Below are 70,178 nucleotides of genomic sequence, written 5' to 3' on the forward strand. Positions count from 1 at the left end.
TCTGTTTTTCCCACCAGGAAAGGAGTGAGTGTAGGAGACACAAATAGAAATAGGAAGTAGTTTGACATTGAAATAGTGCAGTGAAAAGTAAAGGTGTGGAGGTTGAGGAGGTCGATGGACAGATGCATTTATCTTCAACTCTGACGACCCCGGTTCAATTCCCAATTCATGTGTTTTCTACTGTAAGCAGTTTTCATTTTTAGCAAAAGGTTTTATTTATCCATCACTAAAACCTTAACCTAACCAAATTCTTTTAGTTGCTGAACCTTAACCACTTGTTTTTACTTGCTTAAACTTAACTGTTTGCTAACCTTGTCATATAATTCATGCACACAACACGTACAGTAATCTGCGTTTCAGAGTTTTTCTCATTTCACAAAAGTTTATGAGACTGTGTTGATCTGTGCTGAACAATACATGCAAAATCCAGCAAGAGACAAGCTGTTGCCGTCATGTCCTGCTCCTGACGTACCACATTTTCTCCGCAGCACATGCAATAAATCTAAATCGCAATCAGCAAGTAAGAACCTGTGAAGAGCAGAGAACATTACGCAGAGAGAATAAAGAACCTATTCCAAGGTGCTGTTCGATCCCGCGGGTGCTTTCTGTAGTTCTGTGCTTCAAAACGCCGACACTTTAGTTGTCAAAAACTGAAACCTTGATAGCTTTTTCACAAAAGGAGCTCCCAAAGTGGGGTCCAGCAACCACACTGAGTGCTTGTTCAAGGAAGGTTCCCAGCAGAATGAGGTATACTTTTATTTCACTATGATTTCTTCCAGTTAGCACAAGAGGATGTACAAGGATTACAATAGAAAACAGTGTTAGTAGGTTTGTGCCAAATCTGTCTAAAAACAGGACATTGTTCACTCACTTGAATCTCTTCCTTATCTTGCTTCAAAACTTTATTTAGAGAGGCCAAAAGGTGACGAACAAACAAAGCATGTTGGGGATTTCAAATTCATTCATGTGCAGCACTTCACACACAGCTGCTGCCACTTCTGGTGCTGCTTAGTTCTTGCTATCACATTTCCCACCAGCTGAGGGAGACAAAACACTCCTGTTCAGGCTGGACTCAGTGGCTTGTTGAGGAGAGGAAATACCGCACATGACTCCAAGTCTTCAGGTTCGGGCTATTTCACACATCCACAATATTCTCTTAAATATGCATGACTGGGTAGGGATTCAAGTCTGTAAAGCTATCTGTAAAACCTGCAATAAAATGTTATTTTCTTGCGCATTTAATTTATTCATTTTATAGTTCAATAAAGTTTTTGGTAAATTAAAACCTGTAGTGCTCAATCCCAGAGAATTTTTCATTTTCTTTGCACATATTAATTCATTTTATTGTTCAATGTCTTTAAAGGCAGTAATGTATCCCAGAGTTTCCCCTCCCTTTGAATAGGTGGTGTGGCCGTTTAAGAGCTGCCAACATGAAAACAGTGTCATTAGTCTGGGTTTCAATGGACAGTGTCCCATGATGGTCTAAATGTTTCAGAGGCTTTTCCACCCTGACAACAATATATCTATTGGGGATACACTGAATACTTGGGATTTTTTGGGGAATAAAAATTGGTCAAATGTCATGATGATGATATTGAATGTTGGCTTCAGTACAAACATTTGGGTACTAGTATCAGCCGTCATGGCCGATATCAGTCGAACCCTAATCCTGTGTAGTATATTTGGTAGAACATGGCGTTAACTCTGCCAAAATTAGGAGTTCAATCCCAAAAACCAGGCTAAAAAAAACTCATCATCATGCATCTGCTAAATGGCATGTGTCATGTGACATCAGTGTGACTCCCTTCTGAATAAAAAAAAAAAAAAAAAAAAAGACTGAAGCAGATTGTTGAAAATCATCAGTGTGTATGTGTAATATCCCCACCTCCAACATGATGAGCTTGTCCAACTTTGTTTTCCTCTCTGGTAATGTCATTTTCCTGAAGGCAGACTGTTGCTTCACAACAAAGCCAGATATGCTAACTAGGACATGCAGATAATATCAGTTAAGCTTGTTACCTGTGAAGTCTTAGAAAATGAGCAAGCCTAAGCCTATTTGATTCAGTCTTCCTAACAAAGCAAATGCATTTTAAATCATTCAAAAGGAGAGGATGTTCAAAAATGGCGTTTATTTAAAAAAAGAAAACCACCATGCTGACTTCTGCCTCTTTAACACAAAAGTTGTAGATAGAAAATGGCGTTGGACATCTACACAAAGCGTCCGATAAAACAAATAAATAAAATAGTCTCCCGGATCTGTGAAAGAACATAATATCTCTCTCAAAAAGAAAACACAGACAAACCCATCCCACAACTACCGACCAATTTTGTTACGTTGGGGAGTTAAAATCAGACTACAAAACAGAATTTCTGAGAAAATTTGACATTATTTGCTTAAAATTTTTACAGTGTCAAAAGTTCACACCTCAGGAACACAATATGGAGTTTACCCTGCTTGTCCAACCATATTAGACAGGCTTACAGGCTGCCACCAATGAGTGTGTCTTAGCTAGGAGTGTGTTCATTTAGCTTCAAAGTGGTGTTACATCATAATATGCAAGAAATATGTCAGTAGTTTTCAACATTACCTTAGTTAAATAAGGTAACAATGCTTTTTTTTTTTAGCTGGAACTCAGAAGGTGTTTGTTATGGTGCTGTTTATACAATCAATACCTTCAGTGAGGCTGTGGTCTCTGGAAGAGCAGGCTGACACACACTGTGTGTCACACTGGAGAAGAGGTAATCAAACTATCAGACTCATCACTGCTTCCAATTCCTGTCCTGTCTGGAGAGGAGTTTCGTTCCAAAATGAGATCTCTATCATCTGAAAAACAGTGAGAACTATTCTTTAAAAAAAAGATTGTAGAAAGTTTAAAAACAAAAAAAGGACAGCAGGTAACATAAGTCCTTGTTGATAAAATAATTATTTTAACACTGACTCCTCTGTATTTTAGATAGTGAACTGTATTGTAGAATTGTATTATATCCTACCGCTTTGGCAATTTCATGCCAATAAAGCTCACTGAACTGAATTAAAGTGAATTGAATCATGAACTCGAGGTAATCACTTTTTCCCCAACAATGGATACATCGCATTTTAGAACAGAACTCTTCATTCTGAGACAGAGCTCACGGTTACGTCTTCCAGAGAGCACGTATCCAAAGATAACTGAGCCATCTGTGACAAAAAAACAACAAATCAACATCTGAAACAAACTGTTCCACACTCAGCCCTCCATTCAACACACCAGTGCACCGGCACGGAGCAGCAGATGCTTAATTCCTTGCTTAGCTACCGCTAATGCAGTTAAATGTAACAGCAAACGGGAAGGCTGCACCTGACTTACAGCTGCAGATTACACCAGCCGATATACACATTTCTCTCAGACAGGCCAGAGAACATAATAGCACCTTTAAATGAAAACAAATCAAAAACTATGAATGCATTTTCTTCTGATTTCTTCAGATTTGTGTGCCAAATCTGGACCTAATGTGCTTCTAGAGAAAGATTTAACGCTTACGCCAAGCATATGTTTGAATATAATCGCTGGATTCTCTTTCTTTGAGGGAGTCAGAACAAAATAGTCACATTTTAATGCTTAAGGGCCATTAGTGAGCGACCAAGCCTTGGTTATAAGTAGCCCAGGTCTTAGCTTGGCCATGTTTCCCACAAGGCCGCTGTCCTGAGGCTAATCCTACACTAACTGGCTGCTACTGGGTTTTCACGCTTTCTCAACCTCGCTTGATGGATCAAGTCGAGGCAAAGCTAACCCACACTTACAGTAAGGTAACAGCTATCATATGCAAAACGCTTAACTGGGCAGAACAACATGGAGAAAAAAAGCAGCCTGTATCAAGTTGGCGTCTGCAAAATCGCCGAGTCATTTGAATTTGATCTCTGACCTCTGTGGAACGGGACAAGGTATCTGAATCCTCCAGCTGCTGTTCCTTTCTTTCTTTCCCAAACCAGTTTGTTCCATTACAAAGGTCTGCCATACCACACACAATACATTTTTACCATGCTCTCTTAAGCAGAGGAAACAAGCAATCACATTCTGCTCCTGAACAGCATCTCCATAAATAACAGGCATGTGATGAGGAGCAAAACGAGCAGAAAAAAAACAGCAGTTTTCCATTAGAAACAAGAGAAAAATTACATTGCTGCAAAATCCAATTGATTTGAATAACATTTACACAGGTAAATGGGTTCAAAGGAAGTGTAGGGGCGGTGGCATAGTAACAGCCTCGTTCTTTCACACACACACACACTGATCAACAGGACATGAATGCCAAGTTACACAGCTTTCTGATGGTGGCATACAAGAAAAGAGCAGAGAGCTGGCAGAATCTGCATGCAATTAGCTGAATTTTCACCCTTTACTGTGACAAAAACAAAAAGACACTGTTCCTATCCAACATGGATCTTGAACAGAGTTAACAAAGATCCATGTCAAATGGAAACAGAGTTTTTTTTTTCACCATGAGCGGTGAAAACGCAGCTAACAATGTGCAGGCTTTCAGTCAGTTCTCTGCTGATTCACACTCAACATACACACTGGCATAATAGAAGCTTTCAGGCCTTTTTTCACAGAATATCTACTAAACAGAAAAAGGAGGTCAGGCAGCTTGGACCCTGTCCTTTTGGTCATATCAAGTCTTTTTTTTTTGACATTCAATTGGATTTTTTTTTTTTTTTTACATGTTTGCACAGATAACATGAGCAATTGCGATCTGCGTTCATCGGCTTACAGCGCTCAGAATGTAAGCAGACGCACAGATGGAGAAAACTCACAACACAGAAGCCGGAAAACATGTTTTGAAATGAAAAGAAAAAAAAAATCCAACCGAAAGTCAGCATTTTCCATCCAACTTGTGTCAGTTCAATATGCAGACGGTTTAAAAAAGAAAAAAAAAAGAAAAGAAAAGAAAAAAAAAAGTATTGCACTGGTTTTGTGTGAGTCTATGGATGGGCGGTCATATAAATAACAACAACAAGAACCAAACAGTAATACCAATAATAATTATAACGCTAATAATAAAAACAGTTCAGACTAAGGTCCCCCTCCCCCCTGCCATTTACCACTGCTGCCAACTGAAGTCGTCGTTGGATCCGAAGACCAGGAAGAAGCCCAGGATGGTCCCGAAGATGACTACGTTCCCCGTTAGCACGAGCGCACACGCCCCCCAGGCGATCTGCAAGTCAACACATTAATAATTCACGTTAACAAATGCCGCTCCATGCTGCCGTTCCGCGCCGCAGTATTTAGGCCAAAAACTAGTGGGTTATCAACAGGAACATTTTACAAAATCATTTCAATACACTTCTCTACAGTTCAGGACACAGCAGGGGGGCGGAAATTAACACCAGCCACCGGCTTAAAGCTAGGAAGCTGCTACTTTACTGTGGCTGGTACATTTGTCTGCTCTATCAGCCACTTTGTCAGGTAGCCAGACATCGATTTTTAGAAGAATTGCGAATTGCTTTATTGGGTTTTCCTCTCTTAATGGCCTTGCACTTGTATTTATCTGATCTGCTTGTTCCATATGAGCCAAACAGCGGCCTCTGGATGCTGGACGTTTAACCGTCCCTACAGCCACAACCAAGTCTGATGGGGAGGCAGCGTTTAGCCTCTGGAACAGAAACGATGAACCTCTAAATGGTTTTAAGAGACAACTAAAAACTTGCATTTTTACTGCTGCATTTAATTAAGTTCTTTCAACCATACTTGTACTTTCTACTATACTCTTATAAACTTGTACTTTCCAGTATACTTTTAGAAACTTCTACTTTGTATACTTTCAACTGTTTTATGTCTATGTTGATGTAGGTTTGTAATAAAGCACTTTGCATCATTTTATTCTCTATAAATAAACTTGACTTCCTTTGGTGAAGAAATTAACAGTGTTTTAGGAAAGGGAAACACTTTTGGGTGACACTCCAAAGTGTGCGAAAGAGCTCACTTACTACGTCAGCTCTAGCGAAGATGATGGGCAGGCCGAAGGCTGAGATCACGATGCCCGTCGTGAGGAATATGGCCAGCTCTTTGCAGGCATTACTGGCCGAGTCTGTGTCGTCAACCACCCTCCGCGAGATGCAGTAAGGGATGGGAGAGAGGATGTAGAAGAAGAGGAGGAACAAGGGCCAGTATTTGCTGCAGAGACAGAGACATACAGGGAGTGAGCAAGAGATTCCCATACACTATAATGGTAAGGATGCAGTCAAGTCAAGGATGAAAGAACAAACACTGCTCAATCCTTAATACACAAATTTGTTATGAGGTAACAGATACACCTCTGTGATCTTTTAGACTCACTCAAGGGACATTAACATTTATTACTGTGTAACAACCTTTCCCCTACTTCCTACTGGTCTACAGCTATCATGCGGCATCATGATAGCCGAGAGGGAAATGAGATGAGATAATAAGAGTCATATCTGTCACACATTCACCAGTTCCGTTCAGCTTCAAAACAGGATGTGGTGATAGTGGTACTTACTCGTACACAGGGAGGGCACATCCCAACATGAGAAACATGAGGCCGATGGCCCCTCCGAAAGACAGGCTGATCAGAGCTGGAGGAGAGGCAGAGGTAGGGCAATTAGCATGCACAGTCAGACAATGATGCTTTGTGATTGTGTGTGTGTGTGTGTGTGTGTGTGTGTGGTCTGTCTTGAGAGCCTCAACCATCTGATCGTGGCAGTAGGGCCCCTGGCTAATGCTTCTGGCTGAGAAAAGATGAAACCATCATGTGATGAATCAGCTGATTTCACATGTAGCTAAATTAGCAGACTAACTCACGCTAGGGGATTATGTGAAACCTGGGTAACAGTGCTGTCAGTAGGGGAGCTTGTTAGCTACAATTAAACCAGACAGCTTACCAGCCTGTCCATGTCATATCAATTCAGTTGTGGTGCAGCTAGCATTAGTTAGCGTACTAGCGTGAACTACTACATTATTACAGTTTTGACAGAGGGATATTTATCATTAAACGCAGTTTCATATGCCCGGTTAGACTGCTGCAGTTATCTAAGGTACTTAATTGCCCTGACCAAGACAGAGACTATTAGCTGTTAAGCTATCTAGCCAAGGAAGTGTACCGTTAGGCTGTCCAGCTAACGTTAATGCTAACGACTGTGTGTTGGCCTTGCGGTTAGTTTAACTACACAGCAAGCACATCCATCTGTGGCGAGCAAATTCTGTAACCGTTAAATGATCTGTGTTGGGATTCAGTTCCTTTCTGGTGGAAAATTTTAAGTGCAATTTGCTTACCTTTAATCCCGGCCATTTCTCCTGGACAAAAGCTTGACACACAGCCCTCGAAAAACGACAACAATGCCCCCTCCTCGGCTAGCTACCGCAACCTACAGCCCCCTGCGTGCTTGTGCTGCCTTCAAATGCTACCAGAAATATCGTAATTAAATTGTACCACATACTGTATATACGACCAAATAAAGTGATAAGTACGACTCGAAAATATGAATTGATGTTACGTTTAGGAGACCGAGAGCAATGTAAACTCTGTTAACAACCGATGGTAAAAGTCGTGTATACGCAGTTTTTGGTTAATAAATTAAATAAAAGAGCAATGCGCATTTATCCTCTTCATTATGCGGTTGAATATATCTATGCAATATCTGCCACCAAAATCTAGTTTTGTTAGTGAGTCCATTTTGTTATAATTTCCGATTTAAAGCGCTGAATGCGTGACAAGTCGTCTTTACCACGATTGTAGGAGCTTTTGGGCGAACCTGAAGGCATCAGTCATCGCATTCACAGCGAACGAGAGTACCATTCGCCTGCGCTGCGCATAGGCTAAGCAGAGTCAATTAAAACACATACAACTATGAATCAGTGTGATCTTTGTTATAAATAACCTACGTGTTAAATACATTGATAATTGCAATGAATAATTTGGATCTTCATATTGCGAAAAAAATCTGTTAGGCTTTGCAAGTTGAATTTGAATTTAATTAATCGATAAAACTCAACAAACGTTCGTTTTTATTCATCGTCAGTCTTGATTTCCTCTATTTATGTTGTTACTAAATTGATAAATAAATCAGCAAATAATTTCTGATGATTTATTATTTCTCACCGTTATAATCAACCCGGAAGTGTATGCCTTCTGCTTCCGCTAGTCTGAGAACTCATGCAGCGAAAATGGCGAGTGGAGGGGGCTCCGTCGCTTCGCTGTGGACCGAAGTGAACCGCTGTGGACAGAATGGAGACTTCACAAGAGCCCTGAAAGCTCTGAACAAAAGTAGGATTTCATGCCGTTACTTCCAAACCGAACTGGAGCTGCTGTTGATCTGCAGATCAGTGATCAAATACCTGCAGCTCTGGTCATCTTGCTACAGCAGGGGGGTTGATTGGCTAAGCTAGGACCAGCTGTTAGCATTTTGCTAGGCTAACGTTAGTTAGCCAGTTATTTGCGGAATCGTACAAACGCCGACCTGACTTCGTATGCCAAAGTACTGGTCGCCGCCACATACTTTGGGAGTATAGCTACCAAACGAGCTATTTTCAGTGTGTTTTATTTAGAATAAATTAAGAATATTTTGCCCCAGAAATGTGCCGTCCTTGCTGACTAGTGACGTGTCCCTAGTTAGCTAGCATGGGTGGAAGGTTTAGCTGCTCGAGTCAGTCAAACCCCAATCCCTGCAGTTGATCTGTGTGTGTAAACATCGTAGTAGTGTTGAGAACCACGTAGATTGTGTAATGATTCTGTTAGCTTATGTCCCTTTACACTATTTTCCAGTCCATAAAATCTCAGTATCTGGTTGACATCTTTGCTGCTGATGTTAACTTCTAGCTAATGGGTTTTGATATGTGTTTGTGTTCATTTTCTGTTGCAGTTTTGCACGAAGTCAGGGATGATGTGACAGCCCTTCACTGTAAAATCGTATGCCTTGTTCAGAATGGCAGCTTCAAAGAGGCGCTGAATGTCATGAACACCAGTTCAAAAGTGCTTGGCAGGTATGTTATGAACTGTCTGTTTCACCTGTGGTTCTTACCTGTTGTAAACTCTTAACTTGCTGAATAGTAACTGTGCAGTCTTAATATAAAAGCAGATGCCATTTGGTGGACTTCCACCTAAATAGTCAAACAATATCATAGGTGTATTCAGTTTTTGCAGTGTTGATGCCATATTCTACCCATTGAACCAAGGACTCTACTTATCTTGTTTTTGGCAATGTTTCTCTTTTTTAAAAACCTATTTTTCATTTCTCTCCTCCTTCAGTGACCTTGTTGTTTTCGAGAAGGCGTACTGTGAGTACCGGCTGAACAGAGTGGAAAGTGCCCTGAAGACCATTGAAAGTGCGTCTGAGCAGACAGACAAGCTGAAGGAGCTCTATGGTCAAGTGGTAAGTAACCAAATGATAATATTGTTGAATGCATATATATATGTATGTGTGTATATATGAGACAGTTTTCCTGCCCGCCATAACTCTTGTTAATGTGAAATGTCACCAAAAAGGCACAAAATTTGGTTTGACCAATATGGGTTTTTGAAGGCTCAAACCTGCTGATAGCCACTATTTGTAACAATATTCAAATCTTAAAATCAGCTGTTTAGGTACGCGACAAACAAATTACAAGTATTCAGTGTTTCTCCAAGAATGTTATTCTTGTCAGGGTGGAAAAGCCTCTGAAACAGAATTTAGACCATCAGGGGAACTAAAACTCTTCATTGAACCGGGCCAGCCTACTTTTTCCTCAAACAACTTAATAAGCCATCTGTAAGCACGTTTTCGATCTCAGGAAAGTAGTTCCATAGCATTGAAAATAGTCCCCATCGTAATGAAGAATTTGTTCCCATTTGATTTGGTAATAACTACAATAGCCTGACTTTTCATGGTAACAGTTAACGATTTTTAAAATTGAAACTATGTCTTTGTGAGCTGTATTTAAAGGTTTTTAGCTTACAATTGGAGACTTCCAGTTTGAAGGCTAAAAAGGGAATGTGGGAAGTCGTAAAGTAATGGGAGTAGAGCAAACGCATTGTTGATTTTGTTATTTTCATAGGATTTGTTGACGATAAGAACTTTATTCAAAAACACCAGCCGTATCCTTTAAGGGCTTCCCATAAACAACCAGCATAATATTGATAAATAATAAATTATTAAATAAATATGTAATCAATCAAACTGCATCATATCCATCATATCAGAGGTGGACAACACTGACTTGGCCATATCAGCCCAATATATTGTTCAATCAATATCTGTCCAACCCGAACAAGATCCTTTTTATAAATGAAGCCCGTGGAGTTTCACTTCCCATTCTTTTGGCTGAGTCTAAAGAGTATAATCTGCTGACTGGAACTGCCTCTGTTTTCATTGGCCAGCTGTACAGACTGGAGCGCTACGATGAGTGCAAGGCCGTCTACACAGACCTGATCAGGAACTCCCAGGATGAGTACGAGGAGGAGAGGAAGACCAACCTGTCTGCTGTGGTGGCCGCCATGAGCCAGTGGGAGAAGGCCTGTTCGGTGAGCGCGCCTCTACAACACTTTACTTTTACATTTTAGTCATTCAGCTGACACTCTTAACCAGAACGACTTAAAATGAATGCGGTAAAACAAGCGTGCGTTCACACCAAGCATGTTTGGAGCAGTTTATTAGAATCTGGAGCATTTACTCCTTTAGTTTGGTTCGTTTGGCCAGGTGAGAACAATGCCGTTCAAACGTGAAAATGCGGCTCTCAATCCTCTTTCAAGAGAACTGCGGTGCGGTTCATTAAGAGTGAGAATGAAGTCCAACCAACTGCAGGAAACGACCCCAAAACACAAAGGTTTATGGATATAAGGAGATGGATGTTGACTTCTGATAGCCAGCTGTTCCTCATGCTTGGAAAGCCTAGCAGAACAAAATGAAGTCTGGACAGATGCTCATATTCAGCTATTTCTTCATGTGTTCTTAACTGGTGTGAACACCAGAGAAGAAGAGACAGACAAGTCCGTCATGCTTGGCTAAAGTTACAGAGACTGGAATTGGATTTCTTTTGAATTTGTTCTCTGAAACTCTGAGTTGTCAATTTGTCTCCAATGTGATCAAGACAGTTTTCTGTACATTTATTGTACTTAGTGATTTAAGTGATACTGATATGCATTTAATTTTTTTTACTGCAGGACGATCTAGGCTTACCTGAGACGACATATGAGCTGTGCTACAATGCTGCCTGCACTCTGATTGGCCAAGGACAGCTCACAGAGGCCCTCAATAAACTACGGCAAGCAGAAGGTCAGTCTCATTTCATTCTGCCTTTCCTGTCAAGTCTCTGTTTCGTCCAGCTCTAACATTTTCACTAACCGATTGTTTCCTTTTTCAGAGCTTTGCCGAGTTTCCTTGGCGGACGATTCTGTAAGTGTTGCATTGATTTTCTGAAATGTTAAAAGTTTTAAGTGTAAACCAGTCAAGACTCATCTATTTCCAAGGAAGTCAGGATTTCTCTTGTAGTGTTTTTCATCCGTATGACTCCTGGAAGATACTTCAGAGATTGATGATGATGTGCATTTTGTAGGCCTATATGTTTTCATGCACAGATCTTGCAGAATCAATAGTCATCAAGTGGAAAATATTGAAGTAGTTATAAGATACAGGGTTCCTACACAGGTCTGGAAATGTATGGAAAAATAATGTACTCATTTTCAAATTTCCAGAAGTTTAGAATTGGCACAAAGAAGTTTGTAAATGTGTGGAAAAATATTATTGTACTGTCCTGATATTCATATGACTATGCTGTCATCTCACACATTCTGATATTTGTTTCTGTAAAGAATAATCTTCATCTATAGAGTGATATGGCATAGTTAGAAGGAACAAGATGACTATCGGTGAAAATCATACTGAACACCAACCGAAATCTTCAAATCATCTTCAAAAATTAAGGCCTGTAAAATGTAAACTGTGTGGGAACCCCGAAGATAGATTTTGACATGATTGAGATTTTGGTTTGGATAAGGAAGAAATGTTCACATTGTAAGAATCAGAAAAATGGAGTACGGTGTACACAGTGTACTTAGATATAAACCATGCAGATGCATCGTCATCTTTCCCCTATGTCTGGTTCCTACAACGTTAGGACTCTTCCTCACTGACGGCTGATGTTACTGGTTTGTCCCTTGCAGGATGTGACGGAGGAAGACATCGAGTCGGAGCTGGCTGTCATCCATTCTCAGATGGCCTATATCATGCAGTTACAAGGCCGGACAGAGGAGGCGCTGCAGCTCTACAACCAGGTCATCAAGCTCAAGTGAGTTCATGGTAGTTGTGCTTGCCATGTACATGTGGTTTATTAGCCTGTTGGATTATTTGTGTGTGTGGCTTATTGGTGTCTTAAATCTGTGCTTTCATTGCTACATCTTAAGTCTATTTTTCTATTTTTTGTTTCTTATCTAATATACACCCAGAGTAGACGACAAAATGCAGATGTTTAGAATCTAGCATAGGTTGAAACGGTGTTGTATTTTGAATTTGTTTTGTAATAGTTCATTCAATTGTCACAGAAACAGCCACACTAAAAGCTATAAAGACCAAGTTCTATTTTTCAGTAGTCTTTGTTCACAAAGCAGATATTAAATAGAAATTCCACGTTACACTCTAATTGTTCTGGTTTAATTGCAGGCCATCAGATGTGGGGCTGCTTGCTGTGACCGCCAACAACATCATTACAATAAACAAGGTGGGTAGATGACAAACTTTACAACCTAAATATTAATTTATAAAACTAGCCTTATGAGCACACAATGAAAGCATCAATCTTTTGGCTATGCAAATCTCTTGATCCTCTTCTTGTCAGAAATCCTAGGTAGAACTCACTGCTAATATCTTATTAATCTCTTCCAACAGATGTCTATGAAAAGTGAAATTCCAAATGAAAGATATTTTTATTCTGCTGTTTTGGAGATTAACACTCTGTGTGTTCTTCCAGGACCAAAACGTGTTTGACTCGAAGAAGAAGGTGAAACTGACAAACGCTGAAGGTGTGGAATACAAGCTGGCCAAGAAGCAGCTGCAGGCGATAGACTTCAACAAAGCCCTCTTGGCCATGTACACTAACCAGGTACGGTGGTGGTTGAATAGCTGTCATGGCAGTCACAGCTAGAGTCAGTTTCATAGGTTGAAGTGAAGCTTGTAAACTTGCTTTTAACCTTAATTAACACAATAATTAGTTGGATTTTTTTCTATCTATTAAATAATATCTGTTGATGATATTGTGTATGGAGAAATCACATGCTAAATAATCCAGTTGATGTTCATCACGTTGACCTGTATGGTAATTGGAAGTATTATACAGTATTGAACTGAAACAATAATTTTAATATGACATTCTCTTTACTTTGCTCTGCCTAAAAAGATGCAGCGTTTCCGCACTTTCCATCCACCTTGCAGTTGCTTCCTGTTGACATTCAGCTGTTATTAAAAAAATAAATAAATAAATAAAAAAAAGGGGGGTGGCAGTTTGAAAAAAGCAGAAAAGTGTTTTCGATATGTCTCTGCATCAATGTCACCAAGACAAATTCTAGTACATTTATCACCCTTAGTGATTAAAGCAATTCTGCTGTTGCCCAGAATAGAGTAAATTCCATCACTAATCACGATTGTCCGTTGCTGTCTCCTCCCAACAGGCCGACCAGTGCAGAAAACTGTCATCCAGTCTCCAGTCTCAGAACCCGGGTCACCCTCGGCCGGTCCTGATCCAGGTTGCCCAGCTGTGCAGGGAGAAGCAGCACATTAAGGGCATAGAGTTGCTGCAGGTAGCTACAGCAGTCACCACAGAGAAATATTTACTACATGACACATATTTACTGTTGGTGATCTGGGAATTGAAGCTTATTCAACTGTTGTGCTCGTTGTCTGCTGCTCTGCATAACAGTGTCAGCAAAATGGCTAAAATTTAAAATGTAAGATTTCATTGGCAACTCCTCATCCCTTAGTTGCATGTAATAGGAATAATCGATATGCGTCAGTGTGATCTTAGATGTTACTGTTCCTCCCTTTAGGACTCCATAACCACTTGGTTTCATGAACAGTCAAGCCCATTTAGTTTGTTAAATCTGATTTAAACGAATGATTTAGGGTTTGATTAGTGAAAAATGATAGTGATGATGATATTGTGTATTGCCAGTGCCATGTATTTTACCAAACCACGCTAATTGCTTGTGCTTTTTCTTTTTCAGCAATTCTCAGATCAACATCCAGAGAGTGCGTCTGGTATCAAACTGACAATGGCACAACTCTATTTGACTCAAGGTATTGATATGTTTTTATACTGTTTAATGTTTTATGCTGTCATTTATAAAGCACGCAGTTAGACCCTTTGAAAACAAATTGAAAACTGCAAATTCATAGATTTTTTTTTTTACTGCTACTTTCTACAAGTAATAAAGTACAAGTAAAGTTTCTAATTTTCCAATACCGGGTTCCAATACTTCAAATACCTTTCTGATTCATAACGATACTTTTCAGTACCTTTTTTTTTGTCAAATGAAAGCACATTTAATTGCTGGACAACGCAGATTATCCTCCCCATAACATTTGTGCACACCCTTGTTCACACGTTCAACTGATTAGTAAAAATATCCATAGACAAGAAGAAAATGTGAGTTGTCATGGAAGAATCTGATATTTTGACACTTTTTAGATACTCGTTTTCAATACCCAACCCTAGTGTGTAGTGATTCGTTTTAATAATGTTAATTTATGGGCTTATCCATGAACATAAAAGCTATATTTAGCTTATCATATTCTCAGTTTTTAGGGGACTCGTGTCATAAGAGCTTGTTTTTGGTCCTCAGGTCATGTTACAAAAGCCTGTGACATCCTGAGGTCGATTGAAGATTTCAAGCACAAACAAGGCATGGTAAGTCTGATTTAGTGTTGCACTGAGTTCCTGTGTTGAAAAAGTACCTGATATGAGAAACAATTTATACTATGTCTGTGTAGGTTCATTTCAGTCATCCAGGTAAAGGTATTGTTTTTATTTTTTGGACAGAACCAGCAGTCTATTTTATATTTTTGACAATTTTTCTAGCCAGTTGTGTTTATTTTTTAGATAATAGAACATTTCAATCTTTCAGTGATGGCTGGTTTGTTACCTGCTAAAGTGTCTGGTAGTGCAGCCTAATTCACCACCCTGGTAGTGGTGTATCAACCATTCATTTGCCTTGTTGTCTCCCATGGCGTCCAGCTAACCTGTGTCAATGATTCCTCAGGTATCTGCTCTAGTGACAATGTACACCCACGAAGAAGACATCGACAGCGCCATCGACATTTTCAGTCAAGCTATTCAACACTACCAGTCCCAACAGGTTTGTGTCAGATATTTTCTATTGACCTCACAGCTCAGGTAACATGAACAACTGGACATCAGGGGACAGTAATATTTTTTTTAACTGGCCTATCTGTTCACCCAGGTCTATTTGAGACAATATAGTTAAAGTAATAATCTGCAACATTTTCACATAAATGAATCTCTGTTTTGCTACTCGCTATCTCTGATTGATATAACACAATAGTGATTCAGCCTATATCCAGTGCATGTTCCATTTGCTGTTCTAAACATGTGGTGTCTGGTAGGTCTTGCATTTTACATTACTAGCTGCAGCAACAGCGGTTTATTTGGAATAAATAGAAGAACTGGGTAGTTAGCATGAGCAGAGATATAAGAAATAAGAGATAAGAGAAATCCAAGGAAAGAGACACCACAGCAATAGCACCAAAGATGTCATCAAATAAAAAAAACGTAGATTGTGGATTATCACTTTAAGTCAAGGCTTGCATGTGTGGATGATATGTCTTCTGAAAAAGGACAAGCCAACATGCAAACCAAGTTACGATATCTGAATACATGTTTCCATTGTGTAATCGTCCCGTTCGTCCCTCCTCGCTAGCCTGGATCCTCTTCACACTTGGCTCTTGTACGAGAAGCTGCCAATTTCAAACTGAAGTACGGACGGAAAAAAGAAGCCATCAGTGATCTGGAGCAGCTGTGGAAGTGAGTACAGCCGCGCAAAACACTATTTGGAAAAAAAACATAGCGTGCTTCATAGAGGTTATCTCACAGCTGGCGTTTTGCTTTTTTGTTGGAAGTGTCTTGCCAGCGCACATCAAGTAGTTCAAATGTTTGGGACAGCTTTCAAATGGAAAAGTCAAATTGATTTATAAAGCACTTGAACAAAACTGGTTCATTACCAAGTGCTTTACGGAGCAACAACAAACACACAAATTATATTACAAAATGAGAAAATAAACGCATCGAATTATGAAGGCAAAGCATTTATTCATACATATATTTAAACAGTAGATCTGTGTGTGTACGGGTGTGTGCATTTACATGTGTTTGTATATTGTATACCTTTCTTTTTTTTTTTTTTTTTTTTTGTTCCATATGCTTTGTCAGGTGATGGTCAGGATGGTCAGTTTTACTAATAAAATCCTTGTTCTCAGGACTACAAGTCTTGCTGGAATTTCCTCTGTCACAGGAATGAAATGTAAAATTGTTTTTTCCCCCCAATACAGGCAAAACACCAACGACATCCACACACTGGCACAGCTCATCTCAGCCTATTCCCTGGTCGACACGGATAAAGCAAAATCGTATCCTTTCACCTAATGTAATTATTTGAAATGGAGCATGCCAGATTTTTATATCAGCGGTCTACGATTGAACTGCTGTTGAGCTATATGTTGTATATTATGCACGTGGGGTAGAGGCAGAGAAAAGGCTGTTAGGTGTGAAGCTCCATCAGACCCTGTGGACCTCAGGCAGGTAGCAGTTAACCAACGACCAGGAACAGCAGACTGATGAGGCGGAGAGACGAACAGCAGGTCAATGACAGGTTGACTTAACCAAAGGTGTAGGTCTCCAAAGTGAAAGACAATTTGCACTGGTTCTGCCTACTATAGATAGAGGAATAGATAGAGAGACAGATAGAATTAAGAAGTAGTTGTTTCCGGTATAAACACATACATACAAGTTCCAAATGGGCAAAACGAGACAATAAACGCATTTGGTGTATGTCACAAACTGTGTCCCAGGCCGTATAACGACCGAGCTGAATATAGTTTTTTAATTTTAATTGCCAATGCAAATATATCCTTAGCGGTTTTCTCCAGCCTCAGCAAGCACCTCCCCTCCCCAGACACCATGTCTTTCAACGTGGACGTGGACGAGCTGGAGAACTCCCATGGAGCCAACTACGTCAGGAAGAAGGCCGCTAAGGTCACAGGAGAAAACCTTCCCAAAGAGCAAGGGTAACCCCCCCTCCCCCAGTTTCCAGTGTTTCTTGCTAAAGATATACTTAGAGAGGCGGGGCGGAGCGGGAAAGACGAGCAACACATTCACTGCCTTGATCCTAATCGGTCTGCGTTCTCTTCACAGCCAAGGCGAGATCAAAAAGAAGAGGAAGAAAAAGAAAGGTATGCCATTGCTTGACCAACGAATCAACATGCCACCAAATATCTTGAACTTCCAATGAGTGGGGAGTTTTTGTTCCAAAACAAGAGTAGGGGCCAGAAAGTGGGTTTTGAAAGCCAGAAGTCTCAAGTAATCATTGAGTTATTGGTATTGATCAACAACCCTATCAACCCCCTGCAGATATATTCTAGTCATTTTGTGCTATGGGGTGGTACAAATGTTCTTTATTGCCCCTTTAAGATGTAATCAGCTGTGCACTTGGAATATTGATTAATGAGGTTTGGTTACAACCTTTCTTATCTTTACCCTGTGTAGTCACTGACCACAGATCTGTCCCATTGATGTACTTAAACACATTATGTGACCTCTTGACTCTCTGTTCTTCTTTTCAGGCAAATTGCCCAAGAACTCTGACCCCAAAGCGACCCCTGACCCCGAGAGATGGCTGCCCATGAGGGAGCGTACCTACTACAGAGGCAAGAAGAAGGGAAAGAAGAAGGAGCAGATAGGCAAAGGCACACAGGGAGCAACGGCTGGAGCTGCTGCCGAGCTGTAAGTAAACTCCTGCACATTGATGCTGTCAGTCACAATCACTTGCACATCAGGTGGGAGTGCAGCTATTTGGGCGCGTTTTCCTGTAATTGTCTGTCACTGAAAACTAGTAATCAGCACCACTAACAGAGGAGAAGCACCTGAGAAAGTGTTTCTGTTGCCCTGCCAATGAATCCTCACTGGAAATCCCCAGCTGCTGTACAGAGGAAATAACTAATGTGTTATTTTGGCCAAAATAAAAATCCTCATTCTTACCTTACTGAGAATTTCCTACACGGCCAAGCACCATCAATTGACTGCTGTTTTTAATATTCAGATTTCAAAATGTCCCTACATGACTTTTCCTAGACCCTCTGTCAGTGTTGTTAGATTTGCAATAACACACAAGGAAATCATAGCTACAATCATAAAACATATTAGGGACAGTTACTCTTTTCATGAAGTACATTGATGAGGTGAATCCAGGTAAAAGATTTTGTAAGCTCTGAGACAATTGAGATGTGGATTGTGCAAAAGCATCAGGAAGATGTTGATGAGTGCATTTCCTCACTAGAATTCAAGGCTTTTTGGCTTTCTGTTAGACCTTCAAAATCAATTGGCCTTTCTAGTGTTACCTATCAAGTGTTATCAATCTACAGTGCTTTCAGTGCCTCTTGAAGCTGCTATTTTTGTTGTTTTGTTGTCTTAAATTTCTGTCTGGTATTCTGTTTTTGTCTATGTGATATGTGTTTTTATGTTTTTAATTCTAGTTTTTATTACGAAGCACTTTGTAACCTTGGTGTTATACAAATAAGGTAAAATAAAGTAGGTACAAGGACTGCACGACCTCCCATACAGTGCATTTTATCATTCTTTATCTCATTTTAGATTTGTATGATGAACTTCACGTGATGAATTTTCCAAAATTAATGTGTGAACAAGCTCTTCATATGTCCATGAGCTGTGGAAAGAGCGGTTTTCCACGTACAACTATAAAATGGTTCTTAATCTCTTCCAGCGATGCCAGTAAGACGGCCAGCAGCCCGCCCACCTCCCCCAGACCGGGCTCTGCGTCCGGCTCGGCCCCGACCGCCGCCGCCAACGTGGTCCCCCCGCGGCAGCAGAAACCCGCAGCATCGGGCGCCACCCGCAAGAAGGCACCACAGAAGAAGAAGAAGGGAGGCAAGGGAGGCTGGTAGTCAGAGGGACGCAACACCTGAGGCAGAGGGGCCATGGGATACACTGTCGACTGTCACCGAAAAATCATAAGCTTTGGCATTTTTTTATGTTTCAAGTTCCAAGTTTTAGTTTTTCTCTTTTTTAAGACCATCCATTCAGATGCGTACAAATAATGTCTTGGTTATTGTATACGTTTAAAGGAGCTGAGAAAAGGCCCCCCTTTGCCCTGCTACCTCCTTGATTTGAGGTGTTTTTTTTAAAAGGTACAGAAGAGAAATTGTTGGAGCGTCTCTAGAAATGGCCCAAGACCTCACTTGTGTTTGTGTTTCCGGCAGGAGGGGCCCGCTCTTTTGTTGAGATGCATACTTCACATACGGATCAAATTCTTTTTTTAAATTCCACTGAAATGAACGTTTAGGTTCTGCAAAAGCAGACGCTTCCCTAAAATGTATTGTTCTTTTACTTTGTGTGTTTTGAGTTTTGTTACGTGTTTGAGATCACAGCGATATCAGCAAATTTCAGTGCCTGAGATGGCACAAGAAAGAAAACTTGATGGGCTGTCATGGCCCCATACTCATAAAATTTTCTTTTAATTATTGAGAAATTGAATTTGGTGGCGTCCTATTGCATTTCCCTTGATCCTGATAAGTCAAAACTCTTAAAACAGAAGAATCAGAGGATATTTAGGACATTTTAAGAAAACGACTGCCTTTGCAAGATAATTTAAAGGTTTTCATTTTGGGGGGAATTCCCAATTAATTTTTCCAGGGCCTGAGTATTAGAATGCCATACTCTGGCTGTGAGCATCAATTTCCTTGATATACTCCTTTACTTTAAATCAGCTGACCTTATCAACCAAAAACAGACAGGTGGTGGATGCAAAGTTAAAGAATATTTATTTTTGAATCCCTGCGTTGGTCTCAGTTTAAGCAAAATAATTTTAATTCTTGAATTGAAGTATGTCAGTTGCATGTTGTTTTAGGAACAGTTTAACATGAAGAAAGCGACTATTTTGGCCGAACACGTGTCCCATTTTGTTATGTCTTAATAAACGGTGTTCCTTGACAACAGCAACACGTCCCTTGTGTTATTTGAGTCTGGAGTGGATCTCAATTTTTCATCCACTTATTTGGGTCAAAGGTTTTTCTGGGAGAGTGATTAGAATGTTTTTTTATGTTTCTTATAATCACCTTTTTATTAGACTATCACAACCATTAGGCTGCTGATTACAAAAGAGATCTATAGTAATCCAATTATACATTTTAGAAGGATGCTACACAAATATCACAGCAAAAGAAGAATATTGTAGGAATTTTACAGCGACTCTGTAGAACATGAAAGAACTTATCAGAAAGTACCATATAAATATATATATAGTATCACAAACATACGAATATTATAGGATTTTTATCTGAAGTTTTGAAGGACTTCATTACCTAGAAATCATGTAACTTGACGTCAGTAAACTGATCACTCCTCTGACCTAAATCTGTCCTTCTTAGTAGCTGGTGGGGGAGGAGAGATGAAAATATGTTTTGTCAGCAGGTTTAACCATCGGTGACTCCAGTTTTCTCTGCACGCTCACTGCTGTTTCAGAGGAAGTTGTGTAAAGAAAAATTTCCTCTCAGTGACCATGCCCGATTTCATTTCGGCAAATATAATGAATCTACAGCAGAGAAAAGCAACCATGTGCCACGGAGGGCCGAGAGAGTCTGCAGGTTTTCATTCCAGCCAAAGACTACAGCAGCTGATGAGTTCCTCCTCTGTGGTTCAGTGTGTTAATCAGATCTGAAGTCAATCGATCAATCAATCCTACTGTAGTCTTTGGTTTGAATGACAACCTGCACACTCTCGGCCCTCCATGGCAGATGGTTGCTTTTCCCTGCATCTATCTACAGCGTCTCAATTAGGGTTTGGGGCGGGACGCTGTGATTTAATTGGCAAGACAGAGAAACAGGTTCTCCCTTGGCAATTTTCTAACGAGATTCACCTGCTCTGATTCGGTTAAGAGCTCAATCAGACCTCTGCCCCCCACTGTGAGTTTCAGTTTTGGCGTCTGAGGTTTGTTTTGCAGGACAGAATGCCCCGGTTGAAGATTATTTACTGCGATTTCTTTTGGAAGGCTCTGACAGAAGATGTGGAGGAACTGCTGGGTCGTTTCCAGCAGGCGGACTCCGTGAGGTATGAGGAGTTTTCAGCCATTTGGAGGGAAATGGGCTTCTCAGGTGTGTTCAGAGGCATCGTCCACATGAGTGAATTGAAGAGATTCTGCAGAATTTCCTTGGCTACAGCCGTCAAGTACTTCCTCCCGCCTTACAGCTACCAGATTCAAGTAGGAGGCTTGTATCTGATGTACGGTTTCTACCACACCCAACTCGCCCTGCCGCCGGTGAAGATCAGACTGGCCCTGAAGGACTGGGTCCACGTCCAGAAGTTCCTCAAAGACTCTGTGACCTCTCGGCACTACGATGTGGTTTACATATTACAGAAGCTCATCGCTACCAAAGCCATACACTACACCGCCATGCCGCACCTTCTCACCTTCCACAAGCAGAGAAAACCCAGGACGGAGCCCATGTGCGCGGCGTTTCTCGGAAGGACCACGAGCGTTCAAGAACTCATCTCCGCGGAAAAGCTCGAGGAGTTGGGCAACATCCAGAGCCACTACGAGAAGATGAAGGAGGCCATCGTGGAGGAGAACCGCCACATCGCCATGGCCCATCGAGACTTCGCCACCCGCCTGAACGACTGCGCGGTGGAGTTCGGCTCTTGGCAGGAGAAGACTTTCCCAGAGGAGAGCCAAGGCAAGCGCTCCGGTGACAAGGAGACCCCGACGGAGGCGGAGTCCAGCAGCAGGGCCAAGCTCCTGTCCTCCATCAAGAACAAGAGCTACAGCAGCTACCAGGAGGCGTCCAAGTCACGGAGGCACCGGCAGGCCGAGGCGGTGGACTCGTCCGGCTCGGGGGCGGAGCACAGCCAGGAGGCGGCGACTCTGCAGCGCAAGAGGCCTCCTTCGCTGCGGGCCCGGACCTGGAAGAGCCTGGGGGTGCAGGAGGAGACGAGCAACATCCAGTCTTGGCTCCTGAGCGCCCCGGACCAGGACGCGGTGCCGCTGAAGAGGACCAACCAGGCGGCTCCCTTCAGGTGGTGATGGGGGAATTGTTAAATGGTTTAGCAGTGCTCTTTGAAAGGAGCACCATGACTCCCCCAAGATAATTTGTCTTATTTTGAAGAGATGTTGGGCTTCATTGAGGATGGACCAACCTGAGCTGACTGCAGAGAAGAGTTATATCCAGATTGTTTTTGTTTTACCATGTTAAACCAATTTCACCTGATTGGAAACTGACCTTTTAATTTGATAAACACTTGGGAGATGAGTTGATTTTTCCTTCATAACGAGTGTCTGTTCACTTCCAGTATTAATAAGCACTGAAATGTTACACTTTTATTTTGCTAATAAACAAAATGTATTAAATAATAATTCTGTCTCGCTTCTTTTTCACTACTGACCTCTAGAAAATTGGTTATCAACTTTTTAAAGTGTATGTAAATATGATAGGATTCTTTTTTTTCTGATATCATAGGAGATAAAAAAAATATCACTATAAACCCACAACTGAGTATCACAGACACACTGTGTATCTCCATAGGAATATTATAGGATTATTACAGTGATTCCATAGGAGGTAAAACACCATAAAGTACAATAAGGTCAGTATAACTCTGTGTTTAGCACCACATACACAGTGTAACTTCCTACAGGAATAATCTTTGACTGTAAAAGCCTTGAAAACAGCATCCCTGCCCAAAAACTGTGCTTGACAATTATAAAATATGACTTCATTTGACCTCTTGTTAGATTGATTCTGTTTTTGTTTTGTTTTTGTTTTGTTTATTTCTTTATTTTCCTGTTAAGTTGTAGTAAATGTACTTATAATTGAGTTACTTCACTCTGTATTTGAGTTATTTAAGTGCTGATAATAGGCTACAGGGTATAAAATGCACACTTTCCGGTTCAAATGTGATTTTTATACATGTTAATCTTTTGTGACTGCACTGAGAAAACTTTCTTTCAATAAAAAAAAAGGTGGGAAATGTTCCTATAGGGATCATCTTTGGCTGTAAAAGCCTTGAAAACAGCATCCCTGCCACAAATGTATTTTGTAAATTTAATTTTTTTAACTGTAATTAATTCTAATTTATAGTGAATTTATTTAGTTATTAAATTTATATTTTATTGAGTTATTTCTCTGTATTTGGGTAAAATGTAACATACGTTTTTGTTGAAATGTGATTTTATGCTCAGCTCATTATTTTTTCTGACTGCACTGAGAATACTTTCTTTCAATAAAAAAAGGTGATTAAAAAACAAAAAAACTTCCTATAGGAATATTATAGAACTACTATAAGAGTAGTATGGTGATGATTACAGCGCCCTCCCTCTGCCCTCTGGTGGTCTCCCTGCAGAACTGCAGCAGTAAAATACCAACACATTTCAGCCCGGAAATAAGTTCCCCTGCGCTTCCTGTCCGCTTAATCCACTTGTTGAGGAAACAGCAGGAGGAGAAGGAGGAGGACAACTTCTGAGCTTCACCACAACTCAGAAAATGACGAGAAGTGACGGGTGAAAACGGTACTTTTGTCTTTTTTTTTAGCTGAACTAAGAGTATAAAAGCCGCACCATGGCTGGCTGGAGGGAAGCCGGGCTGCTCGGAGCCTCCGTTGCACTTGCCGGAGGACTCGCCTATGTCATCTGGACCTATGCGTCTCCCTCCGCGGGGGAGAAGAAGGAGTCCAAAACAAAGCCAGAGCGAGGTTTTAAAAGTGGGAAAGAAGAGGAGGAAGAGGAGACGGCGGCTGGAGAGACTGTTGTTGTCGCCGCAGCTGCAACTGTTGCTGCAGCGGAGCAGAAAGCTGCAGAGACGGAGGTATTAATACTGTAGTGTTTATGGTGTGGCGATAGGACACGCCTTCCTGGCAACTGTTGCTAGTGTGTGTGTGTGTGTGTGTGTTGTATTTCTATCTTCATGAGGACATTTGGTCCTTATGTTCTCATAAGGATAGAAGTGAGAAAAAAGTGAGAAATCATAGATAGATGATAAATAGATATATATATTTTTTTTTTAATGCCAGTGTACCGCAATCATCCAACCCAAGCATAACAAAGTATGTACATATACATATAAACACGATATTCAAATCTAATGACATTTATATACATGCCCATATATCCATATACAGAGACATGCAGTATATATACAGTATATAGGTACCATGACCGATAAAGAGCAGGAAGAGGAAAAACTCCTAGTACCTGCCCCTTAATCCTTAATCCTCCAAACTGAAGACATTTTGCTGGTGTCTTAGGGTTTGGGTTTAGGCTGGGGCTGCACAATTAATCAAAAAAAATTATTTAAAATCACAATATGAACGACTTCAATCTCCAAATTGCAAGAGGCTGCAATTATATTATCAGAGAGCTGGTCCTAAACAGTTTAATTACACAGTATTATAGAAAGAACAGCAAATATTAAGCAACAACACCTGCTTTTTTTATTAAAAATGTTTCTTTGTTTCTTCTTGTTTGCTGAAAAATGTAAAATATAAAAAAAATCAGTCTCAATATTGCAATTGCAATATTTAGCAAAAATAATCGCAATTTGTCAATATTGTGCAGTCCTAGTTTCGGGTTAAAATAATAGAATAAGATTAGAATAAGGATCAGGTTTAGTTAAAGTTGGAGTTAAAGGATAAATCCACCTTAAAACACTTTACCACTGTGAAAACCAGATATTGGTGATGTATTTCTGTGTCAGTTTTGTTGTTTGGTGTATTTTCCTTGTTTTTCTGATGCTGCTGATAACTGGCCAAACGTAGATGACGTGAAATCATATCTAGATATTTCCAGCAGCTACAATGGAGTTTGATAGCAGAAAACGTTTCAGGGATCTAAAGCATCAACGGTAAACGTCAGGTTGTGTGTGTATGTGTATTGGTAAGTGTCTCCCTGTGTGTCCTGCAGTCCCGGCCTGTGCAGGGGAAGCAGGTCTTGGTTCTGGGTCTGGACGGAGCCGGTAAGACCAGCTTGCTGCACTGCTTCTCCACCGGCGGCCTGGAGCAGGAGGTGCAGCCGACGCAGGGCTTCAACGCCGTGTCCGTCAACCGAGAAGACCTGCACATCGAGTTCCTAGAGAGTAAATATGAACCGTGATCTGAAGTGTTGGTACTGTGTATTAAAGGTGCAGCGTGTTGCATTTTAAAACATTAGTCCATCATTATCAAATTAGTTATCGTAAACAAATTAAATCATGGTGGAGACGATTGGTCGCCTCTATCTCACACCGGTGGTATTGTTAGTGTTTGTGTTTCTCAGAAATAAGACTACATTTCCCATCAACCCTATTGTTTCCTGTTGCAAAGAGGATGTTGCTCCTTGCTCCAATGGCTCTGGAAGAACAGCGCTCTCTTCCTGATTTGTGCCGTAAAGCAATCCAGCAGATTTTCCGCAAACTCCAACTAAGAGGCACACAATGTAACATGCAGTAAAATGCATATTTACCGTTTGTTTGGGGTAAATTACCATCTTAAAATGCCACGCATAGCTAATTTAGTGTAGAATTGATTACAAAAAGGGAAAATGTGAGGGATGACTGTGGAACTAGCCTTGATATGTGCTGTTCTCTCTTTATGTGGAAACTAACTCCAATGCAGGTTTCCTATGCAAGTCTCAAAAGTCTCAGAAAAATATGGAAATTGAATTCAGTATATTCTAGGACTTTTAAACGTTTTTGGAGTTGGATAAAAGGTCTGGAAAAACATGCTGTAAAACAGTTTTTCAGTACTGATAAACATATTTGTACACATTTTGCGTAGCTGCAGACCCCAGTGCCATTTCACATATTGTGATATTTGCTGTTGTGAAACAATCTTGTCATATTTTCTGACACAAAACACATTGAATGACCAAAAATGTCAAATCCAGTCAAGAGATTAAGCTCTGGAAAAAGTAAGAACCATGACAATACACTGATATTGTCACTAATAAAGTCTTGTGTTCTCTCCTCCAGTTGGCGGGAAGGCGGAGCTGCGGCCCTACTGGCAGCGCTACATGTCCAAAGCTCTGGTCCTGGTGTTCGTGGTGGACTCCTCCAGGGCCGACCTCTTCCCTCTGGCCAAGACGCATCTGCATGAGCTGCTGACCTCCGACCCCCGCCTGCCGTTAGTGCTACTGGCCAACAAACAGGTGAGAGGGACACAAAAACACAGTTTATGTTTCTATTAGTGCTGAAAGGATTAGTCAATTAATCGATTAGTCGATCGTCAGAAAACTCAGGTTTACTCATTTATCGAGTAAAAATACCAAACATTTGCAGCTTCACAGATGCTAAGATTTGCTGCTTTTCTCCATTTCATATCATAAAATTAGTATTTTGGGGTTTTCTGGCTGCTGGTCAGACTTAGTAAACAATTTTAAACATCACTTTGGGCTCTGGTAACTTGTGATGAGCATTTGTCATTATTTTTGACATTTTGTGGACTAATTGATTAATCTTATTAATTAATCTAATTAAATATAATCGATATTGAAAATTATCGTTAGTTGCAGCCCTAGTCTGTCAGACTGACACACTGGTGAATTAGACAATAGAAACCATATGAAGTAAAAACTTAACATGAAAGAGAATGGGACAAAATGCATAAACAACAAGTAGAGGAAATGAAATACATTAAAATTGCCCTAATTCAAGTGTGATAGTGAGAGAGAATATGTGTGTGTGTGTGTGTTGTGTTACTGTTAAGGTGTGTGTATGTTTGTGCGTGCTGTTGAATCTGGACTAGGTGATTAATTAATCCTCTATTATCCCTTTCCAGTTAGTTTTATGTACAGTATGATTTCTTACCAAGGCCTAAAAAGTGTGTCTGGTTTTACACGTTCTCACTGTGAGACCCCACCTGACTCCTCCATGGTCTCATTAGGGTCCAGGTTTGAAAGCTTTTAATCTAATCTGAATCCAGTATCCAATCTGTGTATACAATCTGAATCCTTTCCAATTCCTTATCAAACCTTTTTACATCATTTGTTGGGGAAAAAAGGACAGAAAGAAAATTTCCAAAACACTGCACTTGTTAACGTTTACAGTACCATGCTACAAATTTAGCATTTCGGTATATTCTCATTTAATTTTGGGAAGTGTGCCCACACTTTGTAACACTTTTGTCGATCTGCCATGTTGACAAACACAGTGGGAAGAGGGGATGCGGGACGTGTATGACATCATTGGGGAGGGGGTTTTGATAAGAGGATTAGTTTGACTTGGGGATTAATCCGGGTGTTTTGCTAACTTGAAACTTGAAACCGGTTCCAAAACGGAACCAGATAACAGAACCCACCCTAGGTCTCATCATGGTTTCCTTACTGTCCCAGGACCTTCCAGGAGCCTGCAGCATCACGGACCTGCATGACGCTCTGTCCCTGTCCGAGGCGGGAGACCAGCGCAAACTGTTCCTCATAGGCACCCATGTGAGGAAGGGAGACGCGGAGCTCAGCTCGGGCGTGCAGGACGCACGCGACCTCATCATCCAGATGGTGTGCAACGGGAGATAAAACCCAGCCGCCTCGGTCAAGTTCTCCGTAAAGTTCTCTGTTAAGTCCTCGGTCGTCACTTAATCTTGCGTTTTTGTTATTGCACTTTTTTGACTTTCCTGTGGGTTTCACTACACCGAGTTGGCTAAATCAGGTAGACCTGAGGTATTTATGGCGAGAGAAAAAATAAGATTTCTTTGTTTTTGTGGTAACTTGAATAGTGATTATGTCATAGTTGATTTTGAAACAACTAGCTCTTTGACTAAAAAGCGCAAAAACCCTCACTGATTTTGAATAAGATGCTAATTATTCTTGTTTGGCCGTTAGGTGACATTCTTCTAAGTGATGGCCTTCTCTCTGTGGTAAATGTGTTGCTGTGCATTTGATGTTCTCTCGCCAGCAGCCTCCAGTACATTCTTAAATCATTTTATATGATCAGGGTAAAAGGTTTCACTCCAAAGATTTATTTTCCCTTTGTCAGAGCAGGTGATGGTATTTTGAATACAGACATAAATATTTCACTGTACAAGAAGACTGTTACTGTGTGTTTTAAGATGCATCTCCTGGATCAGCGAAGTAATGTCCTGTAGGTGCAGGTGATGCTGCAGCAGTGGAGATGCCTGCAGGCTGGGTGGAGGTTGACAGATGGTACAGAGTCACAGTGGATGTATGTTCAGTTATAGAAACACACCAGCCGTCTGGGTGCTTGCAGGGTGCAGCTCACTCACCAGCGAAGCCACCAGTCTCTCTGCCCGTTAGCATCACAAAAATATCAATTTTACAACTGTAATATCTGTTGACAGCGAAGGCAGACAAATATGTAAAAGGTCTGTTGGCTGTTGTTTTGTCCATCTGCACTGCATCAAAATGTCTGTGTCACGGTCCATAGACTCTCACACCACAACACAAAGACTTAAAGCTGCACTACGCAAGATTTTAATGCAAAAACACACTTGTCTTATCAACCTAAATCATAAAATGGGTCTGCAACAGAGAGGAGCGTCCCATCCCCACTAAGCAAAACACTGTAGATTTTCCAAATTTTACCCAAATGAAATTCTGGTGTCGATATCGTCTCTGTTCACAGCAAGTGACGAATTGAAACTTAACAGCAAAATACAAAACTTTTAAAAAAAAACACGCAACTCAAATTTTCCAAACAGGTACCTCTCACTGCGATTTGGGGACGCTGACGTGCAAAGTGGCCTAGTGCAGCTTTAATAAAACGTGGGAATTAAACCTGTGGGCGGTGTTGATGAGCGTTGTGTTGTGCAGGTCTGTAATAATAGTTACACAGGTAAGTGTTAAAGGAGCGCTTCTCTCAAATCACACTGAATCGGTGCTTTTTGGCTTGAATTTCAACAGGATACCAAGACACTTCAGCTTAATACATATAATACTACAACAAATAAAACAGCTGTTTGTTGAGGCGGACGACCTTCACACTGTGTAGGGTGGTAAGGATGAAGGCTGTCTGCCTCAATAACTGGATGTTTTATTTTGATTTTATTATCGATCCTTGATATCCTTTAATACTCCTTTAATAATCTAGTTCCCGGACCTTAACACTAGTCAACACCTTTGTTAGCGCAGTACCTCTTAGCATGATAATCATGCTGGCCCCGGATTGCAGCTTTAAAACATGATCACATGTACGGTACAAAGTTCATATTTATATATTTTGATAAGTGTTTTGACCTTGCAGTCTTAAAAAAGATAATATAAAAAAGGGATATTTTCTTGATGTCTTTTGATCGGATTAACTTAACATGTTTTTTTGCGTGACGCATTTCAGGGAGACGCCAACGTACAACTATTCACCCTTTGTTATTTTGTATTATTACGTGTTAATTTGGTTTTGAGCTGTTCCGCGCACTATGGGATGAATGTAAACATTGTAGACAAATGCGATCATGTGAACCACTTTAAAAAAAAATGTAAAAGTTGAAACAGCACATTGTTCTTTTTTTACTTCATCCAAAAATTGTAACTTGTTTTTAAATACCAAAATCAAGCTGATAGCCTTCTTTTAACATATCCAACAAACAGTATTTTGTTGTCAGATCTGTTATGGAGCGATAATAGTCGTGTATACTGTTTTGTCATACATAAATAAATAAAGAACTTGTTTCCAGTAAAATTTGGCTGGTGTGGCTTGTTCTGGGAGAGCAGTTTGTTTAATTGACTTCCTTGTTGTAACAGTTGGAGCAGATCGGGGTTCGGGCTTTTCCTGCAGGACACTGTAACAGGGAATTGAACTTGTGACCTTCCAGATGCGGGACAGTCTCTAACCAGCAGAACCCCCCCGCGGCGCCGACTTTATGGGGATACAACTAATAATAATGTCAGATTATCCGGGGAACGCAGATTCATGTCTCATGCGAGGAGAAGGCTCGTCGGTCTCAACATAGCTCCTGTCGTCACGCCCATCAAAGCACGTTTTATTTTTGGAATCCTGTCCAAACACAGCAGCTCTCCATAAATACACCAGCAAGCCGCCCCCCTCCGCTGACCTCAAGATATCACCTTCCATTCAACATCCTGCATCGGAAGTCTCGAGGCACAAGATGGGACGGGTGGAACACGCAGACTCCAGTTTCAAGGAGTCCCTCGGTCTGGGGTTTGGTTGCCAAGGGACGCCCAGGCCAGCGCCATAGCAACCAGCAGGAGATCATCATGACACGATCAATAGGGAGGGCAAGCCGACACATCCAGCCTGCTGCTGCAAGTCGACATGGTCTCTGGAAAAGGGGGTAGGTTTAACATTTCTTATGTGTAATGGGGTCGGTCTAAAAGTCTGGTGTGTGAGTCTCATAAAGTGTGAAATAACCTGTGAAGGTGTTTCTCAGGTCTTTTCTTCTTGTTTCTTGCAGGGATTCAGTCCGGATTTTGTCCGTCGAACAGGTGCGCACCATCTTTATCAATTCCTTACTCTCTCAGATGAAACCAGCTTGCAAAAAAACAAAGAACTCCCATTATATTTGTGAATCGAGACCAAATACTGTGACCATAACTGTTTATAGATAATGAATACAACACAGAACAGAATTTTTCACTTTCAGGCCGAGCTGCCAAACGAAAAACCGCTGTATTGAAAAGCAACGACTACACAAAAGAAAGCTTTGAAAGTCATATTTTTGGGTTCATCTCTCTCTGGTTAGAGGTTTTGGGGTTTCTGACCAACTTTTTTAAGTGAAGAGCAGGATGAGTTTTGGTTCATTGCAGCTCTGCCAGAGAGAAGAAAACATGAACAGAGAGGAAACCCTGAGGTGATGTTTGAGATCCCTCATCCCCACATACCCCAAATCTGTTTGTGTGTAATGCTCATGTATGTTTTTGTGAATGTTGTTTTTGGTTGCAGAATCTTGGAACTTGCACAGCACAAAATCTCAAAAACAGTATGGGCCACAACTCCTTGGTGAGTTAAGCAGTTACTGAAATATTCAATATAATACTGTAACTAACTTCAACTACTGATTCTGTTTTATCTCTGTCTAAACAAACATTTCTTATACCACAGTAGACAAAGTGTGTAAGAAGAGCAAGAAGTATGCAGACTGTGTATTGTCTTCTTGGTTCAAACATAAACATTTTCAGTTTTGCAAGACAAGTCCTCTGTAACTATTAACACCATGTGAATTTCCATGTTCTTCATTGATCCGGTGTGAAATTGACTCTGAGAAACCAGGAGCCTCTGTGGTTCGTGCTTCCTTGAATGCAATTTCTCCAAACTAGACAATAATTAAAGACAGATGTCTGGCAGGCTCTGAACGTGCGGCGAAAGAGCAAAACAATGGAAAATGAACAGAGGTCGCATTCGGCCCTGGAAACGTGTCACGCTTTCATTTCGGAATTACCTACTTGGAAAAATATTTATTTTGCCTCTAGGCCAAACTCTTTCAGCGCTACAAGTCCTTGTGTAGTTTGATGATTTGGAAACTCCATCTCTTCCCCCGGTCAGTGAGAAGCTCAGCTGGGGCGACCAGCGGCCGATCCGGCCCGTCTCCGCTTCGGCGCTGGCAGCCGCCCCGACTGCAAGAATCCAATACCTGGCCCGGCACAAAAGAGACTTCTCAGCAAGGGATGACCACTGGAGGTAACTGAACCCACTCTAGCTGCACCCCTGACCATTATTGATGACTCTATCAAAAAGGCATGAGTGGGCTATCTGCAGAGGAGCAGAGCGCTGTCGGTGTTTATGCTGCCGACTGCAAACAGCCTTTTTGTCTGCCTTTTTACGCTGTATCGACATAATATTAGTGAAAATGTTTGCGAAGGCGCAGGGTAATGACTTTGAAGTCTTGCCCTCTGATGCATCTGGACACGGAGCTGATACGGAGCTCAGGAAGTGCAAGTTGAAAAGTGATGTTCAGGACCGCTGCCAATTAGGTCCTCATCGGAGGCGGCCGCCCCCCGGGACTTCAACTTGTCTGTCTCAATTAGCGAACAAGACGACGTGATGGTCGTTCCGTTCCGGTTCTTGGGGGCTTTTATTTTGATAAGCCACTTATTGTCTTCCCCCACCCCCCAGCTGTCAGACTAAAAGCGCAACGGAAGCACAATAACGCAGAGTGTAATTCAATCAGAAACCCGCCCAGAACAATACTTTACTTCAATTGAAGATGACAGCGATCACCTGCTGCTCATCAAGGATTCACAATATAGAAGAGTGAGAACTTCTTGTTGTTTCAGGCCCTGCTGAAGTCTTTCCCCAAACTACATAATTCAAGACATACAGTATATTTTTTTGCGTTATTACACAGCTTTGTTCAATACTCAGTTCTGAACGCAATGAATATATTCTGAGATCTCTTATTCCCGAATAACAGACCGCTGTTTCACATCTAATCATATCAGTCCACATAGTCAAGAAGTCTGGTCTATTTAATTGATTTCTAATCCAATTAACTGGAAACACCTTGTGACAAAAAGACATTAGCCTACTCCTTGGTTACAGCAGACAGTCCTACTGCTCCAGTTGTTCTTTTGCCGGAAGCTTGTAAATTACTTTAGCTTGTAATAAAATCATTTTAATTCCAATATTTCGTGTCAAATGATTGATGTGTTTGGAAAGTAGCTGTGTAATAAGCACTATGGCAAATTAAGTTAAGTTTGTCAAGGCTTATTTGACTGGCTCACTCTTCATTATCCCTTACTTATTTGAAAAACAATGAGTCAAAATGAAATGAGGAGGAAAATAAAATTATCTGCCAGGTTGCCACACAGATAAACAAAGGGAGCATCTGACCTGGGAAATGTGTCATCCCACAAGAATCTCGACTAAGTGTTAATGAATTTGAAATGTTTTTGTGGGTCCAGATGATTTTGTTTTACCTCTCTTGCCTTCGTCATTAGTGATGCGCTGAAACTTAGCCATTGTTCTGTAACACACACACACACACACACACACACACCCCACCCCCCTTTCTGGCATGAGACATCCCTTTGTCTCACCACACACACAAACACACACATAATGGATGTGGTAATAGCTCCCGTTTTCCTGCAGGAAGGAGGAGGCGAGCTCCTTCAGGAAGACACGGCCTCCTTCCTCCAAGGCGTCCCGGTACGAGCGCATTGTCCGCCTGTCAACACCCAGGAGCCGCAGCCGCAGCTCCCAGGAAGCCGGGTAAAAGCCTCATAAAGCATCAGACACAGCCGGTCAAGTGAAGTCAAACTGAACAAAACTAACCTAAGGCAAATCCATGTAGTGGTTTAAGGTTATCTGGATCCCCATTAGCTGAGTGGCAGCTATAGAGGGGTTTTTAGATGATGTACCACATCCTCTTGCGGCCATATTGGAGGTCTTCAGCTCTTGGGCAATAGCGGCTTTGAACAGCTGGTGTTTCTAAATGTACAAATTGGCCGGCTCAACATAATTCAATAGATATAGTTAATTTATGTGCTTTTTATGCCTAGGAACTGATCATTTCACCATTGATAAATCAGATTTTATGGTAATATGATGTCAGCTTGTTAGCTAGCTAACTATCTTGTCAGCTAACTATCACTGTCTTATTGAGTAGAAGCTAGTGTTAGTCACTAGTAGTTAAAATTAGTTAAAATTAACAAAGGTTTCTTTGCTAAATGAGCCTGCTGGCTAGTTAGCTAGCTAACAGTTTGTTCAGGTTAACTGAGCTGACTCTTCTCAAGCTACAACTCAGAGTGTTTTGGAGTAGAGACTAGGGCTAAAGACAAGACAGGTTACTGTGTCACAGTAACCTACATTTGGAAACAAATCCACCTTATCAAACTATTCATTTAACTTATAACTGTACTGAATGGAGCCACATCACAACAAGGTATCTCTTTTTCTAGCCTGGTTGGTCTGTATAGCGATTATTTGCACACAGCTAATTCTCCAACATGGACCTCTATGATGGAGCCAGACGTGGTTGTTGGGAGATTTGTGATGCAACTGCAAAGCCTCGACTCTTCCTGGGGTCAGCGTATGAAGCAAACTCAAGAATTAAAGCACACCAGGATGTAACATGTCATAATGTTAAATATGAGAGCGCCAACTGGAGGCCCGTGTCCAAAATTACCGTCTCCATGAACTATAGGAAGCCAACATTTGGACATCTGTTATTTCAGTATCAAACTGTGGCAGAGGGAGGAGCGGAGACAATAGGGCTTATTGTCTACAGTGCAGGACCCCTGGGACGTCCAGACAGACCGCCACGGAAGTCTTTTTATAAATCCAGAAAACAGCAGCGGCAGCACATGTTTTGGACATGGAAAGAGATTCAGGTCTTGCATATTGAATTAAATACAAAAAAAGCAGACATTTGCTTTTGTAATTAAAAAGATGGATTAAATTAATCGCTCGTTCCCATTCCCTGTAGGAAAAATAATCAAGGAACACCCAACAGTCCAAACATAATCCCCACAGCTTGTTGCACGAAAACAAAAACCACATCCACAAAAATACAAACCAGACAAAACACAAGACAGCACAAACCAGCATGGCAGACAACAATTGAAGACTTTCTTTCCAAAATGAGATATTTACCGTTAGGAAAAAAACAAATGTGCCTACTCTGACAAAATCATTGCTGACATGAAAGTAGACCTTAAGGGTTTACTTTTAAAGTTTTGAGTGTTCTTAAAACATTTCCTTACAAAAGAGTCATGTTGTTGAGGATGGAATAATCAGGGTTTTTTAAAATATTGACTCTTGACTATTGATTTTGAAATAAAAGCCTTCTATTTAGGGTAATAGTGTTGTGTATATTGTCCATGGTACTGTTATTGTACATATGAAGCACGCCCTTGGTCAACAGCTATGTTACAGAAAATTCCATTTTAATATGAAGAATAGGATCAGTTTTTTTGTTTGTTTGTTTTTTTACGTTTTTTTTTAATTAAAAATGTTTGTTCATCGTCTGGCTACACTCCAAAAAAATGCCCGTCTTAACAAGTCTGGCATTGAGTTTTAAAATCTTTCTTCCCTTTAAACAATTGAAAAAAAAATCTATCAATCAGGTGAGATAAAGCACTTCACTACGACAGTCTCTTGATTCGATAAAATTCCAATGCAAATATTGATTTGTCTTCGAAACAAGTGAAATAATCTCACTGTATTGGCAGAGTTTTCACTTATTATAAGAAAAATACAACTCAATACCAGACTAAATGACATTTTAAGATGGATATTTTTGCAGTGTATTTACAGTGTTTTCTGTGTGTCCCGCAGCCCCCCTCACACCCCTCAGTGTGAGTATAACTGTCCTATCTGGCATGTTGATCCCAGAGTGAAATCTGCTGTGATGACGCCGCGCCTGCTGCAGCTCTCCACCCCCAAACTGTCCCACCCAGACTTCCACAGCAACAGAAGCGTAAGATCCTGACATGAGTGGGGACTCATGATTTGACATGATTTGATTTGACTTAGATACTTCAGTGCAACAATTCAGTACAAAGAAAAAGGTCAACTGTGCACTGTGTTACCTCAGCATCATTGCATTGATTACATAGGAACGTAAATAGACATTGATAGATTAGAGTAGATTGTTGATGCTGTTGACCATCTACATTGCCCACAAATTGTCCAGTGTTATCACCATCCTTACAGTCTCTTGGTGTTCTAATTTAAATGTTTGTAATATGGCTTTTGGTCCAAAAATTGAGGAATAATGTACATTTTGAATGGGATTGTTGTTGTAACAGTTTACTAGAACTTGTTTTCGACCGTAGGGCTTTTGTTTTTTTGTTATTTTTTTACAAATAAACATTACAGATGAAACAAAACTAGACCTACCTCATCTAATACTGGGTTTCTTCATTCTTTAAATAAGCGATGATTGAAGCTTATATTACCTTGAGAGACCAAATAGGATTTTTCACGTTCGATCACAATGTATGAAAACGTGAAATTCCTCCATCTGTTTGTCCCACAGAGTGTGGAGTCCCTGATTTCCTGTTCTTCCAAAACAGCCCGCACCTCTCCACGACTGGACCAGCTGTCGCTGCCCAGGCTGAAGGAGAGCAACATCTGCTGTGAGCTGGGACGACCCGAGGAATCGATCTGGACTGTAAGAGCATCGTTTGAGAGTTGTTTGTTTTGTCAGTTCATCAGAAACGTCCCATGGCATTATTCACTGCTGAGATTCACTTTGCACTCTCTCACTGACAGATCTTATAATGATGCCAACTAAATACCATTAGGTGTTTCAAGTATGCCAGGTCGATACTTTTGTTTATGTGGAAAACTTTCTTCCTAAATTGTCTGGGAGAGAACAAACTTCTCAGAGAACAGAGAAGCATCTTTACAGTTTGAGATGGACTGTGTGCTTCACGTCACACAACCAATTAAGACACACAGCTGTTCATTTCCCCAGCTGTTTCAACCGGTTCTGTAGTATAGACTGTATCGCTGTTTGCATGTGATGCATCGTCCTCGCAATGAATCTTGGGGCTTCCAAATCGTTCTCATTGGTCAAATCGCCATCCGATGCATCCTCAGTTCCTGGATCTTTATCCATCCTCCGTCCTTGCGTTCTTTTGTTTTTTAAATTGTAGCTTGACCGTTCGATATTAACGTGTCAAATGCATCATGGAGGACACAGGAACGCACCGATTGAGAAAGACCCTTTTCTTCAACAACAGCTGTGCAGTACAATTACAAGAGGCAGCTTTTAAGACATGATTTTGGGTCTAGTAGCATCTGAGATGAAAGGCATTCTCTACAGGAACCCACTCATTCTTGCTGAAATTAGCATCACTGCTGAAGTTTTGTACTGTGTATCTAAACCTCTAAAACATTCGTCCATAAAACAGGTGTCGAGGGCAGCGAGGAGATCCACAGCGACTCTTCGCATTGAAAGTCTGGCAACACCAAAGCAACTTTCCAAGGACTACATCCCTCCTCGAGAACCGGAGTGGATCAGACAGAATCTCCTCCCGCCTGCCTGAACTTCCCTCAACATCTGGTCCAAGTCGGAGTCCATTTGGCTACCGACAAATCCGTCAAGCTAATAAACGGGCAAAATGTTTCTCATGGGGTCTTTTGTATGAATGACATCTTGTGTTTGAGAAACTGTGTTTGGCAGTAGAGCAGCTAAACTAAGCCTGGGCTGTCTTTGTCTTTTCCCAGCAAGCATTTGACAGATAACGATGTGCAGGAAGTGGCCAAGTCCAGTCCCTTAGGTTTCAGGACTTGCAGGTTTCAACATCAAGCCAAATTTCATTTTCAAGACAGCTTTGGAAACTGTATCCATGTAGCAGCTCTGGATCACTACGAATGTCATTTCATCTTTCATTTTGGCGGTATATTTACACCGATTTTCAGCGTTGGTGCAGGCCGTCGTATCAACATCTGTTTGCTGGGTCCTTTTGGTTTAGTAATCCTTTCTGACAAAAATGATTTAAAGCAGTTTGTTTGCTTTTTAACTCTAACCCAAACTTCAAAACAAATGAAAGAAAGAGGAAAAAACGAAGATGACAAGCAAAGACACAAGAACTTGTAACGGGATCTAAATGACAACCAAACACGGCATGGTGGAAACCCTGGCAGGACGCATAAAATGACATGAAAGGGAACTAAAAAACATTAAAATCTTGATGCAGAAAATAAAATCACTATACATCAAGTTTAGAAAAGCAGGGTGACAGTAAGCGAGAGGATAGAGAAGTGGGCTTTTAACCTGGAGGTTTCGAGTTTGAATTCCAGACTCGATTGGACAAATCTGGGTGGGGAATGTGAATAAGAACCCCAAACTTAAAAAAAACAAACTCATTTTTCATCTGTTTTGGTTGTTTTCTCTTCTTTACTAACTAACCACAGTCAGCCCCGGTATGATCTGGTGATCCACATCTTTTCTTTGCGGTTCTTTTGGGTTGTCTGTTGATATCATTACTGTGTGTATGAAACGTTGAATAGAAGGTTTGGATTGTGATCTTATGATGAGAGGATTGCTGGTTTAAATCCCAGACCTGCAGGGAAAGTGAATGATAAAAAGGTTTAAAAAAAAAAAATGTCTCCTGCGTTCTCTTTCTTTAATACCTCAGAGATCCTGAAGCCTCCTCCTGAGCCTCAGTATGATATACTGTAGTGATCCACATGTGGTTTTTCCTTTGCACTTCTTTTGGCTTCTCTGTTTATATCATAACCATGTGTATGAAACCTTGAATAACACAAAGTTGTTGCACACTCATAGCCTCAATGTAAGTAGTTCTAATCAATGTATTTAAAAAAATGTATGTTAGACTTTGAATAATAATGCTTGCTTTGCGATGACAAACATGTAGAAGTCTCTATCTTTCTATGAAACCATTTTTTTATTTAGAACATTTATCACCATGATACACTCTCATACACTCATACTCAAACACTCTCACGCCAGTGCATGAGTCAAGTTTTTCTCACTCTCATCCACTCTCACGCCAGTGCATGAGAGTGGATGAGTGTGAGAAAAACTTGACTTCTCTTTCCCCCCTGAAAGGTCGTGCCTTATTGAAAACCCCTCAATCTGGCCACAGTTTAATTTACAAAGGGCGCCGTGGGCTCAGTTTGAAAATCCACTGTAATCCCATTTAGACTCGCAGCGCTTGTGACTGAGCGTTACATAAAGTGGTCACAGTCGATGCATTCAGAGGCGAGGCCCTACTGTACTGAATTTGATTTGGAGGCCTGCGGGGGGGCGAGTGCAGAGGGAGGCGGCCCGGCCCGGCCTGGCCCGGTTGAGGCCAGACATCAAAGAAACTGAACCCTCGTCCCGCTGGGAGCTAATCTGGGATTAGCTTGCTGTGATTATAACTGTGAGGTAAAGACGAGAAGAGTGAGAAGAAGAAAGAAAGAGCAGATTGAATGCTGAGCTGCTCTGGAGAGAAATAATCTGATTGGTTGAGTTAAACCTAAATGGGCGGAGCCAAAGAGTTTTTCTGAGCGCAAGTTAGCGAACTGCCAAATTGAATAACAAAGAAGGAAATTCGGTTAAAATACGGTATGAATAAAAAATAAAAATGGCAATGACTTCTTTCATTCATTCATGACCATGGCATCATGATGTTGGAAGGTCAGCAGCTAGCTAACTAGCTTACCTAGATAGCTATAGGCTAGTATGGCTAGTTTGAACTTGGAAGGTCAGCTAGGCTAACTAGCTAACCTAGATAATTTAGTATGGCTAATTTGCATTGTTACCAAGATTTTTTCAGTTATCAAGAGTGCTAGGCTTCAAAATATTAGCTTCCTCCTCTCTTTCCCCTTGCCTTTTTAATCGGGCTTCAGTCTAACATTACTTGGCCAGAAAAACTGTGGTTCTTTGGCTCCGCCCACTGAGGTTTAACTCAACCAATGAGATTATTTCTGCCTCCAGAGCAGCTCTGCCTCTGAGAAATATTTGTACAAGTAAAACTCCAATCTGCAAAGACGGAAGAAAGAAAGAAAGAAAGAAAGAAAGAAAGAATAGGAATTGTGATATCCATGCTCAGATGATTCCTGATCTGGGCTCATGTACAGTGAGTAATGCAAAGATAGGATAATTCCTCCCACTTAATACTTCAGTTCCCATGATGCATCTACTCTTTTCTGGGGCGAGCATGTGACCTCTGGTTATTTATATGGGGTAGTTATTTCTGCTGATGCACAAACAAACTCAAACATTAAAACAGTGGCATTTTTACCCACTTTCAGTGTGAAAAACATTTACAGAGTCATTCAAATTTCTCACTGTGCAGCCATCATTAACCAGACATCACTGATTGATTCTGTCCATGTCAGTCGCTTCTCCTTCTGCTTTTCTCCTCCCAGCTATTTATCAGTCTCTGGCACTAGGCGGTGACACTGATGAGACGGGGAACAGGGCGGCTGCATGTCTCAGTCTGGCCTCCTCTTGTTGGCAGTGATGCTGAGTGTGACTAATCAGTCTTGGCTGCTCACACCAGTTGGTAGAGTTCACTCTTTATAGTAAGTGTTTATGGGACAAATATGGGCTGCAAAGTCATATTTTATGAATTTGAAATAACTTTTGTGGTAAAGTAATGCACTTGCCAAACAATTTCAACTGCTCCAGTAGGCTACTTAATATTAAAATGGTAATGATTGCTGGCATGAAAGTAAAAGGCATGGGTTCCTTCTGTATGATTCATTTTACAATGTTTGCTCCCAAATTAGCTTTGTTCTTGAGAATATAATTATTTTTTTGGGAATATTGAGGAATTTCAGGTTGCAAAATCTTTCCCAAAACTGCTAGTTTGGGAATTTCTCATTTGCTCAGTGCAACACCGCATGGAGTTACAGGAAATCAACAAGACTGTGTAAAGAAAATCCTTTGGTAAATATTCATAGTCATGCAGAGCAGTGAGAGAACTGTCAACTGGTCAGGAGCTAAAAAAAGAAGTTGCAGCCTTGTTTTTAGCTTGACCACCATGTATTTCTGAGTTCATCCAACAGGGTTTGAAAGAGTTTTCATACGCCCAAGGATGGCAGAATTTCCTCAACCCATAAAGGAGCATGTAATCCTTCCAAAAACAAGCATGTAATTCGTGATAAACTGCAACCAGATTGGTGCAGGTATTGGTGTGACAAGTGGTAGCCTTGGTTAGAGTCACTAATAAGGATGATCATGAGTGGGCCTAATCAATTATCTGTTATTTAACACCAGTCAGTGTTATCAAACTAAAAGATTCATTTTGGTGTGGAGCGTAACTTTTTTCTTAGTATCTTGGTGGAAAACTGCTGTCTTTTAAAAGGTATTTTATGTCTGGATCCTTCAGCTGTACATAGGAGTGCAGTAGGATTTATTTTTTATTTTTGGGACCGACTCACCAACAGAGTGACTTAGCTAAACATGAAAATCACCACATTCAGAGTTACAAGGAAACAGCGAAATGGGAACACTGACAAACAGAAACAGGTGAAGTGAAGCACGGAAACTAAATGGCATCAAACCAAATAGGAACAACAACAAAATGCCTAAGTGAGAAGTAAGGGGAAGTGAAACGGATTAAAACATCCCCGGTGTAGAAAATTAATTCACTGGTGAAGTGAAGCGGCGATGTAAAGATCAGATTAGTGTCACACGGCTGGAATAAAAAAAAAAAAAAAAAAGAGTCAGGTTTGAGATAGTGATGCAAACCGAGGCCGGCAGCTTCTGAATGACAGATTCCTCGCGGCCTCACTGAATCCTCTTAGCAACAGACAATACCAGACTCCATTCAAATTCTGCACACACTGCCACGGGCTCTTCTGCTGCACCATCAACCACTCAGACCAGCCTTTCACCGGACCGAGCTGCAGACAGGCGGGAACACAGCCAGTCTGTTTGATATACTTCCTCTGTCATACACCATCATTCTAGTGGAGCAGGAGTGTTGCATCTATTGTCGGGGCTCTGTGACCTCTGACCTTTGGGCTCCTTACTCTTGGTCGCTTGTAACGTTAGGGATCTAGGAAGTCAAGTTCCGCTGTTGGTTTCATTGTAAGTCAGGCAGCAGCTAAATGCCAAAAATATTTTACAAATTGCTCCTTCTTCTCTTTCCCTGAAATAAACTGACCAGGTGAATGCCGGCAAAACCTGTGATATCTTACTTTATTTACTTGTTAAAGGGGCATTAAGTAATTTTTGACTTTATCAACCTCTATTGGCAACCAGAAGGAATTACAACAACATCGATAGAACTTGTCTCCTCATATACAAGTCTCTGGCAACCTGCAAATATATCACCATGCAAAATACTGCAGTAATAATTGGTAACCCTTTAAATTACAGGTCATTAACTACGCAGTAATGACTGGAAATAACTAAGAAATAAAGTAGATGTAATAACTAGTTATGACGGTAATTACGGAGTAATATACAAGTAAACAAATGGTGCTTTTACCAGTAATTGTATTAGATAAGTGGCTCTACCACACACTGTTGGCGAAGGATCAACTAGTTTGAAAGGAAGAAACACACTGTCTGCATTGATTTATCTCCACAGAGAGGAGGGACAGAAAGTGACTCCACCTGTGCAGAAACAATCTATGTTTTTTCATTAGGTTTTCATTTGCTTATAATGTAGAATACATACAATAATACATTATATATTTTAGAAAAGACGTAAAAGTACAATGTGCACATAGGTATACAAACATACTTCAACTCTACATAAACAACAAAACAACAGAAACAGAATGGGCCTAGCCCAGTAAAAAGCACCTTTTACTTGTATATTACTCAATATTTCTCAGTCATTCTAATGTTAACTAGTTATTACATCTATTTTACTTGGGTATGACTTTCCAGCCATTGCTGCATAATTAATGGCCTGCAATTGAAAGGGTATTTTGCTTTGTCACTTGCTTTTTTGTCTTGAGAACGATGGTTTTTTAGCCTTCGTAGCTGAAGCGTGTTGTGATGTGGGACGTTCGCTCGTCGGCGTCGCTCCGTCTTCAGTGGGGGAGAAGGAGATTGGGAGTGTGTTGAAACTCCAATGGGTGGGGAGTTTTTGCTCCAAAACAGAGCACAAAGTGAGTATTGAAAGCCAGAAATGTCAGCAGCTGGTGAAGTAATCACTGCGTCACTGGCATTGATCAACAACCCTATCCACCCCCTGCAGATATTACGGTCATTTTGTGCTATGGGGTAGAAAACATGTAGATGAAGGGAAGGAGAAGGTTAGGGAGGGATTTTAAGATTTTGAGACATTTTACAAGAAAGGGGATGCAAACTTTTGTATATTCTGCATTGATTACAGTCTGTATAACAGCTATTAATATACACAATAATCCGATAATTTATTCATCCTTGTAGGGAATTCCTCTTTTCTCTCTCCCGCCTCCACAGAGGTCAGAGGTCAGGGTCAGCTACAGAACAGCACCCAGGGGACACTTGAGCACGGCGGGTGCTTGCCGACATGAGGCGGTTTGAGGGGGAACCCAGATCTTCAGGTTGCAGGACGGGCTCACTGACCCGCTGCTGCTATTTTCAGCATGCATTTCATGCATAGAAACACAGAGGAAGTGGTAACAGTTAAGGGATTTACTGTGTTAAGCAATCCAAACTGTAAGATTACATGGTATGACTTATCAGCGACTTGGAGACAGGCGGGGTCTGGGAAATAATCTGTGTTTTCAGCAGGGGCTTGAGTAACCGTGTGTGTGTGTGTGTGTGTGTGTGTGTGCTCTCTCCTTCTCTAAACAAATATGCTTGTTTTTCTTTAGTGGGTGTGACTTTTTGTCACACTCAGCTGAACATAGGAAAATACCCCCAGGCACAGGAAATAGACACCACTGTGTGTGTTCGTTTGTGTGTGTGTGTGTGTGTGTGTGTTCTAGTATTTCTATTCTTAAGAGGATCAAATGTCCTCACAAGGATAGAAAGATGAGGAAACTCCTCCAAAGTGAGGAGATTTTGCCGATCTTCACTTCTTTAAAAGGGTTAAGAACAGAATTAGGATTAGTGATAGATTAGGGAACGAATGCAGTCAGTGAAGGTCCTCACAAGTACAGTAATACAAACGTATGCATACTTCACTGCATGCTTGCGGGTGTGTGTTCCTGTTCCTGTGTGTGTGTGTGGGTGTGTGTGCAGCGTGTGCCAGTGCACACATTCTGTCACAACACACTGTAAACAGCGGCGGTGTGTGTTTTACGAGCGGCTGAACTACCTGTTGGGTCGGTGTTGGTTTCTGTCGAGCTCGTTGTGCAGGCGGTTCCCACGATCACAGCGCTTCCACTGCAGGCTGTTTGGCAGGAAACCTCATCCTCTCTTTCTCTCTCCATCTCTCACAGAGGGAGTCCAGGATTTCTCTTCTGTCCCGTAAAATGAGAAACTGACCAATTCTATCCATTCTCTCTCTCCACTCTCAATCTTTTTCATCCTGGTTGCCTAGTTTTGGGACAGCATCCATTTGTATTCCTCTCCAACACAATTTGTGCAACAGCAACACATAATGACGCACTAATAATTCGATTTTAACCCAATTAAGGCAATACTCTGACTATTGAAACATAATCAGAATCAGAATAAAATCAAAATCAGATTAACCTCGTTAACACACCTAGCTTGCTGCTAAATCTTTCCAGTTATTGATGCAACATGGCTCAACGAGCGGAAGAATGATCCCAGAATCCCAGAATGATTTTCACCCCTTACTCAAAACTCAACCTGTCTTGTGGCTGCATTGCATTCTGGTCTATTGATGGATTTCTCCCTGTAACACTGGTGCAAAATACCGTCGATGTTTTAGATCGCTGAAACAGTTTATGCTTTCAAACTCCATTGTAGCTGCTGGAAAATCGTTTACAATTGGCCAGTTACCAAAGAAGAAGAAAAATACACCAAACAACAAAATGGACCCAGAACCTTAAACTGTTTTAATGTGGATTTTTCCTTTATTGTCCCTTTTTTTTTGATGCCCTGACTGGCTGATGTGTTCGCAGCTGGACATCCGTTTAAAGAGTGGAGTCAAAGGGAAAGGAGACAATGAAATGACATCACCTGCCATTTGTTTAGTCCATGATGCCATTCAGTTCATTCAGCTCACATGTCTAACCCCCCCCCCCCCCCCCCCCCCCTCTGGAAATGCTCCAGCAGACCCAGACATCCCTGGACAGCAGCAGCAGATTCCAGCAGCATCTACTGTAACACAGGCGCTTCCTTACATCTTTTATAGTCCGGTGAAAAGCTTGATGTTATAAACTGCGCTCCCCGCTGACACACACACACAAACAAAGCCTCAAAACACCCCACCCCCCACCCCACCCCCCACCACACACACACACACACACACACCCTCTCTAAACTACATCCAAGCCTTCCCACCATTGTAACCCGGCTTCCTCAGTGCGTTCGGACCCCGATCTCTCGCATGAGACGTAAAAACCCTCAAAGCACGCTCCAGACATTTTAACTTATAATAACAATAACAATATGTTTATTTCTGTAAACATGGCGGTTATATTGGCAACAACACACAAACTCTTCACATTCCAAGTTAAAATAGCTTCATAGATATAAAAAGAGAGAATGACTGAGAGATTGAGCAGGAAGAGAAAGGGAAAGGGAGGGGGAATAGGGAAGTCAGGGAAGTGTATTGGTTGTGTGTGTGTGTGTGTGTGTGTGTGTGTGTGTGTGTGTGTGCGTGTGTGTGTGTGTGTGTGCGTGTGTGTGAGGGGGGGGGGGGGGGGGGGGGGGGTCAGTTCATCCAGGAGAAGTCAGGTCAGTGAGGGGCTTCAGGCGTCGGGTTCACACACTGCGGTTGGAGGTTTTCTTCTTCTGTAACATCAATCTCAGTCCTTCACAGATCCCAGTTCAGCTGGAAGGCCCTCCGCCTGCCTCCACTGTGCGTTGCGTAGCCTGAACCATTTCTAGAAAGAAACACACAGAGAAAGGGAGGCGTTACAAACAGCGATGCCGTTACAGCTATTGTTCAGCAACAAGGTGTTCAGTTCCCAAACTGAGCTGCTTTTGGCACAAAGTGCTGCGGAGCCTGAAACTGGAGAGCAGTGAGGTAAGCGACAAAACTCAGTCCGGACAGGAATATTCCTGAGAAATCACACAGGAGGGGTTCCTATATTGTCAGAGCTGATTCCAACTAAACGCTGAGGGCCGGGTTCCCCAAATGCATTGTTAGCACTGATATCATTTTCCTGCCATTGGCTGTGTTTACATGCACACAGAAATTCGACTATTGCCTCCTGATTAAGGCTATAGTGTCATTACACCGTTTACATGATTCTAAAAGTGTCACTTCCCCTAATAATCCTGTTTACATGCGATGTGGTTATTATGAGGCTTCAAGTAGGCAGGTTAGGCTATGAAGAATAGGTGTTATGTCTTGCTAAAATCTGATTTTGTGTGTCTTCTGCTGATGTCTTCCTGATGTTTGTCCTATATCACTCTGTTCTATGGTTGGTTGTTGTTCAGTTAGATCTAGTTAGGCTCATTCTCTGTATAGTCCTTTGACACATGCATGTGATAAAGGGCTGTAGAAATAAACAAACTTGAAATGTGGAAGAACAAAAAACTGAACAATGATGCAACTTGATCACACTTAAAGAAACACAGTTAAAGTGTCCACATGTTCTGACTGGTGTGTGTTAATGCAACAGCGTGTCACAACATTTTGTGACATGAGTACGAACTCTCAATATGAATTGGACGCACCGCTGTCACGTGTTCGTCATGTGAAAAGATTAGCTGACGGTTACGTCCAGGCAAGGAAAACGACTTTGGTTAAGGGTAAGGTTAGGGTTAAATTAGAAGAACTTTAGCTGAAAATGAAAACTTCACTCCCAGTAGAAAAACTTCATTACGTAAGTTTGGAATTGAACCCAGGTCTGTCCGAGTCGAAGGTAAATATGTCCGCCCCCAGCCTTACTTTCCACCACTCGTCACTGTCAAACTACTTCCTGTTTCTAGTCTTTTCTCCTCCACTCAATCCTTTCCTGCTAGGGAAACGTATTTCTCTCACTTCTCGTGCACGGAGCCTGTTATTTTCATTTTAAGACATCGTGCTCATACCTGGAAATTTCATGAGACCGGGCTGATTAATGGGCAGGGAAATCACAGCACTGCTCGTATGTTACTGAGATTCTGCATATAATGACTAACTCGGAGTTCGGTGTTGACACGGGTCCTGCCTCACTCACATTATTGCCGTAATCGCATTACAGTCGCATTCTTGTGTGTGTGTAAACGTGGCCGCTGACTCACAGAGGAACTTGTATTATGGGAAACCAGAAAACGGCGCATGTTGTTTCCATTCAGTTTCACGGAGAATGCAGGCATTGACCGAGCCAACAGCGAAACACTGACCAGATGATGACGTTTTTTTTGACACACGCCCCGTGACTCGACGCGCCACTGTTTTGCGGCCCAGGTTGTCAAGGGATCCACAACAAGGCTGACATCACCTCGATAACAGTGAGAGGGGGAGGGAGGGGAGGGGAGGGGAGGGGAGGAGTCAGACTGACGACACGGCCGGCCAAACCACCGGCCTCCAGACACGACTCCCTGGCTCGCTGCTGGAGCGATACGCCTGGCAGGAGAACCGCTTTCCACATTCATCTGCTGCCGAAGACACATGAGATTCCCATTTGGAGCCCGAGTCTGTGTTTGCAGTTGAAATTGCAGAGAGTAAATGAATTCAAGAAATGTCCTCTGAACTCTGCTGTTCACGCCAACGCGTCTAGTCCTTACGCTCTTTATCTTGGGGTTTCACAGTGGGATGGTTCACTTCCACAAAGCAGAACGTTCATTTTGGAAAAGTTCATCATTCAGGATCTCTAAACCACAGAGGAGCCAGTCTGCAAAGGTGTTGTCGTTTGTTCTAATTGATTGCTAGAAATGTTTTTGTACACTTAGGTGTCACTTTTTCCGTCTCATTTTGGAATCAAACTCTTATTGAGTTCATGCTGTGCTTGTCTTACTTCAGTTCTGCTGCTTGTCTTCTTTCTAAACTTCTTTCAAAGCCTTGTAAAAGCATTTTATACACAAATCTTTTATGAACAATAATGATAGTGAGATTAATAATAATCCCGATGAAGAGTACAACTGTGCTTCTCTTCCATTGACTAACACTGGATTACATAACGAGGCCCCTCAAGTTTGAGTGCACCTTTTTACGGCAAAGACACTGCAGAGCTAAAGGTCTATGAAAGAAGTCCAAACATGCCATAAAGAGGCTGGAGCACGCTGTAAATGCTATTAATTTGAAACAGGGAGTGGTAGCTGGGGTGCGTCCCTTAGGTAAAGCCACTCAAATGAGAGCTTTGTTCACAAATCCAAACACTCAACAAGAGTTTTGGCTGCAAAAGAAAGAAAGAAAGCGAGGAGAGAGAAAAAAAAAAGAAGACGTCAGCTGGAAATGAAGTCAGGTCTTTTGATGAGGGGCCAAGACCTTTACCTCACCCTGGACCGGGTTTCCCTGTCAGGACGGCCCAGCTTCTCCCACCTTTGTGTACGAAGAATGGAAACACTCAGTCACCAGCAGCGGGACGGAGAGCCAGTCCGTACTGAAGGTTTGGTTATACAAACTCTTCTAGGAGGCAGAGCTGCTGGCTTTCTGGAAGCACAAATAATCTCACTGATTGAGTTAAATCTTAACAGGCGGAGCCAAAGAAGCAGAGTTTTTCTGTCTAAGTAATGTTAGACTGAAGCCAGGGCGGGACAATAATCCAATATTGTTGTTAATCGTCTTTCAACAGAATAATATTGTGATGAAATCATATCAAGTTATTGTGATACACAATTATCCTCTTTAAATTAATGATAAAAAGCAAATGCTAATCAAAATCTCTGCTGTTTTACCGTACTTTATGTTGCCATGCAATTTAATGCGATGAACATCAATTTGATTATTTAACATGGGATTTTGCTTACTTTAGCAGATATTGTTACATATGAACAGAAACAATTTCCTTTGACTATTGTGATATTCTTTTTTTTTTCAACGTGTATTTCTCAGAGGTGCGACCAAGTCAACCTGGGTCGAGTCTGTCTCAAGTCTTGAGACACAAGTCAAAGTCAAGTCCCAAGTCACCAGAACACAAGTCAAGTCTCAAGTCTTCTCTTCATGCATCAAGTCAAGTCTCAAGGAATTTAAATTGCTTGAGAGGAAAATAACTTCTGACTTTTCACTCTTCGTGATGCAGAACTGAACTGATCTACTCATGTCTGTCTGAATAAGGAGAAACCACATGGACTCTGATTTTTCTCTGTATAGACAGCAAACAGGAGGAGGTCAGATCTGTGCTGCAAAGAGTTAAAAATCCAGATTTTTTGGTGCCTGCGTATCTGCAGCTCCAAGAAATCTGGCAGAACTGGTTTGCAGAAGCGAAGTGGAAAAACCAGTGACAGGCATGAGACTGAGGCGACGGCGCTGTCGATGGGCGATCTGTTTGTACTGTAGGCAAATTCTGACAGATGCTCTCTGCCATGTCTCCCTCCCTCCCTCCCTCCCTCCCTCTCCACCTCTCCCTCCCTCCCCACCTCCACCTCCCTCTGTCTCACTCCCACAAGCACAAACACACGAGCAGGAATTTGCCTGCGACATGAACTTGTTCGCTTCATGTGACGTCAACTCAAATGACAGAATTTACATGTATAGCCCTGAAAGGTTTCTGTAACTCTTGGTGCGTACAGCTAAACAGATTATCATGATGTTTGCCTGCCAAATCCTGAACAGGAATAACAACTGAAGGTTTTTATTCCAAAATGGGATATCCATCGTTTAAATCTGCTCTTACAAAACACTTGCTGGCATCAAAGTGAAACTCATTACGGATTATTACTGATTGGTATTAGCTAAATGAAGACTTTTCCTTACATGAGAGTAACATTTTAGATGATATAATCTGTTTTATTTGGGAATATTGAGCAATGAACATCAGGTAATATGTTTTCCAAAAACGGAGACAAAGTGCTTTGGAGTAAAATCTGGACCTGTCAGTGGAAAGCTACTGGAGCTGCTTCACTTTCAATATCTCAGCTGTTATCGGAGCTCTGAAGCTTCACATCTGGCTCCAAGCTCACTGATTGGACAGGTGGACAGACTTTACAGTCGGCCAGTCTGAAGATGGAGGATGGGGGGGGTGGGGAGTGCGTACTTAAAGTAATAATCTGCGACATTTTCATATAATTACATGTTCGTTTTGCTGCTCTCTATCACTGATTGATATAAAACAATTAGTGATTCAAACCTATATACAGTGCTCTTTCCCGGGAAACACATTTTACGTTTGCGCTTAGTTTGTAGTTTGGAATAAATAGAAGAAGAACTGGGTAGTTAGCATGAGCAGCGATAGCCACCGTGGCTGAACAGATATAGAAAAGAGCGCCACCTACAGAAACTCAAACTTCACCAACAGAAAATCCAAGCTCCGCCCACGCTGTTTGATTGACAGGTGATCTCTGGGAAGCGCAGTGCAGAAACACTTTGCAATTTGCCCTGAGCAACAAAGATGAAGATTAAATTTTAAAAAAAAACAGGAACTCATGGATTACAACTTCAAAGTCTAAATCTCCTCTCCTCTCCTGTTGTCCTGTAAACTTGTACAGATCACTCAACATTAGCAGCTTGAACAATAATCCTTCCCAAAGCTAAAAAGATGAAACACAAACTCCCTAAAACAACTTGGAGCCGCTCCACTGACAATCAATGGGGCTCTGCCTTTGTCTCGAGTATTTGTTTACACACAAATGAGGATTATTTCAGTATAGTGCAAAAGGTTTAGAACCAAAATATGAGCCGATATCTCAGGATCACCCTAGTAATGACACACTGTCCACAAGCTTGTTCCATTTATTGTCAATGGAGCAGCTCCAGGCTTGTCTCTTGTTGACATCAGAGATTAAAGTCTGTTGTTTCTAGCTGAGGGAGAGACTTGTTCTTGTTCACAAATCTTAACTAAAATGACCAAAATCATACATGAATAAAGTATGAATTATATTTTTTTCCCCTTTAGTAGGCTATATAGTTATTTCCTCTGCAGTCACCTAATTTACCCACTGACAAAATCCTCATGTCTTATAAAGTTTCATTCCCCCTATTAAAAACATTTACGGTTATTATAAAGAAGAGTTTCCTGAAGCGAGGTGTCATGTTATTTTTTTTGTTTTTTTTTGCTGTAGGTGCTTGTGATCTTAACTAAAACCTCTCTGGAATTTGATAGCTGATGAATAAGTTTTCTATGGAGAAGCCTGTCATCGTGTTATTTTGGGGACAGCGTGTCAGACTGCAGACAGACAGGAGACTCACTGCCTGCCCTTATCAAAATAAAAGATAAATGTAGAAATATCACCGCAAAATGTCTCAAAAAGTCCATATAGGAATGTTATAGGAATAAAAAATATCATTAAGTACGATAATACCACTATAAACTCACTATTTAGTACCATACATGCTATAAGTTCTATATTATAGACATATTATAGTGAACCATAGGAGACAAAAAAAATATTACGGTCACTAAACTCACTATTGAGTACCACAGACACAATATGAGTCCCTATAGGACCATTATAGTGATCCCATAGGGGACAAGCCTATTCAACCGACCCAGTATTTCTAGAATTGCTGCATAGTATTTGTTCAGTGATGCGCGGCTAAACGGGGGAGAAAAACATGCTGGAAATAAAGCGGCTGGCAGTTTTCTATTGCGGGTAAAACTGCTGCTGAACTGTTTCAACACAGGTCAGGAGATCATGTTCGGTAATGTGGATAACAGCTAATTTCTGACTGTCTCCTCTCCGCCGGATCCCGCTATTAAACCTCTAATTAAATACGTTTATTGTGAATTCAGAGTAGAAGAATCTAGAGGGTCAGACAGTTACATTTCACTATAATCAATAAGTGTAGCATGATCAGTGTAGTGGTAAATAACTAGGAGGGTAAACTATGACTTCCTGATCATCATAAAGTATCAAAACCACCAATTTAAGTAAAAAAAACAGCTGTCAATTAAGAAATAATTTATTAATGAATCAATTATACTTTAATAAAAGCATTGATTTATGCCTTTCCTCCCTTTAAAGACCATATCCTCATATAGCCAACACCAGTTTGCTACTACTTACTATATGATGTAGGCTATACACTGGATTTAATATTATAGATTCATGTCAGCCTAAAGGTAAACTCGATTCTTCAAATGAAAAGGTGGGTAAACAGAGTTTTGGTGGGTTTAAGCTCCACTACATTCCTGATTATACACAGCATTATAAGGACACAGCGTATTATAATATTATATAATAGTAATACTCACTTGTGTCTCCTCCTCTGACAGTCCGCACTCCGCAGCGATCAGCATGAGCGTCGTCCCATCCGGATGCTTGCTGACTTTGGTGAAATTCTCCTCCAGCATTTTGATCTGCTCCTCCGCTAACTTCATACTTTCCATCCCTTTAGAAGCCATTTTTCTTTCCTCCTCCTCCTCCTCCTTCTCTCCAGTCTCTCGGGGTATTTTATTTATTTATTTTTTTGAAACTTGAAAACTTCACTTCAGTCCCGCTCCGGAGTGGATATTCCCATTCAAGTGCCGTGCGCCAGGACGCGCGGGACGCACAGTGCGCAGCGGAGGCTCGGAGCGGCGGGTAGGAAGCGTTGAGCGGCTCACAGCTGACAGCTCGACGGGACTGAGGTGGAGGCGGTGTGTGTGGAGGCTTTACTACTGTCAACAGAGGCACGTCAGGAGGCCAGTCCCACCAGCAGAGCAGAGCCCTCCCCTAAACACTAGGAGCAACAAACAGTAACCCTGCAGTGCATTTTAGAGGGAAAACAGCAAAAGTCCCATATAGGAATATTACAGTAATGTTATAGATTATAGCAATACCACAAGAGATCACTATACTTCACCACTGATACCACAGACATACTATAAGAATATTATAGGATTATTATAGTGTCACCATAGGCAATAAAAGAAATACCATAAAATAAGAAAAGGTCACTATAAACCCCTTTCTGAGTACTACAGACACACTATAAGTCCCTATAGGAATATAGGAGATAAAAAAAATACCATACTGATACTTTTATAGTATCCTTCTAATTCTATACATTTTAAAAGGCTACTAGGCAATAAAAATGCTATAAACGTATATATTATAAAATACTATAAAAGTCCCTGCAGGAATATTATAAGAATGTTCTAGGAATACTATAGTAATACCACATGAGATAAAAAACAATGTCATAAAGTAAGATAGAGATCACTATTAGGAATATTATTGTGGGAATATTATAATGACAGCATGGGAGATAAATAAGTTACTCTATACTCACTACAGAGATACTGTAAGTCTCTATAGGAATATTAGAGAGATACTATAGGAATACCATAGGAAAAAATACCATAAAATATAATAAGGTCACAATAAACTCACTATTAAGTACTACAGAGACACTAAGATCCTATAGGAATATTCTAGTGATTTCCAGTGTATGTGTCATCTTTTAAATCATTTCTTAAAACATACTTTTATCAAAAAGCTTACCTTTAATCCTGCTCTGATTTCAGCCACGTTGCCTCATTCATTATTGAATTTTAGGTTTACTATATATTTTGCTTTGTGTTTTTATCTCTCTGTTATGTTGTTGTTGTTTGTTTTTACAGTGCGTTATGTTTTATTTGTACTACATGTTTTATTCCTTGCACTTGTTCCTTGTTGTGAAGCACTTTGTAAGTTTGGTTCTGAAAAGTGCTCCATAAATAAAGTTTATTATTATTATTCTCAGACTAGTAAGAGCCACTGATTGGAACAGAAGAGAATGAAAGGACAAATTGCCACTTGTGCACCTTAATTTCAGCTTATTCTGTCTGTTTATGTTGATAATAATTCCTGTCGGCTCTCATGATGCAACATTTTGCCTGGAGACTTCAGGAAACCACAATGCTTGGGGAGGCAACTGACACCTGTAAACCGCCTGACAACTAAGATAAGACACTCTATTTAAATCATAACCCCCCGCCCCAGTACCACACACACACACACACACACACACACACACACACACACACACACACACACCCTAGAAATGTTTTTCCTCTGAATGCTATTATGCAACGTCATTGTGCTGCTGTGGACTGACTTTGATCAGACTGACTGTTATGGTGAGTTTGCTATAACGGAAATGTCCTGACCAAGCATGTTGACTTTTACAGTAGCAACAGTAAATACTGGCCTGCTAATGCTCACATGCCCTCAACACACACACACACACACACATACAAACACACACACACTTCCTTTTGATGCTATCTTTGGATTTTGATTAGACCCATAATTATGTGCTACTCTCACTGAACAGCTCGAATTAAGGGAGCGCCAAGCTTGCTGGGAGATTTCCCCTTGCCAGGATTTTGGTGCTTAATAGATATAATACACATAATATTTACACAAACCCCATACTATCTTCCCACCTGTTATGCAGATGACAAGCTAGGACTAGTTTAAGTCTCTCAGTAGAGCGCTAAAAGCCCGCCAACACTGAACAATTGTCCAACTTGCAAAGCTGCAGCCTCTGTAACGGTTTATGTTTGTTTATCGTTTGTTTTCTGGGTTTGATTTTCTGACAAAATAGCATGTGAATGCAACGCTGTTTAGCAGCTGACTTGGAAGTCCTGGATGACGGACTTTCCCACCAGCACATGAACGCAGCATAAAAAGTGGCTAAAAAATTAAAATTGTCTAACTTTGGAAAATCAGATCACCACCAAAATCTAATCAACTGATCTTTGGGTCAAGAGCGATCTGTCCACCAATTTTCAGTCTATTTGCAACTTTTTGAGACAGACAGACAGACAGACAGACAGCTCACATGCCCTCAACACACACACACACACACACACACACACACACACACGTAACCTAACCTCCTTCCAACTTTGTTAGCAGAGGTAAAGATATGCTGTGTCAATATGTTTTGTGTTTAAAAGTATCATCGATGTTTGCAGTCTCAATCCAGACACACGGATGTGTTGAAGCTGACATCCTTTTAAACAGGGAGGTTAAACAGTATCACTGACAGGACGGGACAGCAGATCCCTGCCTAACAACACTGTATACACTGATACTGCTGCTATCGGTTTATGATAGATAAACATACAATATACTAGTGAATACAGTGCCACATGAGCCACAGTCAGAGCCAATTGGCTGTGACAGATCATCAAGGTCATATTTAATGATAAGAAAGGCAATTCATATCTGGATGATCCAAAGTTCGCTTTGAGGATTTAACTGGAAGTGTGATAATTTTTCTCTAACAGCTCGGATGTGGGTGTAAAGGAGTGACATGAAGCAGGACAGCATCTCCTTTCACTGTTAGCACAAATTATTAAACACACCTCACATTCTTAACTACTGATTTTAGGGCAAATATGATACATAATTTGATGAAATTCAGCCATTACAAGACATTCATCTTTAATCACTGGTACAGTTCGTTAGCCGTTTTGAGTCTTGTTAATCACTTTGATGCCCCAACAAAGGTCATCTAGATTGAAAGTTCAGCCAATAAATTTGACTTCCATTTAATATAAGTGAGTAAATCCCTTATATGTCACGTACTACATTAAGAAAGGTGGGTAACATTTATTTTAGCCACAGAAAGGTCAGCAATTTGAATTTAGATGAGTTTCCCCTCTGCTACATCTCTGTATATCGCAGATTTTCTCTTAAATACTCTTATTTGGTCAATCTGGTGTAGCAGGAATGTGACCAGAATGACAGAAAAGCAGGAATTTGTAGCGGTTGTATTACACAGGGAGAATTTGTATTGGCAACACACCAGCATCCCTTAGCTACAGAGGGGGAGTGTTGCATCCAAAACCCCAGAATCCTCTGATAAATAAACACAGATAGCTGAGAGACTGCTGAGCCAGCGAACACCAGAGTCATTTGCTGCGTCTCTGAGCACAAGAGCTTCTAGGTGTGGGATAAGGAGACTTCTAAAGAGCCTGCCATAGAGATACACAGTGATGAGATACACAGTGAGTGGCTGTGAGTCCACAATGGATACGAGACCCGCCTGGGTAAAAATATCCCAGGTCACGACCCTTTCAGTTCCAGGCGGTGTAAGATAGTACGGTCATTTGCGTGAGAGCAACAAGACGATATTTCCCTGTCCTGATGGTCAGTGAACTCATGGCGGCCTATAAATTAGAGAGCAGGCTTGTGGTCGTGATCTGAAGGTTGCTGTGAAACGTCCTTTAAGCAGCACAGTCTTAAAAATGCACAGAAAGATTACAGTAGTCATTTGTCGAACAGCATATAGGCCTATAGAGGCTTTGCAGTTGTGTAACAAATCTCCCACAGAAACCACAGCTGGTGGCATCATGGAGGTCCAGTGGAGAATTGGCTGTGCACAAATAATAGCTAAATATACAGTATAAAGACTAGTAAAAGAGATACCTGAAAAGCTTGTTGTGGTGTGGCTGTAGGTCAATTCTGTAACGTTCTCAGTAAAAGTGAATAGTGTGATGAGGTGGATTTGTTTCCAAATGTAGGTTACTGTGACACAGTAAACTGTCTTGTCTTTAGCCCTAGTCTCTACTCCAAAACACTCTGAGTTGTAGCTTGAGAAGAGTCAGCTCAGTTAACCTGAACAAACTGTTAGCTAGCTAACTAGCCAGCAAAGACACTGATGTTAATGTTAATTTGCTACTACTAGCCACTAACGCTAGCTACTACTTACATCAGCAAGTGTCCAAATCGGATGTGTTGACAGTGATGGTTAGCTAACCAGCAAGCTGACATTTACAGTAAACACAAAGTTGCATCACCTGAACTCTCTCTATAAGTAGTTTCTATATAACAACTCATTATCAACTATATATTAGATTTGGCCATTGCCTAATTGATTACGTCGTTACTATGGAAATGAGATTTTAATTTAAAGCGTTGTCAAAATAGCGTACAGATAACCCTTTCAGTTATGTAACTTTAAATAATCATCTGAATGTTCAATATGCTCTAATAAGAGCAGGCTGTTTTAGAAAAAAAGAACATTGACATAACCACACTTAATAAAAATCCTTCATCTCAATGTTATCTGTTTCAATAGTCTTCATATTGCATCAGGATGTGATTCTATGCTTAGGTAATCATGCTCGTGACAGAAAGGCTACCAGAGTCTGAATCATAACGATCCCACGCGACATTCCTGCAGCGAGACATGGGATCACCTCCTTATTGCTTGTAGTGGAGACGGCTATTGCAGCATACTTGTTGTTTTGACACATAATTACAGACATAGGTGTCAAAGTCTCACCATGAACGCTCATCACAAGAACTCTCATGATTGCTCACCATCAGTGCAACTCGTATACAGATGTTAAGCCAGATATACAGCTGTTTACTGGTGAGTCAGAGGCTGATGTCATGATATAAGGAGACTGACGAGGTACATTAGCATGTTTGGCAATACACAATATAATTTACCCATGATGCGGCCACCAGAGACAGACTAGATTGTTGTCAAAGCTGTGAAACTACCATTCAAGAAATAAAAACAACTACATATGAAGAGTTCATTTCCAAAAGGCTGTGTATACATGTTGGGGTGAAAAAATACCTGAAAACCTACCTAAAATGTACCTAAAGTTCATCATCCGATAATTTGAAAATACTGACCATTATGTCTGTATTACCATTTACCAAAAGTACCACCATTGGTTTTCATTTGGTGCAATCATTTTGTAAGAGTAGGAGTCACTTTTTTCCAAATGGTAGATGTCTTGTTTTGGAAAAGAAACTCTATACAGGTAATTATTCCAAGATGGTTTAAATAGGGCTGTGCAACATTGCTTTTGAATAACGAACAGCCTCTCCATGTCCAAAAAAATATAAAACAGAAACACAAGAGGAGGATGTTCAGCCGTCCACATAACCGCCCTAATGAAAAGGGAAAGGGAAATCCAAAACAAACACTGGATTTTGTGTCCAGAAGCGGAGGCGCATGGTCCTCACGAGAGAAGAGAGGCACAATAAATCCACAGATCATCTGATTTGTACAGTAGGTTACTATTAATACATCTCTGAGTCCTGTGGGAGGCGAGGGAAACAGATCTCTGGTAGTCTCACTATCCGTGTCCGCCATCCCCACCGTTTAGCCCACAATTCACAGAGCCTTGTTTCCATTACAGAGCGGCTGTGAGTGAGGACGACGGCCTAGAAGAGGGAGTTCGTTATTGGAGGAGGTTCGCGGTCAGCACATGGCCCTTACATAAGTCTTAGCTCCGGTCCTCCCTTGTCTCAACTCCCAACCACCCACCCACTCCCTCCCTCCTCAAACAAAAACATCTGGGAATGAAGAATCTAATTCGCATTGACCTGGGAGAGGCGGACGTGAGGCTGCTGCGTTACAGTTCAGACCTGGGCTGGATAGAGACAGACAGAGACACATGGAAGTTAGTGGACTTTTTATGAAGATGTAGGAGTTTTAGTTATGCAAACATTTCTCGTAGGCAGAGCTGCTCTAATCTCATTGGTCAAGTTAAACCTCAGTAGGCGGGGCCAAAGAACCACAGTTATTTGAAGCACAAGTTAGCCAACTTGAATAGTACAGAAAGAACTACAGACTTTTTGTATTCAAAAAGTAAATGCAAATATAACAATGTCTTCTCTTTTTTATTCATTCGTGACCATGGCATTCATAATGTTGGAAGGTCAGCAGCTAGCTAACTAGCTTAGATAGCTAGAGGCTAGTATGGCTATATTGAACTTGGAAGGTCAGCTAGGCTAACTAGCTAACCTAGATAACTTAGGTATGGCTAGATTGCATTTTTTCAGTTAGTAACAAGAGTGCTAGGCTTCATAATATTAGCTTCCTCCTCCCTCTTGCCTTTTCCACTAGGCTTCAATCATTACTGGAAAAACGGTGGCTCTTTGGCTCCGCCCACTGAGGTTTAACTCCAACTCTAACCAATGAGATTATTCCTGCCTCCCGAGAAGCTCTGCCTCTGACAAAATTTTGTATAACAAAAATTCCAATCTGTTTACGTTTTATCCAAAATGTCTCACAATACCGAGTGCATGCATCTTTAGCATGGCTGCTCTTTTGGGACGGGAACCCCTAACCCTGGTATAGTGCCACGCTCTACCCGTTCAGCTATACAGGAATGTGGATGGAGACAGATACAGAGAGACGGAGAGATTTGTATCAGTCTGCTGTCCATTTGGCCTTGTCTGACACTCGCAGCAGCCGTTCACTCAGCCCATTCATACAGGAAACACTAAAGACGTCTCCAACTGCCGGCGAGGGAAGCCAAGACTTAACAGCAGGAAGCAACTTCCTGAGTCGGTTTGTAGATCCAACCAATACAGGAGAAGCACAAAGCTTTACGGAGCTATATTTCAGGCAGGAAAAAGGCAGGATCTCTTACGTAACTGGGTGGATTTATTCATTCGACGTCAAACACGGGGGCCCAGATAGGTAACTACTCTGGGGAAGAGGCTGGGTGTGGAACCCTACTGGTGGCCCCTGGAAAGGAGCTACTGGCCAAGTACAACAGTCCAGGCCAACAGATTGAAGCACTGGCACCTTTTTATGGGGAACTATTAAAGGAGCCGTGAGAGAGCTTCTCTCAGCTATGTTGAACTCCCAAAACAAAGCAATTAAACCCACTGTTTTGTCCATTCACACAGCTTTGAAAGGCAATAAATTCTTTGAGAGCGTTCTGGAGAAGTATGGAAAAAAAGCGATGTTCAGACCGGATTATTAATTACGGGTTATTTCACGTCACATATATGAAATATTTGCTGTTGTGAAGAATCTTGAGCTATAGAAAGATGAAGCCTACTACCGAAGCCTTCATCATACTTAAAACTGACCAAAATCTTCAAATCCAGGTGTAGAAAGTGTATGAATTTTCAAATGGAAAGTGTGTATGAGCTCGAGTAAGTTCATTGAGATGTAACATGGGGGGGCGGGGGCTATTACAAAACATGTTGAAAGTTCAGCTCATCCCGTAAAGTCCCTTGAAGTTTACCCAAGGTCCACTTCATGAGAGAAATATGCGATTTTACGCAAAAGGCGGCCCATTTTAACACGCCGCTGGGGCCTGGAGTGTGTTTGCGAGGCTTCCACCCGACCGGCGCCGCGGCGGCATTCCCTCTCCCCTCTGAAGTCGTTCTGCATGTGGTTCAAGTTCAGGATTCGGGCCCCGTCTGAGGAGGAGCGCTCATCAAAATAAACTCAGCTGGGCTCTCCTTTTCTTCCTCTGACAGTCGAAAAGACAGAAGAGGAGGCGGAGGGCGTGTTGGCCGGGAGAGCGCCGGCCTGTTGCTGCGTCAAGCTGCAGGAAAGCTGAACAAACAGCAGTGTTTGCTCGTCACACGGCGGCGCAGCGATAAAGAGGAGCGACGAGAGCTGAAAACACTGCATTATGATGCTTTTACAGACAGGTGTTATGAAGCCTTTTGTTTGCGGTTGTGGAAATATTGACTGTCGCAGCACAGTAATATTTCAGTCACCGAGGACAGGTGTTGAACTCTACCGAATAAATCTTGAAAGAGGATATAGGTCTGCTTTATGGAGTCGAAACACGCAACCACATAAAAATAAACCACATTTCTGCGTCTTACACTTTAAATACTGTGTAGCAGAGGCAAGCTTTACTGAACCACAGGGATAGAAACGAGGCACATGAGGTCCTTATCTGGCGGAAGACTCAAATGTTTTCCCTCTCCTGACTACAAAAAGCATTTTTTCCTCTATTTTGACTGCCGACCGCGACTATCTGAAGTATATCCGGTGTAACAATACACCATTGTGTGCTTACAAGACAAGCACAGAAACTCCTTTCGAGAGAAGCCAAGATTACACTCCCAGAGACTGCGAGCAACATACCACACGCAGATAACCTCAAACTGCACAAGACCAGGGCTGCGTATGTGTCCAGCAATCTCGTTTTGCTTTCAGAGAAAAGAGAGGAAGATATTTGGAGGCTTATCTTCTAACGGCTGGCTCAGATCAAGTTGTACATATGCAGAAGTTAGTCATGATAAGTAAATCCCACTGCTGGCTTTCATCATAGTGAAATGTTTTAACGGCTGGGAAAGAAAAACCCTTTCTGACTGGTTATTTTTATACCTCGTACTCTTCTTTTATACAAGAAAACACCACAGATAAAGTGAAATTTGTTGAATCTGGTGTTGTGGCTTTGACCCTTGCACTCCTTACTAATTGTTGATTATAATAATGGCAATCCAGAAATTTAAAGTAACAATCTATGACATTTTCATAAAAATAAATGGCAGTTTTGCTACTCTCTATCGTTGATTGAAATAACACAATATTGATTCAACCTGTACACAGTTAATGAACACTTTCACATTTGCATCCCTTACTGCTCTGAACACCCAGTGTCTGGTAGCTGTTTGCCGCTGCTGTGACAAAATTTGTTTCCCCTAAAAAAAATGTGTTTTCCCCAGCGGTGTGTCCTTACTGGCTTTGCTTTAAAAAAAAACATTTCATGGGATTACAAAGAATGAAAGCAGCCTACTGGAATTAATCTACCTAATTGCCTCGTAATGAGCGAAGATCATGTTTGTTTGCAATCTTATTATCTGAAACCACAGGCGCCCACTGATTCTACAAGGAAGTTGTCAGGCTATACATTAGTCTACTTGTCATTTATTAAGCGCATTTCCCATTTCCCTTGTGGAGCGGCAAAACAATAAGACACCGAAGACAAAACAAGGACACACCGCATTTTTTAAATAGGGTACAAATTTTGGCACCACACCGGAAAAAATCTGGTGCACAGGAAATGATGCATTTTACATTTCTTGTTTGTTTAGAATAAATAGAAGAACTGGGCAGTTAGCATGAGCAGCGATAGCCACCTACAGAAACTGAAACTGCATCAACAGGAATTCCAAGCCCCGCCCACACTGTTTGATTGACAGGTGATCTCTGGGAAGTGCAGTGCAGAAACACCACAGCAATGAGCGCTTAGCAACAAAGATGTCACCGAAATGAAAAAAAAACATAATAAACAAGAATATTGCGGATGACTACTTTTAAGATTATTCTACTATTGCTGTCATTGTGGCTTTGACCCTATTGGTTGCTTGTTTTTGAAATCTGAAGTCTACTTTAGGAGTCAAAGCACATTATGAGAGACTCTAGAGTAACAGCCTCACATACAGTAAATGCTTGTGAGGTAAAACGGCCGGCCGAATGGGGAAACTGTGACCTCATGAATATATCAAAGGAGGTCTGTAGTAAGAGGGAGGGTTGGGGTGAGGAAGAGGGGGGAGGAGAGGGGGGGTTGGACCGTTGAAGTGGGCGTGTGCGGGGATGGACCAGTCAAAGACAGCCGTTTAAATATAGCTGGCAAAACACCACTCGCTTGTTGTTTGTTGGGTGAAAAAGAGAAACTCATAAATGAAGTGTGGTGCAACACCTCACTGACTGTAACAGGGACGGATCTGAAAGCAAATGCCCTTTTAGTTTGATTTCTCATATCTTCTGCATGTGTATAAGAGTGTGTGTGTGTGTGTGTGTGTGTGAGAGAGAGAGACAGGCAGACAAACACACACACACACACACACACACTGGAGAAGAACATCTGGCGTCCCTCTGTATGCAAGTGGTCTAATTACTTGTCGATTTGTGAAAAGTGGCAAGTATGTACGATGTAAAATACTGGTTTGCTTTGAAGTGCATGGAAACACCATTTCAACGCCCTTTTCCAGCTGGATGCGGCCAAAAACATTTTTTTTCCGGAACATGTTTACCATTAAATGCTGCACCGTTTTTCCCAGTCGTTCCCAAGAGAATGGATATTGAGTAATGGAGACTGCTTAATGCAACTGATGCCTCGCTGCCTTCTGCCTCGTTGGCACTGAAAGCGTGACTGGATAAAATATTTGAGGTCCAGGGTGCAATTTTCCTTGAGAACAACAACAGTCAGGCCATATGGGAGCCAGATATGTTTGCAAATGGGCCAGAGAAGTCAGCGCAGCAGGATACAGTTCACTGGCTGTTTGTATGTTTACAGGCTATTACCATCAGAACATTTTAAAGCCCTAAACCCTCTTTAAGTAAGTCAACTTACTGAAAGAAAATACACTAATTCAGAGACAGGGGTCCGACGCAGGTCTGGAAAGTCTGGAAAGCATGGGAATTTAATTTGATCATTTCCTGGTCTTGAAAAAGTTTGGGAATTACACAAAAACAGTGTAGAAAAGTATGGGAAAATGTTCAAACCACATTCATTTCACATATTGTAATTGTTTGTCATATTACTACTGGCACTAATAGCGTACATGAACATCAGGATTAGACTGATATATCAGCCAATGTATTGGGCTCATTGGTCTTTAGTTAAAAATCAGATGTGGTCCAGTCAGTGTCGTCCACCTCTGACAGGATGGATATGATGCAGTTTGTTTGATTACATATTTATTGTATTATTGATCAATACTACACTGGTTTTCTATGGGACGTCCTTGACCTGAATTGATTCTACTGATGGGATTCATCCTGGGTTTCAGTGGAGAGTTTTAGTGCCCCATGATGGTCTAAATGCTGCTTCAGGGGCTTTCCCACCCTGACAAGAGTAAAACTCTGGGAGAAACACACATTTTCTGGCATGAAAATTGTCAAATCTAAAGATACTGAATATCAGCAATCAGCAGCTTCAATGCAAAAATATTGGTATCGGTAATTCTCAAAAACCCATAAGTCAAACCGTAATGAACATTTGACTAAAATCATTGAATCCAGTCAGGTAAATAAGGTCTGGAAGAAGTAAGGAATTTGAAATGAAAAGTGTGTAAAAGCCCTGTTAAGATCTCTGTGACGTAAGCTGGTGGGAGAGGAGCTTGATGTAAAATGTGTTGAAAGATGAGATCAGTCAGTCAAGTTCCTTAGAAGTCATCCGATTTCTGCGAACGGCAAGATGTTACGTCAGCCGCCGTTTCACAGATAAAGACAGAATGCTGTTAAAGGTTTACATGTCCATTGTCACAGTGTGGGATCACTGTGAAGAGGTAATAACAGCAGGGCAAAGGTCTAAATGCATATGCAAAAACCTTTTAAAAGAAGCTGTATAACGAAAACAGGTTCTCTTTCAAACCACTCAAAACCGCTCATTTCTGTCCATCAGCAACACCGATTCCATCACATGAAACACGCAGAGTACCATTTTTGTTTTTATTTAATAAGCTGGTTCATAAATTATCGCACATAAAAGATTCTTTTCAATAGTTACAAAGTGGATAGCAACTTCGGTTAGCGCCTGGAAAAAAAAAAACAAATGAGGAGGGGGGTTGTTGACAGGAGTTTTTAAGTTTGATCTTGATAAAATCAGAAGTTTGAAGAGCAGAGGAGAGGGGTGGGGGGGCGGGGGTGTGTGGGGGGGCGGGGGATGATCAGGGGCTCGATGTCCAACCACTGTCGCGTTCGCTTCCCGTCACGCAGAGCGTCGTCGTCTATCCTCAGACTAGCAGCAAACAAAAAACGGTGACATGCGTTTCTTTTCAAAGCACATGCCCAAAAACAACAGAAGGAATGCTTGTTTTCTATTCTCCAGTGTATTCAAAATAGTTTTAAAATAAAAACAGGGCAGGAAGGGAGTGAAAATTAATTAAAAAAAAAAAAAAGACAGCACTAGCTACATGTGAGGCTTACGAAAACAAATTCAACTAAAACTGGTGAAGGGGCATCTTCTTGGCTTGGCTTCCCCCCCCCCTCCCCCTCCTCTCTTTCTTCTCAGGAGCGATGGATTCGACGTCATGAGGGTTTGACAGTGGTCGAGAGGCGGCGGGGAGACGCCAAACCGGCCCGGAGGAGGAGCCTGTCCCGACTGTTCGGTCCGATCTGAGACGCATCTCTGTTCCGTCACGTCTTTTTGTGTTTCTTTTCTACAGCTATCCGGTCCCTTTCTGTACCTCCTCCCCCCTCTGAAGGGCGGGGTTGTTCATTAGGGGTGTTAGGGGGGAGGGAGGGAGGGAGGGGGCGGGGGGTTTACCCACAGTGGTTCGCGCCTCGCTAAAACCGGTCTGAGGGAGCGATGGGTTGTCCGACGTCATTGGCTAACGCTAGTTCTCACTCTACGAGACCAGAATCCTTGGCTCTGGTCTGGGGAGTCTACCGGCCAAAGTTCCTCTCTTTATCAAAAGGAGCCTACTTGGACATTTGCTGCTGAATGTGCTGGAGGAATTCATAGTAGGAAGAAGCCGCCTCCGACCGGTCCTCCACCAGCTGCTGGAAGAAGGGAGCCTTCGCCGAGCCGTCGTCCCTGCAGGAGAACACACACAAACCGGCGTCAGAATCAGAAACTTCATTTGCCAAGTACAATGTACAAGGAGTTTCTCTTGGTGCAGGTGTCAACAGACAAGAATAAAACAAGAATAAATTGTGGTTTGTTAATTTTGGTTCGCCATGCACTTCTCATCACATATAAATTTTACATTTTGGGCTGACACTCTTATCTAGAGCAATGAGGTCAAGGTTCAAAGCCACAGTAAAAAAAAATCTATCTATATAGTCATATAGTGGCAAGGAAAACAAAACTGTCACTACTGAGCCTCACAACCAAGGTGTATGAACCAGAAAAAGGTAGAAGGGAAAAACAAGTTGAGCTAGTCTTGGAGGCCGATGGATGTTCTGAAAAACATCTCTGTTGGTAGAGAAAACTGACACGTTTCAGCCTTTTTCAGGGTTACATGGCAAAGACACAGTGAAATACCTTTCCACGATTTTCAAACGCATTGGTTTTTCTGTACCAATAAAGAAATTTTTTTAATATACATCTGCCTCCAAGAGTAGCTGAATTTATTCTTCCTTTTTAGTCATATAGTGGAAAATAACTACTAGATTTTACATTTTAGTACATCAGTTCATTTTACATTTTAGGCATTTAGCCGACTCTCTTATCCAGAGAACATTGAGTGCAACATTAAAATTAATTTCTAGCTTTAAATTCCTAGTTCGCCAATATAACAAGCAAGAGAAGTATGAAGGCCAAAGCCACTTTAAGCGTTGTGCCATTTATTTTAGGTGTTTTAGTTCAGTTTTATTTTCATTTTCGAATTCAAACCGTGACACATCGGCTGGTATCAGTACCAAAGTCAAAATGTTTGTATCGTGACAACACCAGTTCAAGAAATCTCACTCATCTCTCCCATTTTTATCAAACGCCACTGCCCGTCTGCCCTAAAGCGGTGAAAACATCCGCTCAGCTACCGCTCACTCCATCTGTACAGACATCAGCGGTTCCCCGAGCCGCAGAGACACCGTGACACAAACATGTGGTGGAGCGACAATGCCGTGCCGCGATGGGAGAGAGAGAAAGGAAACAGAAACAATGCGTTCCCTATGGGGGCCTCTGCCACCGCTGTCAATCAGTGACCTCACTGCTTACTGTGTGTTTATGTTAGAAATAGCTTTGCGGCAACCTCAGGCGTATCTCTGCTTAGAGAACACTTCCACACATGAAACAGGTCTGACGTTTACTTTGTAGCGGCAGGAGAGAGGGAGGCTTGTTCAGTTGGGAGTGAGTTTCTTAGAAAGTTCACAACACCGACACTGTGATGACAGGTTTTTCCCTCAACAGCTTAAATCGATGGCAGATACCATCCTGCACCCAGAAGGTCACAGGTTTGACCCCTGAAACAGCCAGTAAGTCCTGAACTGGACCCTGAACCTGCTGCTGCCTGACCTCTCTGGTCAGAGGTCTCTACAGTTGCACAGGCACCCTAGATTTTGTAAATAAATTTTGTCTTAGATTTTTGTTTTCTGCATTAGTGTGTCAGTAGACGGCTCTTTATAGTACATTTTTGGATATTTAGAAACTTTTCATTTCATTATTTTTGAAAGCATCTTCGCTTTATGGATTTTTTTTTTTTTTACATGTGCCTAAAACTTTTGCACAGTACTGTATGTGTGCAAGCATATATCACAATTGACAAATGACAAACATATCATGTTTGTCATGTCATGTCATGTTGGTGGCTCACCCAACAGCCAGCCAAGTAGATTTTTGTTTTACATTACATTTTGGGCGGTGCGATTCACAACAGTTCATGAAAGCTTTTCCATTTGCTGCGCTAGACACCCGGTGGCTGGTAGCTCTTTCCCAAGAAAAATCCTCTGCCAGGAACAGGAAGTGATACATTTTACACATTACACTGCGTGTGTAAAGCTCTAAAAATAATAAAACCTCAAAGTATTTCACATCCCCTTTCCCACATCTGCCTCTTCTACTCACTCCTCTCTGCTCTAAAAATACTCAACTTCTACTGCTCTTCTTAGGCTCTTATTTTATTTCTTTCTCTTGAACTGTCTCAGGAATATTGTCAGGGCAGTGTGACCTCTGACCCTTCACCTTGTTACTATTGGTTGCTTGTATGATGGTTTTTTCGTATCAAAGACATGTATGTTAGGGTTAATACTCCTGTCAGTGCCTCTGACCAAGGCATTGGCAAAAGAACTGGAGTTGGTCCCGGGCGCTGTACTGCGGCTGCCCACTGCTCCTAGTGTGTGTATAGGATGGGTCAAATGCAGAGGACAAATTTCCCCACGGGGATAATAAAGTATACAAATACAAACATTGTTTATCAAGGTATTTGAAACTTATTCTACTGTTGCATGTAAAAACGTGTAAAAAAAAAAAAAATGTAAAACTGCCAAATGACCTCCCTGAACAGTGTTGGGGATCAAGAGTTTGCAGTATGGATTGTGTACAAAATGCAATATAGTTATTAGATTTTATTTCATTAGAGGTTATGGATTATATTTGCTGTACTAATGTCAAAGTTCTACTGTTTTTTCGCTTTTTTTGGTGTACTGTTTTGTTCTGATTTCGTATACCATTGAGTACCACGTTGGAAACAGGTGTTTAAGCGTGCTTTTACGTGTTATCCTCTGGGCTGTAGTGTTTTCTGTACCTTTTTATACCCAGTAAATCAATCAAATCAAATCAAGAGGTTACTGAGGATGGGAGGCGCCCAGTGGATGCCCCCACCCTTCCTCTAACACCCATGCTGGGTTTCTATATAGCTGCTCACCCTGATAGCACGAGCGATAGTTACACTGGATCCTGAGTGCTGCTAAATGTCAGATCCAGTCCAGAGCCGGGCAGCACTTACTTGACAATGTATAGAGTGGAGCAGAAGGCTCGGTCGTCCTGCAGCCAGTCCAGGAACGCCCGCACTCTCTCCGACAGAGGAGTTTCCAGCTCAGGAATGTGAGTCTGGGATTCAGGGAGAGAGGAGAGAGGAGAACAAACACATTCACCGTATTGTTTTTCACTACTGTGCCTTAAGAGAGCAACTGACCCGACAGAAATAGATGATGCAGATACAGACATTCATCTAGGCTATACAATGCGGTCAGGAGAAATATGCACGTGGTCGGGAATGTGAAGCATGTCGGTGGTTCGGGGATGCGTCGACCCCTTTCTAGAAAAATGAAATCAACAGCATAAGCAAGTGCTGACAGCTGCTATTCGCTCTGGGTGTTGTCATCACACCCACATTGTGTGGTAATGATACAGCACTCTAGGTAGCTGCACTGTTTGTTAAACAGCAGAAAAGCTAAACCAGCAAATCTGTTTTGCTGCATGACTTTTTTTTTTTTTTAAACAGTGCTGACAGTAAGTGCAGCGCTACTTCATTGTGAAATTCACTGGGAATGCAAAATTGTGACTCATGTTTGAGGGAATACTGCAACGCATCATGCATACTGAGTTAGGCCTGTGATGTTTTGTCTGTGTGTGTGTGTGTGTGTGTGAGACAGAGAGACAGAGAGAGAGAGAGACAGAGAGAGAGAGACAGAGAGAGAGAGTGTGTGAGAGTTGGGGTCACCTCACTTACAAATCATTCAGTTCAAAATGTAAAATAAAACTGCAATTTCTCTCATCTAGTCTTCATTATCTTTACTTTCTTTATAAGAGATGGTGAGTGTTTGAATTCTGAATAAAATCATTAATTGACTGAATTTAAAGTGTAATGGCTTCAACCCTGGTATATGTACTGTATGTACTGTATGTGTGTAAATGTGAAGATTTCATTTCCAAGACGCTCTATATCCATTTTGGAAGTTCATCATTAAAGTTCATCATTGAATCTAAATATACAGGGGATCCAGTCTGTAAACATGCTATCATTTTCTAAACCAAGAGTTTAAGTAAACTCCTACATTTAAAAAGGCACCATAATTTTTGACTTTGTGCGATCAATCATTTTGTGAGTGTAGGTGTCACTTTTTTTCCCATATGGCAGATATGTCATTTTGAAAGGAAACTGCTCATATACAGTCTGACATGTGAGTTTGTACCATGCTGGGTGGCATTGAAGCGTAGTTGGGGCAGCCAACGACGTCTCGGATGAACATCTCGTTGCAGCATTTGCCGATCCACAGGTAAAACACCTGGATGAAGGGAAACAGAAAACAGTGTAAATATAATGTACAGTTCTCCATGAAACACACTAGCAGACTGATTCGATAACTTCAGCACATTCTTCATAGTGTTTGAAATATATGAAAAAGCAATATGAAAAACTACTGAGGAGAATGTTTCAAACTGCCTACAGTTCAGGGTTCAACCGGTTTCTGAAGGCAGATACTGATACCAATATTTATGAACTGAAGCTGCTAATAGCCAATATTTGGTGCAGACATTCAGTATCTTTACATTTGACCATTTTCATGCCAAAAAATTCCAAAAACCTTTTATTGATAGGCCAATATCATCCCAATATACGGGTCTAATCCGACTGCAGCTGCCTTAAAATCAATGATTATTTCAAACTATCTCTCACCCACAATGAGTTTATAGTCATTTACACTGCCGTTAATGCTTGTATTCTCCCATGTATGCACACACACACACACACACAAGCCAGTCATAATGTTGGAAAAAGCTGAAACTATATGAATCATTAGAATCTTCAAAACCCCTGAAATTCAGAGGGGAAAAAAAATGAAAATTCACATTCCTGTCTTGTGTAATATAAATGAATCAGCCTAACAGTTAATATTAGAAAATGCTCACGGTGCCGCAGTCCATGAGGAAAGCTCCGTCTCTGCTCAGCCTCTCAGCAGACAGATGGACCAGAGGAGGCTGGGGAACCACCATGTCGTTCAGATGGAGCGCCCCCTACAGGCCACACAGGAGCAGAGCGAGGGAACAGTTGGAGCACACTCACACTTTTGCCTTCTATTTTCCATATATTTGCATATCAGAACCAGAATCACTTTAATCACAAAGTGCAATAAATGTACGGGAATCTGTCTCATTGGTGCAGAGACACTGATAATTGCTTCACAGTAAATACATGACAGAACATATAATGGGACTGTAATTGGAAGGGTGTAAGTTTATTTATGGAATGTGAAAATACGTTTTTTAGTGTAAAATTTTCATGATGTTTTCAATCTTTAGGATCATTTTTCATTGGGACATAATGAGTCTTTGCAGCTTCAAGACTTCTTCCAATAATCAATCAAGTTAAAAGAAAAGGTGCTAACAAAAATCATCATTTGGTGTCAAAGTCAGCTTCTCGTTGTTTTGG

General features: G+C 41.3%; 7 protein-coding genes across 10 annotated transcripts in view; 4 read left to right on the forward strand and 3 right to left on the reverse strand.

Moving 5' to 3' along the window:
* Window positions 1–2,114: 2,114 nt before the first annotated feature.
* Window positions 2,115–7,422, reverse strand: LOC139927938 (leptin receptor overlapping transcript-like 1). Of its 2 annotated transcripts, XM_071920252.2 has the most exons (5): window positions 7,272–7,416; window positions 6,499–6,574; window positions 5,966–6,152; window positions 5,081–5,193; window positions 2,115–2,824 (listed from the first exon to the last, which is right to left on the reverse strand). In XM_071920252.2, coding segments are annotated over exons 1-5 (393 nt in total). In that variant the 5' UTR covers window positions 7,288–7,416; the 3' UTR covers window positions 2,115–2,823. The 2 variants fall into 2 exon arrangements, with proteins under 2 accessions (XP_071776353.1, XP_071776352.1); XM_071920251.2 differs by lacking the exon at window positions 2,115–2,824 and having other exon boundaries at window positions 5,077–5,193; window positions 7,272–7,422.
* Window positions 7,423–8,144: 722 nt separating this feature from the next.
* Window positions 8,145–19,672, forward strand: srp72 (signal recognition particle 72). Its single transcript, XM_071920245.2, has 19 exons — window positions 8,145–8,262; window positions 8,858–8,978; window positions 9,244–9,367; window positions 10,351–10,494; window positions 11,134–11,245; window positions 11,334–11,365; window positions 12,133–12,257; window positions 12,629–12,686; window positions 12,936–13,067; window positions 13,633–13,761; window positions 14,185–14,257; window positions 14,803–14,867; window positions 15,220–15,315; window positions 15,898–16,001; window positions 16,526–16,603; window positions 17,123–17,260; window positions 17,388–17,425; window positions 17,816–17,975; window positions 18,973–19,672. Exons 1-19 carry the CDS (start codon window positions 8,163–8,165, stop codon window positions 19,151–19,153), a joined length of 2,010 nt encoding a protein of 669 aa, XP_071776346.1. The 5' UTR covers window positions 8,145–8,162; the 3' UTR covers window positions 19,154–19,672.
* Window positions 19,673–21,213: 1,541 nt separating this feature from the next.
* Window positions 21,214–22,284, forward strand: LOC139927926 (snRNA-activating protein complex subunit 1-like). The gene has a single exon (XM_071920235.2). It carries the CDS (start codon window positions 21,214–21,216, stop codon window positions 22,282–22,284), a length of 1,071 nt encoding a protein of 356 aa, XP_071776336.2.
* A 1,390-nt stretch (window positions 22,285–23,674) lies between these two features.
* On the forward strand, window positions 23,675–29,846 carry arl9 (ADP-ribosylation factor-like 9). Its single transcript, XM_071920257.2, has 4 exons — window positions 23,675–24,061; window positions 25,156–25,327; window positions 26,201–26,376; window positions 27,559–29,846. The coding sequence occupies exons 1-4, from the start codon at window positions 23,816–23,818 to the stop codon at window positions 27,736–27,738; spliced, it is 774 nt and encodes a 257-aa protein (XP_071776358.1). The 5' UTR covers window positions 23,675–23,815; the 3' UTR covers window positions 27,739–29,846.
* Window positions 29,847–30,451: 605 nt separating this feature from the next.
* On the forward strand, window positions 30,452–38,108 carry spmap2l (sperm microtubule associated protein 2 like). Its single transcript, XM_071920237.2, has 7 exons — window positions 30,452–30,470; window positions 30,591–30,621; window positions 31,679–31,813; window positions 33,227–33,346; window positions 35,414–35,555; window positions 36,117–36,251; window positions 36,997–38,108. The coding sequence occupies exons 1-7, from the start codon at window positions 30,452–30,454 to the stop codon at window positions 37,129–37,131; spliced, it is 717 nt and encodes a 238-aa protein (XP_071776338.1). The 3' UTR covers window positions 37,132–38,108.
* A 6,405-nt stretch (window positions 38,109–44,513) lies between these two features.
* On the reverse strand, window positions 44,514–52,289 carry hopx (HOP homeobox). The gene is made up of 2 exons (XM_071920256.2): window positions 51,911–52,289; window positions 44,514–45,511 (listed from the first exon to the last, which is right to left on the reverse strand). Exons 1-2 carry the CDS (start codon window positions 52,058–52,060, stop codon window positions 45,434–45,436), a joined length of 228 nt encoding a protein of 75 aa, XP_071776357.1. The 5' UTR covers window positions 52,061–52,289; the 3' UTR covers window positions 44,514–45,433.
* An 11,521-nt stretch (window positions 52,290–63,810) lies between these two features.
* Window positions 63,811–70,178, reverse strand: part of sec24b (SEC24 homolog B, COPII coat complex component) — a 31,919-nt gene continuing 25,551 nt past the window's right edge. For all 3 annotated transcript variants that reach the window (XM_078289232.1, XM_071920249.2, XM_071920247.2), the window contains 4 exons: window positions 69,659–69,763; window positions 68,941–69,033; window positions 67,752–67,855; window positions 63,811–64,900 (listed from right to left, as the gene is read on the reverse strand). In XM_078289232.1, coding sequence (XP_078145358.1) covers window positions 64,786–64,900; window positions 67,752–67,855; window positions 68,941–69,033; window positions 69,659–69,763 — 417 coding nt within the window. In that variant the 3' untranslated portion in view covers window positions 63,811–64,785. The remainder of the gene's footprint in view (window positions 64,901–67,751; window positions 67,856–68,940; window positions 69,034–69,658; window positions 69,764–70,178) is intronic.

This window comes from Centroberyx gerrardi, chromosome 16 (assembly GCF_048128805.1).
Source record: "Centroberyx gerrardi isolate f3 chromosome 16, fCenGer3.hap1.cur.20231027, whole genome shotgun sequence".
In the NCBI taxonomy this organism is placed as follows: domain Eukaryota; kingdom Metazoa; phylum Chordata; class Actinopteri; order Beryciformes; family Berycidae; genus Centroberyx; species Centroberyx gerrardi.

Coding starts and splice junctions, on each gene's coding strand:
- LOC139927938 (XM_071920251.2), bottom strand. Junction 6,153..6,498: donor TGTGCCCTCCCTGTGTACGA/GTAAGTACCACT, acceptor CTGTCTCTGCAG/CAAATACTGGCCCTTGTTCC. Junction 5,194..5,965: donor TCTTCGCTAGAGCTGACGTA/GTAAGTGAGCTC, acceptor GTTGACTTGCAG/ATCGCCTGGGGGGCGTGTGC.
- hopx (XM_071920256.2), bottom strand. CDS start 52,060: ATGGCTTCTAAAGGGATGGAAAGTATGAAGTTAGCGGAGGAGCAGATC. Junction 45,512..51,910: donor TGTCAGAGGAGGAGACACAA/GTGAGTATTACT, acceptor GTTTCTTTCTAG/AAATGGTTCAGGCTACGCAA.
- arl9 (XM_071920257.2), top strand. CDS start 23,816: ATGGCTGGCTGGAGGGAAGCCGGGCTGCTCGGAGCCTCCGTTGCACTT. Junction 25,328..26,200: donor GCACATCGAGTTCCTAGAGA/GTAAATATGAAC, acceptor TCTCTCCTCCAG/TTGGCGGGAAGGCGGAGCTG. Junction 26,377..27,558: donor TGCTACTGGCCAACAAACAG/GTGAGAGGGACA, acceptor TTACTGTCCCAG/GACCTTCCAGGAGCCTGCAG.
- LOC139927926 (XM_071920235.2), top strand. CDS start 21,214: ATGCCCCGGTTGAAGATTATTTACTGCGATTTCTTTTGGAAGGCTCTG.
- srp72 (XM_071920245.2), top strand. CDS start 8,163: ATGGCGAGTGGAGGGGGCTCCGTCGCTTCGCTGTGGACCGAAGTGAAC. Junction 14,258..14,802: donor ACAACTCTATTTGACTCAAG/GTATTGATATGT, acceptor TTTGGTCCTCAG/GTCATGTTACAAAAGCCTGT. Junction 16,002..16,525: donor GATCTGGAGCAGCTGTGGAA/GTGAGTACAGCC, acceptor CCCCCAATACAG/GCAAAACACCAACGACATCC.
- spmap2l (XM_071920237.2), top strand. Junction 30,622..31,678: donor GGATTTTGTCCGTCGAACAG/GTGCGCACCATC, acceptor TCCCCCGGTCAG/TGAGAAGCTCAGCTGGGGCG. Junction 36,252..36,996: donor CCGAGGAATCGATCTGGACT/GTAAGAGCATCG, acceptor TCCATAAAACAG/GTGTCGAGGGCAGCGAGGAG.